The 72089-nt window shown below is 44.2% G+C and overlaps 1 protein-coding gene across 4 annotated transcripts; it reads right to left on the bottom strand.

Moving 5' to 3' along the window:
• Nucleotides 1-13261: 13261 nt before the first annotated feature.
• Nucleotides 13262-47652, bottom strand: TANK (TRAF family member associated NFKB activator). 4 transcript variants are annotated; one of them, XM_035132458.2, is made up of 10 exons: nucleotides 47529-47652; nucleotides 41781-41883; nucleotides 36880-37041; nucleotides 33066-33174; nucleotides 32201-32301; nucleotides 24616-24795; nucleotides 23483-23556; nucleotides 22337-22455; nucleotides 19779-20359; nucleotides 13262-14867 (listed from the first exon to the last, which is right to left on the bottom strand). In XM_035132458.2, exons 3-10 carry the CDS (start codon nucleotides 36976-36978, stop codon nucleotides 14694-14696), a joined length of 1437 nt encoding a protein of 478 aa, XP_034988349.2. In that variant the 5' UTR covers nucleotides 36979-37041; nucleotides 41781-41883; nucleotides 47529-47652; the 3' UTR covers nucleotides 13262-14693. The 4 variants fall into 4 exon arrangements, with proteins under 4 accessions (XP_034988349.2, XP_034988357.2, XP_034988339.2 ...); XM_035132466.2 differs by lacking the exon at nucleotides 47529-47652 and adding an exon at nucleotides 44259-44849 and having other exon boundaries at nucleotides 22370-22455; XM_035132448.2 differs by lacking the exon at nucleotides 47529-47652 and adding an exon at nucleotides 44259-44847.
• Between the last annotated feature and the right edge of the window lie 24437 nt (nucleotides 47653-72089).

Below are 72089 nucleotides of genomic sequence, written 5' to 3'. Positions count from 1 at the left end.
TGAGTTATGCGTAGTAGAGCATTTCCACAAGCTCGCAGGCTGGAATTGACAAGGGCTGCCAGGCGCAGGCGCGCGCTCGGAACGAAAAAAGGCAACCTGTTCGGGCCGGAACGGCGCGTTCTTCTAGCCCGAAAGGAGCCCCGCCAGCCAGAGCCGGCTAAAACCACCTCCACGCTGCCTGGGGGCTGATTTCCCTCTCCCCGGGAATTCTGCAGGCAGCAGCAAGGGTGGCCTCAAAGGAAAACGTGCGGTTCAGTGTCTCCTTCGAACCGAGATACTGAAAACCGCGTGTTAAATGTGCGCCTGAGCCTGCACCCACAAGAATTAGGCTAATCTCTCTCTCTCTCTCTCTCTCTCTCTCTCTCTCTCTCTCTCTCTCTCTCTCTCTCTCTCTCTCTCTCTCTCTCTCTCTCTCTCTCTCTCTCTCTCTCACACACACACACACACACACACACACACACACACACACACACACAGAGAGAGAGAGAGAGAGATTTCCACGGGCAGACCCATTCAGAAGTATTTCAGTTTAGCTAACGCTCGCAAAGAGATATACTGGTTTTTAAAGCTCTCTCTAACAAATGCAGACGGTAGATATTTCGTGCTTTTTATATGCATAAAGGGCCATCCAGTCCAACCCCCAGCCAAGCAGGAAACACCATCAAAGCATTCTTGACATATGCCTGTCAAGCCTCTGCTTAAAGACCTCCAAAGAAGGAGACTCCACCACACTCCTTGGTAGCAAATTCCACTGCCAAACAGCTCTTACTGTCAAGAAGTTCTTCCTAATGTTTAGGTGGAATCTTCTTTCTTGTAGTTTGAATCCATTGCTCCGTGTCCGCTTCTCTGGAGCAGCAGAAAACAACCTTTCTCCCTCCTTTATATGACATCCTTTTATATATTTGAACATGGCTATCATATCACCCCTTAACCTTCTCTTCTCCAGGCTGAACATACCCAGCTCCCTAAGCCGTTCCTCATAAGGCATCGTTTCCAGGCCTTTGACCATTTTGGTTTCCCTCTTCTGGACACGTCCCAGCTTGTCAGTATCCTTCTTGAACTGTGGTGCCCAGAACTGGACACAGTGCTCCAGGTGAGGTCTGACCAGAGCAGGATACAGTGGTACTATTACTTTCCTTGATCTCTAGATGCTATACTCCTATTTATGCAGCCCAGAATTGCATTGGCTTTTTTAGCTGCTGCATCACACTGCTGACTCATGTCAAGTTTGTGGTCTACCAAGACTCCTAGATCCTTTTCACATGTACTGCTCTCAAGCCAGATGCCACCTATCCTGTATTTGTGCCTTTCTTTTTCTTTTCTTTTTTGCCCAAGTGTAGTACTTTACATTTCTCCTTGTTAAAATTCATCTTGCTTGCTTTGGCCCAGTTGTCTGATCTGTTAAGGTCATTTTGAAGTGTGATCCTGTCCTCTGGGGTATTAGCCACCCCTCCTAATTTGGTGTCATCTGCAAACTTGCTCAAGCCCATCATCCAAGTCATTGATAAAGATGTTGAATAACACTGGGCCCAAGACAGAACCCTGTGGCACCCCACTAGTCACTACTCTCCAGGATGAGAAGGAGCCATTGATGAGCACCCTTTGGGTTCGGTCAGTCAGCCAGTTACAAATCCACTGGATGGTAGCATTGTCTAGCCCACATTTTACCAGCTTCTTTACAAGAATATCATGGGGCACCTTGTCAAAGGCCTTGCTGAAATCAAGATAGGCCACATCCACAGCGTTCCCTTCATCTACCAGGCTTGTAATTCTGTCAAAAAATGAGATCAGATCAGTCTGACATGACTTATTTTTCAGAAACCCATGCTGACTTTTAGTGATCACAGCGTTTCTTTCTAGGTGCTCACAGACCGTTTGCTTAATGATCTGCTCTAGAATCTTTCCTGGTATTGATGTCAGGCTGACTGGGCGGTAATTGTTTGGGTCCTCTCTTTACCCCTTTTTGAAAATAGGGACAACATTTGCCCTCCAAGTAATAGGTCTCCAAGTCTTCAGATCTGCGCAAGAAGTTCTAGCATCACTCTCTTGCGCCCTCACCGATCCTAAACACGGAAAGAGCCTCCATTTCTCAATGGAACTTCCCAGCGAATATCTAGGCTAGGCATCCCCAAACTGCAGCCCTCCAGATGTTTTGGCCTACAACTCCCACGATCCCTAGCTAACAGGACCAATGGTCGGGGAAGATGGGAATTGTAGTCCAAAACATCTGGAGGGTCGAAGTTTGGGGATGCCTGATCTAGGCGTTGCATCGATACTAGTTGACTACGGTCCCTTTCTTCTTTATCGAATTCTGCATTTGAAAGCTTTAGCCCAAGTAAAACAGACTTGCCTAAGGGGGGCTTCAACAAGGGATGGAGAGGCCACCGAAACGGGTGTTGCTACCTTTTCCCCAGCGCCCAAGTTGGGTAACGGCGATGTAGCAGGCTGGTTTTGGGTAGGTAGGCCTGGCTATATACCCCCAGGAGCAGGCATAGGCAAACTCGGCTCTCCAGATGTTTTTGGCCTACAACTCCCATGATCCCTAGCTAGCAGGCCCAATGGTCAGGGATGATGGGAATTGTAGACTCAAAACATCTGAAGGGCCGAGTTTGCCTATGCCTGCCCAGGAGCAATGGAGACGAGGGAATGATGGGGAGGTGGGACTTTTGTCCTGCGGCTGCTGTTGGATTCTCAACTACAGTAGTTGGAGCTCCACAAGTCCATGGGGATCACAGGCCCCTCCCCACGCCCCATCCTTGAGGAAATGTGGAGAAAAAGCCAATAGGAGTAGCTATCTCCAGCTACGTTTCAGGGCTAGGGGCTACTCTAGAAACAAGGACTGATCTATTACTTTCCCAGTTTCTGGTAATTTTTTTGCAGTGAGAACAAAATACGTTTTGAATCTATTGCGCACTTACATCGGACTCCTGTGCTATGAATTCAGTGAAACCGAACCCCATGTAAGTGCGTGTGCTGTACTATATAGCGCGCGCACTTCTTTGTCAGCCGTGCGTGCCTTTGCGGGTAGCCAAGCTGCAAACGCGATACCAAGCCCCCACCAGCAGAGAGGAATCCTTAGGCTAACCTGTTGAAAAGGAACTCATGATCGCTAAGCCGGCTCTCGGGCTGCCTGTTGCAGCTGCGTTGGCCCTAGACGGGGCGAACGGTTTTCTCCAAACACTTATGATAAACACAACCGGTGCCAGCTTCGGAGTCCACGATCTCGATACAGTCCTGAGCTGTTCCCTCCTTCCAATTACGGCTTTCGTGCCTAATTAGCGCGTGTGGTTCTCCAGCCGCACATGCGCCTACCGATGGCACCTGAGGCAATTTATCAATTAGACGGCAACTAAAGACATTCCTGACGGATCGAAGGTTAAGGATAGAGCGTTTGACACAAAAGAAGACGCTGCGCTGTCGAGGCCGCTCAGATGGGCAGCTGGAAACTTCTGCGGGCCTAATCCGGTCGAGATCCTGATTAACACGGGACTGCTATGTTAATATCCCCCAAAAGTTGGTCCATTTCAAAAGATGACTGACAAAAACAGAACAGAGCTTCGTGCTTGGGAAAGTGAAGCGAGATAAATACTTGCTTTTGTTTTGGGGGGGATCATGGGGGATCCTTGGTCGGCAAATGGGGGGTTTCTCTCTCTTCACATGTTCCTGTCGTCTTGCAGCTGGAATTCTTCCCAGGATCCTGAAAGGTCTACAGTCCTGTTTATAGTGCTATGAAGCGACACACTTTAATGAAATGCGATTTTTCCCTCTAAGGAAGATCCAGCCACTGCAAAGCATTTTCACACCGTCTTGGTTTGAGTGGGAAAGATTTCAGCACGTGTTTAAGGCTGCAGACCCATGGATGATTATTCGGTACCGGATCCCTCTGAACTCAGTAGGGCTTGTTTCTTAGTGAACATATATAGGATCGGGCATGCACTTTCATATGCAAACCAGTGGGAATATGACCGTGTCTGCTTTCTTCCCCTGGCAAAGTCAGGTTCAATGGAGCTAAGTAACAGTTTCCAGGCAGCAGGCCGCCGGGATGGTGCTTTTCCTATCCCAAGAAAAGCACCTCAAAGACCAATACCGTGTTTCTCCAAAAATAAGACACCGTCTTATATTTATTTTTCCTCAAAAAAACACACTATGGCTTATTTTCAGCGGATGTCTTATTTTTTTTATTAAGTATGGCTATCAGTATGGCTTATTTTCGGGGTATGGCTTATATTCCTCCAATGCTTAAAAATCCTGCTATGGCTTATTTTATGGCTACGTCTTATTTTCGGAGAAACAGGGTATACGTAGAATGGCATAAGCTTTCGTGGGCCACAGACTTTATGTGTGCCTATGATTGTTGTCTTATAAGCGTTTAGCTCTGGTTGGATCGTGTCCAGTGTCTCCCCCCCCCGTTTTTTTTAGCCAAAGCATTTTGGAATGCCCTTGATCTTTGTGGCTTCCAATAGATTTCTGTGTTTTTCAAAACCTTGCAATCAACTTCTTGGGGAAAAAAGCAAATTATCTATGGTTGTCAGAAGCGGCCTTCTAATGTTCGGTTGTTATTTTGGCTCTTGGTCTCATTTCTCCCCCTCTGTTTCAGGTCACTGTTGTTTTTTTAAAGACTTAAGAGTAGCAGCCAACGCCAGTCATACTCCAAGTAGACCCATTGGAGTTACTCAATTTTACTGACTTCAGTGGGTCTACTTGGAGGAGGAGGATTAACATTGGATTCCTAACCCTCCTTCCGTCTTGCCCCGGGACCTGTAGCAAAACCGGAAAGGACCTACAGAGCCGATTGAGAAGATTAAAACTTGTCTGGAGTGGCAAAAGAAGTGGTTGTCGGTAGAAACACACACACACACACGTTCCTTTCTCTTCGCCAATAAATGGCACATCTGACAACTGAGAAAACGCAACTTAAAAAAATGCTTAGGATTTCTTTTCATAAATGGCTTTTTCTTCGAAAGAGAGGCGGATTTAAATCGGTTTCCGATACATGAGGACAAGCCAGTTAAACAGCAGTAGCAGCAGCAACAGCAGCAACCGATTTTCGAAAGGCAACACCCGGCCGGAGGCATCTCAAACCACCAAGCAAACAAAACGTGTCCTTAATTTTATTGCACGGTGGGATGAAAAGGCTGCTTCCCTTCTCCTTCAGCCCATGAGGGGAGAGAGAAAAGGTGACAACCAAGCATTTATATATATATGCATACACATACACGCACATACAGATCAAGTCACCTTGGAGAGCTCATATGGGAAGAAGCAGCGCCGCCGCCTCCTCAGCCATATGGCTAGGGATCTTCCCCGGGGAGCAAGCGTCAAGTCACCTTTCAGTCCGTATGTGCAAATAATTGCGGGGATCGATCGACTAGGAGGAGGCCCGGATTCATTCGCCGCTCTCTCCGCCTCTCCTGGTCAAGGAGAGGCAGCGACGCAGCTGCGCTGCCTCGTGCTCGGATTCAGTACCAGGGAAAGCAAAGGTTGAGATTTCTCCACATCACATTACTAGGGCAAAGAGAATGGGACTGGAGGCAGAGCATATAAACACATGTACAATCTTTCTCTCCCGCTCTCCTCATTTTCTTCCTGTTGCCTTCCTGTCGCAAAGCTACAGACTCCGGAAAGCCCTCACCATCTCCAGAACTCTCGTGAGAGTCTCCTAAACATTATTGCGCCTAAAGAGGCCGAGAATAACCATGGAAAATCCGACAGGAAAGATCAGCTTTGGAAAGAACAGTAAAGGCGGTGGAATTACGGTAGTAGCAGGAGAGGGGATTTGCACCGAGGAATGGATGAGATTTATTAGCGAAGGGAGAAAATAAAGGATCCTGCAAACCTAACGTGGTATGACGCTGGTTTGGAGGTGGGTTTTTTGTTTTTGTTTTTGCGAAGGAGGGGAGAGGAACGTGGCTCATTTTGTGGCTGGCATTCCTGGTGATCTGGTCCACACGCGCCCTTTAACCTCTCAGGGCGTGGGCTTAGGGGGGGATCCTTCCTTCTCTGCCTTCTTTATGCGTGGATATATAATCATTTAGCTCAAACTGTTTCTGGGGGAAATCCTTATCCAGCATCAATATGTTGTTCCCTTCACATGAAACTCACACGCGCAGTTTGTGTAAATCTGTAATAAATAATATTTTAATGTTAAAGGGAAGTGTATAGTAATCAAAATCTTTAGGGGCAGGATGGAATGGAAACTGAGAAGGCTTTGACAGTAAACAATCCAGCGCTCATTCCTCTGCCTCATACGACTAATAAGAGACACCGGGTGCTTCACAACGCTACATTTTTTTAGGAAGTGGTTTGACAACAAAAGCAGCACAACGAAATCCCGGAGGAGAAGCAGGTCGGGTAGCGAGGCCAGGTGGTCAAAGCTGGAACAGGCAAGGTGTAGCCGCTGTCTTGGTGGAGCCCAAATTAGGATCTGCAGTCAAGCGTGGCATATATTGGTCTCTTCCTGGTCATCTGCTGTGTGAGTCTGTGGAATCCTGACAAGGCAGCCCAATACATTTTGCTGCCTGAGGACAAATAGCAAATTGTACCCTGCCACCTTCAAGTCAAGTTACATGTTAACCAAGTCTGGTCAAGTTATTTGGATACGTGAGGCAGAAAATCTCACAAGTTATTCTATTCCACCCGCATGTGACACACTAATTGTCCTGTTGACTTCCAGAAATCTTGCACCGGGTCTGCAGGATGTCTGATTCGCTTCTGGAATAATAATTAATAATAATAATAATTTATTATTTATACCCCGCCCATCTGGCTGGGTTTCCCCAGCCACTCTGGACGGCTTCCAACAGAAATATTAAAATACACTAATATCTTAAAGATTAAAAGCTTCCCTAAACAGGGCTGCCTTCAGATGTCCTCTAAAAGTCTGGTAGTTGTTTTTCTTTTTGACATCTGGTGGGAGGGCGTTCCACAGGGCGGGTGCCACTACCGAGAAGGCCCTCTGCCTGGTTCCCTGTAACTTGGCTTCTCGCAGCGAGGGAACCGCCAGAAGGCCCTCGGCACTGGACCTCAGTGTTCGGGCAGAGTGATGGAGGTGGAGACGCTCCTTCAGGTATACTGGACCGAGGCCGTTTAGGGCTTTAGAGGTCAGCACCAACACTTTGAATTGTGCTCGGAAACGTACTGGGAGCCAATGCAGGTCTTTCAAGACCGGTGTTATGTGGTCTCGGCGGCTGCTCCCAGTCACTAGTCTAGCTGCTGCATTCTAGATTAATTGTAGTTTCTGGGTCACCTTCAAAGGTAGCCCCACATAGAGCGCATTGCACTAGTCCAAGCGAGAGATAACTAGAGCCTGCACCACATGGAAAGCTACTACCGGTAGTTACATGTAGGTTGGCATCCTACATGGCTTGCGCTTCTGGTGCATTGAAAGCAATCATTGACCACACTTTATTGTTGTGGCTGTGATATGACCAATGAATCAAGCTATGCATATTGCACTGTAAAAGAGAATGGAACATGTGCAAACTGCAACAAAATGTTGCAGTATGAAATGTTCCTGTTCAAAAACTCTGGTCTTTCAGCCATACTCTTCTCCATCATACACCTTTCCATTCCTGCTCTCTCCCAACTTTTTATCCTCTTCCCAACTGTCAGCGTTCCATGGTCACTAAATGTACTTGTGTCATCATCAGGACACCTTTTTTGTGTGTGGTGGGGACACACTTAGGCTTCATCACCAAATATTTTTCTTCTTGTGCAAAGCTTGGGGGTGCCAGTCTGCCAATACCTCCCCCTTTGGCATCCATGGATGGTGCCTTTTGGGCAACTTAAACAACAACATTCACCCTTGTATATGAGAAATAAGAGGGAATTGTGGTTTCCAAAGTGTCACGAAGGGCTGCATCTTCCAGCTACTTGCACTAGATTTGGGGCTTTTAAATTTTACACTGGAAACCAGTTTGTAATTTCTGAAGGGAGGCTAAAGAAAAATTGCATCCTCTTGCGTTGAAGGCATGATCTCATTTGCAAACTTTGAGGATGGATAATGGCTAGTCAGTGGTAAGAGAAAGGCACTTATTATTAGGTAGGGAATAGAGGTTCCAAGGTCAAAAGAAATGGAGAAATAACAACAAGCACACTTTTATTAATTATTATAATATTTATTTATATCCTGCCTTTCCCCCAGAAACGGGAGTCAATACTAACAAAAGTCAAATGACTAAAAACTCTTGATGATGGGTTGCAAGTCCAAGTATTTCCACTCCTTGGTTAAAAGTGGGTCACTAAGTGATTTAATAAGTAGTATGAGCAGCAACATCTACAAGGGATCAACAACCCATTGGGACAAGGCTGTTGTTTATTTGGAGACTCCTTTAGAAATATCCTATTTTTTACCCATTCTACTTCAATAGAATGAAGACCCTGATGTTGGGAAAGATTGAGGGCACAAGGAGAAGAGGAAGAGATGGTTGGGCAGTATTCTCGAAGCTACCAACATGAGTCTGACCAAACTGCGGGAGGCAGTGGAAGACAGGAGTGCCTGGCGTGCTATGGTCCATGGAGGTCACGAAGAGTCGGACATGACTAAACGACTAAACAACAACAAACTTCAATAAAGTGATGTAGCCCAATTCTGCTGAAACCTAATTTGTAGCAAAAATGGACTTTTACAATGCAACCCTATATATCTTTACTCAGAAGTAAGTCCTAATAAGTTCAATGGGAATTATTCCCAAGTATCCACAGAATTTAACTTTTAAGAAGGATAAAAGGGTCACACACACATATAGTTTAAACTTCTAAGCTGTTGGTTTTTAAATTGGCCTAGGCTGAAATGTCTATGAAATAGTGCTGCTAATTATGTTTGTATTGTATTTTAAACTGAGATATTTATTTAACCCACTTTAAAGGAGTGTCTGCCTGCTGAAAAGCAGGATAGAAATTATTATTAATAACAATAACAACAATAGCCCTAAACGTGCTTGTTTGAACTTCCAAACAGGACTTCCAAATAAACACCCATAGGTTTAAACATGCAGAGCAATGCATGTAGGTCGACTCAAGTCCCCCATGTAAGTCTGCACAGGATCTCAGCACAAGTCCCAAACAAGGCCATATAAAGGAGCAGGCTATCTTTAGAAGGCCTCCGCAATTCCTATGCAGAGTTGATGGACAGCACTCCAAGTTTCGAAACCACAGGTTCTACAATCGCCTGTGTGTATAGTAGCCAGCTCCTAGGGACGGAGATCCCTTCGCCCCAATAAAATATTTGGGCCTCCACAAAGTTGATGAGCTTTGTCATTCAAATAAATGTGTGCGCGGCACGTCTTGTGATCTATTATGCGGGCTGCGGATGACCTGTCACCTTTCCCCATCCCATATTTTATTCCAGTTGGAACCCCTGCTTGTGGGTGTGCGTATGTGCCCGTAGGTTCAAGTTCTACAATAAAAGCCCGTCGGATTAAGGCCGATCTAGTGAAGGGAACGCCCCCCCCCCTCGCTCCATGCCAAGGCACCTTCCTTCCTTCTCCCTGCTGCAAAGAAAGAAAGAACAGGGGAAACCCGGAGTGCCAGCCGGTGGAACGCCGGCCTAATTGGCCCGCGCAAGATCACAGCCACGGCCGCCCTCGCTCGGCGTCCCCCTCCCACCCGTGTAATTAGGGGGTGGGATTATTAAAGGCAACGGGAGATTCCCCCCCCCCACCGCATGGCTTTATGGAGTCAGGATTGCGCCCCCGATTCGTGGGAACGGGCGCGCGCGCCTGTGCGTCGGAGTGTGCAAAGCGGGAGAGGGGTGGGGGTGGGGAGGGATGAAGGCGGCGTTTGCGACGAGCTTTTCCCTCTGTGGCGCCGGGGAAGAAGAAGGGGAAGGCGGGATCACGGCGAGCCGAGGGAGGGAAAGGCAGGCAGGCAGGCAGGCAAGCAGGAAGGAGGCCGTCCTGATTAGCATGCAGCAGCGCTCGCAAGCCCGGCTCCATTGTTTTAACACCTCCCCTCTCCTCCGCGCCAATCTGTCACCGTTCAGCAGGCGAACGCGGCTGCCTCGAACGCGGCTGCCTCAAATGAGACGGATAATTAGCTGCCCCGCACGAATGGCGCACTCTTCTCACCCCTGATTGCTATCACCTTCTTGCTCCTGGCAGTTTTGACACCTCGTAATCAGCCTGCTGCTTTTTCCTCTTTTCTTTCCCTATTTCTGATTCCGCCGCCCGCCCTTTTCCTTCAGGTTCCCCCCTCCCCTTTTCTTCTTTTAAATAAAAAATAAAAAAATAAAAAATGCAACGCCAGTTGCCATTTGGATTGAGCCTTCTCTGCTGAGTTAACCTTGCATGAATCGCAAGGAAAGAGGAGGGGAAGAGGATGTCGGAGGGCGACAAAAGCGCTTCTCCTCCAGGGCGCGCGCGTATTTTGAGGTGGCGCGGGCGGCTGTGTCGCTCAGCTGCTTGTGCCTGGTAGCCTCGGCGACTTGGGTAGCGGAGCAGGTTTTTGTGGTGTCGTGGTGGTTATTGTGACTTGACCCCCACCTTACGCCCCCTGCTCAGATTCCCTCTCCATGTTCTGGGGGGCGAAAGAGAAAGGCTTGGGCCTGTGCGCGCCGAAGGAGAGAGAGAGACCTTTCCACAGCGCGCCCCCTTTAGTCGACAGAGCGGCGCTACAAGCAGGGAGAGAAAGGCGCGCGCCCGTGCACCAAACCCCTGGCAAATGTCAAATGGCTGATTTAATCTAATCTAAAGTTTATTGGCGGGCTCCGAAGGCGAAGGGGGGAAAAAGAAGCCCAAGCTGAGTGTGGCAATAAACAGACTGCAGAGGGAACCTCCAGAAAAGGACAGAGCTGAGACCTCAAATTAATGTACTAAATTTCCCTTCGAAGATCGCACCCCCTCGATGAACTAGTGGAATCTGTCACAAGTGTGTTTCCCTCGCTCCTCTAACGAGCGGTGACAGTCTAATTACTGGAGCTACAAGCAGCTGGCGAGGTAGCCAGAGAGAGGGAGAGAAAAGGTGTGTGTGTGTGTGTGAGTGAGTGAGTGAGTGAGAGAGAGAGAGCTCACACATGCAATAAATACATATATGCTAAAGGAAAAACCTGTGCACGGAGCAGCCACTGTTGTGGGAACCTCACCTCAGCACCAGTCTCTCCTCTCCCACTGATGGGAAGCCTAAGTCAGCTATGGGAGGCTCAAATGCTCCGGCACCTGAAGTGTGCTTTGTGAGTCCAACTATGGTTAAAAAGATGCACCTGTCTCTTGTAAGGTGTGGGGAGCAAAGAGAAGGAAGACCAGCACCTTTGAGGAGGTGGAAGAAAGCAGGGACAAAATGTCTTTTTTGGCTCTGCTGCCCCCACTCTGCGTTCCTCCACTACTTAAAAAAATAATTCGTATCCCTGTTGGGCTCGTTCCTCTTTTAAGGAGTATTAGTGTTTCCTACTGCCTGCGCTTCCCCTGGTGAGCATAATAAAGCAGATGTCCCTGCTGGCAGCAGTAGTAGAAGTCATCATTTGCCCTCAAAAAGTTGCGTTAGACTGGAGGGTACTCAGGGTGCAAATTTACTTGCCCACCAGCACCTAATTGGAGCAATGTATCAAGTTTCCCCAGGCACTTGGGTAACGCCAATGATTGAATCCCCCCCCATCTATTTATGTTCTTAATTATGCCTACATATTTTTATTACTTTCTGCTATAAATTTCTAAGCGACGTTTTATCGCGAGAAGCGATTCATAAATTTAAATATACAGCATTCTACAAAGATGCGAAATTTTCATTGTATGGAATTTTGTATAAGCTAAACTACTTAAGATGAAGTAGCTGCTGTACCCTCATAGCATCTAGTTTTAAGATGCCTAAGCTTACATATTCTTTGCTTGCCTGTTAGATCTACTACCCAGTTGGGTGGCTGAAAGGGAGATGGAAGAGCATACTTTGAGGCCTGGATTCAACTAATGCAGTGTGCTAGTGGAAGCCTGCAAAAGGGTTCCTGCTAGTGCAAATCTGCTCCAGCGGGGAGAACCCCCCAGAATACATGTGTGTGTGTGGGGGAGAGGAACCATTCTTTGCAGCATGGAGAAAGATGCTGACAGAAAGATCAGAAGAGCACAATGTTCAATTCCTCTCGAATATAAATTAAGTCAACTGGTTTTGCAGTCCTTCCTTGATCTTTCATACACTGGACTGCTGGTGTATCTTAGGAGCTGGAAGAGGAAGAAGAAACGTGAAAGCTTATAGAAACTGCTATGCAACCAAGTGTTTCAGTCCATCAACCCTAACATAAAAGCTCCAGTACAGAGCTTCAGCTGGTCCGCCTTGCAGGATACTATCAAAGCGAAAGGTAGGGAACCTGAGATCCTCACTCCAAATGTTAAAATACAATTTACACCAGCTAAGGGAACTAGGCAAGCAGATGGGATAGCAGTCCCAACAGGAAGGCCACAGATTCCCCAGCCCTACTCTAAGCTGTAAGGGGGGGGGGCAAGCAAGCAAACTCATTCAAGCCCATTTTCATTTTTGCCCCCTACCTAACTCTCAGTGTTTGCAGTATCTTACTGGCCTGTTTCTATATTTGTTTTCTTGTTTTGGAAGGGGAATTTGCCCCCCCCCCCTTTAATGCTGTGTTTTTGAAAAACTATTTTTTGTACTTCTGGGGATTCTGCTGCCCCACTTGTTTCTGCCAGCACTGTTCCTTCCTGTAGAGAGAATGATATGTGCCAGCTCACAGGAAATATAGAAAGGGAATGTGTGTAGAGAGAAACCTAGGCAATGCAGAATACATGACTTAAAAAACAACACCCCAGTTAGCCCTTTTTTATACTGCGATTACATCTTACTACTTTTAAATTCAGGATGAAGGCCCGTTGTCAAGAAATGTGGTTCGTTCTCTTTCCAGAGTACACCCTGAAAAGCACAATTCATAAGCAAGCCTAAAGAAGAGGAGGAGGAGGAGGAGGAGGAGGAGGAGGAGGAGGAGGAGGAGGAGCTTGGATTTGATATCCCACTTTATCACTACCCGAAGGAGTCTCAAAGTGGCTAACAATCTCCTTTCCCTTCCTCCCCCACAACAAACACTCTGTGAGGTGAGTGGGCCTGAGAGACTTCAGAGAGGTGTGACTAGCCCAAGGTCACCCAGCAGCTGCATGTGGAGGACCGGAGACGCGAACCCGGTTCCCCAGATTACGAGTCTACCACTCTTAACCACCACACCACACTGGCTCTCCAGTCTCAGAAGAAAAGTCTCAGAACGTGTTATGTCATACATGGATTTGAAAAAGGCTTGGCCTGGTAGTTTTATCAGAGTAAGACCAAACACACATTCTGGGTCACACCAGAGCCAAAACCCTGCAAAATGCAGTTTATTTTAGCACAAAGGCAGTTAACAGTTTTTCAGAAACAGATGAGAGGCTGTAACCAAAATTGTACAAAAATGTCTGTATATCCAAATGAGTTAAAATTATGCAAGACATTCAGGTTTTCTCCATTCTTTTGATTTGTAAAATGGGGATTTTTATGTAAATACTAGATATTTGGAGAAAGTGAAGAAATTTAGCTATTAACAGCATATACAGAGCTTTAAAACTCCTAACTATATAAAATTATTACATATGGACAAAAACAAACAAACAAACAACCAGTCCAAGATTATCAGGTTGCAAACAAGATCAGCTTGCTGAAAAATACTACACTGGTGTGTGTGTGTGGTTGAAGTGTCTCAGGTAAATCCTGATGGCTGTAAAACGCTCAAAATTAACAACTTATTTCACCTCTGCTGAAAATGGGGGTGTTTTTGTTTTTTTAAAAACTCGCCACAAACCTTCCCATGCAATACCCCAATAAAGCTAAATGTTTGTGTACAGTACTCATTATATATTATGAAAGCCTTATACAATGTTCATCTCAGCCCCAATTGGCTGCTGAGACATGTTTCTTTGACGCAAACAGATTGTCTTCATCCAGGGCCATCTATTGTTCTAACATAACAACTTATATTGCCAGACCATTGACAAGCCTAGTCCAATATTGCCTATTCTGTCTGGCAGAAGATGTTCTCTGCTCTATTGCTGGCTTATGGCTCCTCCCTGCAGCTCCTGGGCCCTTCACCTACTGACAACGCGGGAGGCCTCCGGTCTTCCCACTGCCCACCAACACCAAGACTGGTAGCCATTTCTGCCTGCTCAATTGGCAGGAATTAAGGCACAGAGTAAGAACACAATTAAGGATGCAATTCTAAACCAGGTGGAAAGTGAAGCTCCATTCTGGACACCTCTGACTAATTCATCTTCCCCCCCCACCCCTCTTACAAACCTGGTGCTTAGGGTGGGGGAGCTGAATTGCTCTGAAATCACTGCATCACATCTGTTTCTAGCTGGAGTTCAGTACTGTATCATGCACGATGGCAAAAGTAAATATTTGTTTCGATGGTCAAAAAGATTCCAGTGAATAAAAGTGAAAGCAAAGGCACAATGGTGTGATAGTTACCAAGTCAAGTCCTTCTCTCTCTCTCCCCCCAGCCCCCGGACTCTTCAACCCCTGTTCTCGGGAAGCTATGCCCTTGTTGGTGGCATTGCAATTATTTTCCTTTTATGCATTTGAAATTGGCTTAAATCGTATTAACATAGCTCCGGGTCGGTTCTGGTATTGATGTTGCGCAAAGCTCTGGAATTACACTGCGCAATTGGGCTGAAATCAAAGTAGAGCAGCACCTGGTCTCAACAGCAACAGCAACAAAAATCTGTACTCCGGTGACACTAGGACTTCAAGTTGAAGTGTGAATTCAGATGCCTCAGAAAGTCCTCTGATGTACTAGATGGTGGAAAAACTTTCTGACAGAATTCACATATTCCAGTCTGATCAAGTTCCGAGTCTGCAGAAGGAAGTGCCAATACGTCATTGTCTTGAGTGTGATATGGCTCCCAGAGCGGCTGTAAGAAGTAGAGGGTAGAAAAAGAAGAGTTATAAAGGTGAGGTTTTTCACCGGCTAGGGATGGCTGCTGTTGCTGCTAGGTATATCTAAATATGCGGCCTTTCATTTGACTAAAGAATGTGCTTTGTGTTTAGAAAAACAAATTGAATGAATACTCCTAGAACGAAATCTTGCCAATATTTTCATCAGCTAAAACATATCTTCTTGATAATTCTGGATTGATAAATGCATATACTATACTTTTCTATTTCAATGCATGTCTAAGTGTTATATCGAGGCACTGATATTCAAATTACATGAGGATTACGAGTGAAGTGGTATCCCCATTTTTTAAAATACCCCCCCCCCAAAAGTCTTACCAATCACTTTGAACATGTAACTTATGAGGGCATACAAGCAACTTTGATTTGGAGCTGGAGCAAGCAACTCGGGCTCAGAAGGCTTTTAAAAAACAAAATGTATATAATTTATATATTTAATGTGTGAAAGTGTGCATATATACATGTGAGTGTGAGCATACAAAGCCTCTATGTCATTCATATGTACCAGGATCTCAAAAATTCTGAAGCAGAGATTTATTTATTTAAAAAAGGGGGGGGGACACTCACAATTTCTCTGAGTAAATTTTTGTCTAAACAATATTTAATACTTATCTGCCTTAGCAGATTTCTATTGTGGCTTTTTTATTATTTTTAACTCTGGTCAGTCATCAATCCACGAAGAACACCGGCTAATTAGGTGTAATTACATCAAGTTCTAACAAACAGTCTACTTTTCTGTTGGTGTAAATTGCTTCGGAAACCTGTCTAGGCACTGACGCGTGTTTTAAATATCACTGCGGAAGTGTGCTTTTAATTACTTATTTGCAACTCCACCTTGATTTAAACTGGCAGTTTTAATAACTGTAATAGGAGTCATGACTAGATGGCCACAATATGTATGCTGTATTTGAAATATTTGATCAAATTCACACCAGCTGGAGGGCCTCATCTTGCAAATGTTTTACTCATTGAGTTTTGAGCTTGATTTAGCCAGGCTCTACTGAAGGGTTGTTGCCTAACACACATTTATTCAGGATTTTTATTATTTTATTGTAGATGGCATTCAGCTGCTACTGTAATTTTTATTTTGGATCACTGCTGGTAACCCCACCCAATAAAAGTATGGCTACGGATATTTGCAAGAATGTTATTGTTAGAAGTGTGAACCAATTAATTATCTGCCTTTTAACTGACTGAAGTTGTGGTAGCATGAGAACTGATTGGATTAATCAATGCTGGTGCTTATTTTTAAGATACCAAAGAAAGCATGCACTTAAAAAACATGGCTTTCAGTTTGAGCTAAGCTACAGGCGCTTGCAGTCCTAAGGATGAATTATGGCTCAAAGTAAATCAATCTATGAAACCTTCCCCCCTGCCAAATAACACTCATGCAAATGTTGAAGTGTTGTGTTGAACTGGAGCTACGTGCACACATTTACACCGATGAAAATGCTCTTCATGTTTGTTTGTCTCAAAATCAGGAGCCCTGCTTGCTAGACTAGCCTCCCAAGATGACACAGAATGAAGGAATGAATCAAAATCCTAATCCTTCAATTCAGTCTCTACTCGTTTTCAGTATTACAGTTTTCAATCCAGGTGTTTAAGAAACTGCTATATACTAAAGAAACAGACTCAAGTTTTTATATTTAGTGTCTGCAAGGAAGAGCTAAATTTATTACATCAGCTGAGAGCCACAGCTCTAATGACTTACGGTTGCCAATTACACTGCATTTAAGTTTCCTCTCCTCGTTGTTATTTGTTAACGCATGTACTAAATGCATGACAGAAAGCTCTTGTCTCCAGGAGGGGTGGGAGACAAGTAAGATGGCACTATCACGATGCCAGCAATGGTGAATAGTATATAACAAGGTCTTATGTGCTTTAAATGTGTCTTCAACCTGGCCATTTTTTTACCATGCAGACAGGATGGCGGGCTGACCCAAGTTGTCTTTGTGTGGAAGTGAAGCTATGTTCTCCATCAGGAACTGCTGTCACTGTCTTACAAAGTACATTTCAAATCAGACCCTGCAAAGGCCAGCTCTACAGTTTGTATGGGCAAGCATGAGGCTATCATCACAGCTCTCTCAGTAACAGGGACAGAACCTTTTTAACATGCCTTGTGAATTGGGACCTTTATTTTTAGCAAGTATTTTGTGACTCGGTTTTTCACATTTTTCCCACTGCTGCTAAAAAAAGGGGGGAGCTAAGCACATATTTTCAAATGATGGAAACTTTCCGCAACCTGTTGTTAACTGGACTCGAAGTGCTGAGATTTTGCATCTGTTTTTTTAAAAAAATCGCCCTTAAACTAAAAAGGTATGAAAACGTTTAGGAAGCAAAAAGAAAGATAACAAAATGTTTAGCAAATCTATGCAGCTGTCAATTTAGAACATGTTAAAGGAACGGTGGCTTTTTCTGCCTAGGTAATTGGAGAAGATGCACAACTTTAATCAAAGACCTTCCTGCATACAACGAACCACTACTGGAAGTATTTTCTGCCACCAGTTGTCTCTCCAAATGTAGACACATAACATATCAAGGCTTCCTGGCCACCACTAGATTATAGCACAGGCCACTTATATTTTAAAATGTAAGCTTTTCCTTATTTTTCAAGTATATGAATTTTTATAGTCTCACGCCCTGCACATTCTGACAGTTCAACACCAATTCTAATGCACTTTTAAAGCTGCATGCTTCTCTATCAACTTGCAATCACATACCAGCTGTTTCACATGCTTTAATATACAATGCAGAGTGCCATCTACTGAGAATTGAATAGTTAAAAGAACAAGCAGGAGACATGATGGAGAAAAAGAGGAAGAAGAACGAACGGACGATTTACAAACCACAGGAATCTCAGTAGTAACAGAAGAAATAGTTTCACTTGCTTTGATCCAGCCCAACACAGAATTAGGTGCGGCAAAGACAAAAGCAAAAACTATCCAGGCATCAAATAATTCAAATGCAAAATCTAGAGCCCTATTAGAGGAGGAAAAAGGAAACTAGTATGAATATATAATAAATAGTGCATTACCAAAGTGCAGCTCATCATTATTATTTTAGGATGTAATAGACTGAAGGCATACTCAGGAATTTGGGCATATGTGTCTAAAATTAAGAGTGCTACAATGAACTCGGGGAAAAAGTAAGAGGTGTAGCTCATTAAATCTTCAATAATTTGTACGCGAGGATCCATTACTCATAAAAGTGGTGACTGTAATTCATGACTACATTAACACTACGCAGTGTGATCAATATGCCCCTTAAAACCCGCGCACGCTTGCACTTTAATTCATCTGCTTTCAACAGGGTTAGTCGATTTAGATGACAGTAACACTATGGTAAGTATGTTAAGCAGATCACGACAGAGTTTTTAAGAGGTATTTACAAAAAAATGACGGGCATGCTTATCAGTTTTAATATGGATCATTTCAGATCAAACTGTATCCTCTCATTCTGTGACTGCCGAAAATGACAGATCACCATCATATAAGTTTACATGGGTTTAAACCAGATGCAGCACATGGGTTTAAACCTGCCAAGTTCCAAGGGGTTAACTCCCTATACGTGTTTATAGGATTTCAGCCTAAAAAACCCAAAGGAGGTCCAATCTGCCACTAGCAACAGATCTTGAGAGGCCACCTCCCTTTTTCTTAAACATTAGAGAGGCAGCACCATGAGGGAGGAGAGAAAGAAAGTAAGAAAATTGGGGGTAGGGGGAGAAGCAGCTTGCAGTGGGGTGGTGGTGGTGGAAAAAAAGGAGTAGACAAATGGATGGGACAATGGCAAGTAGCCGCTGCAAATCACTTTTTTTGGTGAGGTTTGATTAAGTCAAACCGGAGTCGCTTCCGAATTGAAGCCATACACGTTGCCTGCTCACAAAAGTGCCTAATGTGGAAGGATTACATGCACACAAAAATTCAGCAGAAAGCTGAAATAAATGAACATTGGTTTTGTACATATGAAGCAGGAACATTGATCAACTTAGAACTGACCCTGCAACACAAAAAGTGCATGCACGTGTCTTTCATCAGTTTCTCTCTCCATATTAAAAAAGCAGTTGTGTGATATGTGCAAGGGGCTTTTGGGGAAAAAAAATCATCTGTGCACATAATCCAGAGCAGGACCCCCCCCCCAAGCATGGATCAGAAGAAGCAGTGTGCAATGGTTAGAGCGACAGGTTATGGCCTGAGAAGACATTGAGTTCAAGCCCCCATTCAGCCTTGATTCTCGGTCACTTTCTTAGCCTAACCTTACCACAACGGGTTAGGAACCTAGAAATCAGGCTCCTACTAGATCAGACTATTTGTCCAAATAGCCCTGTACTGTCCACTCTGACTGGCAGCAGCTTGCCAAGCAGAGATGTGTCTTTGCCATCACTTTCTTTTAATGGGAGGTGCCAGGGACTAAACCTGCACAGCAAGAAAACCTGCACTGACTGGAAGAGAAGGTGTGTACAACAGACTGCCTGTGTGGGCATTTGGCCTGGGGTCTACATACAAGAAAGGAGCTCAAATATACTCTCCAGTCATTCAAATATCCCTAGCTAGAAGGCCCAAAAGGATTAACTTGCAGCCTAGTTTCAAAGCATGCTGGATCACCAGATGGAAGGCTTAGAATAGGGAATACCGGCTGCTGGTCTAAACACAATATCACAAATTATGACATTACAGTGGTGGCACAATGATATCAGGCCGTTGTGCTAATGCAAACGTTTTGAAACGGAGCAGTGGGCAGATGGGATAAAAATGCTGCACCGGGTACACATTAGGTTGAGCAAGTTCAGCTACCTGCTCAGTTTTACAGCTTTACAGAATTATCATCATCATCACATGTAAACACAAAAGCAAATGGAAAACAGCAGATACCTGCTGAGGGACTCCAACAGGGCTCTTGTTATCTTCTAAAGACGGAAGTTTTATTTCAGGGATATCTTGATCTGGAAAGACAGTGGCTCCAAAGCCGTACGCATAAGGCACTTGAAAACACAGAGGGTTGTCCAAAGGACTCTGTACGAGTGCGTTTGTGTGGGCGGCTGAGGATTTGGCTTTACTAGCAGCTGGCAGTTTATGTGCGGCTGAAGTGCTTGAGTCAGCGCCATGGCCCTCAAACATGTTGTGCTTCACCTCGCTGTAGCTCACGTCCTGGTCTCCAAGGTCCCTATGAAATGGCTGATCTGGAAGCATGTTCTCAGGCATCACAATGCAGGGGATTTCTGGAGCATCCGGGGTGCTCTCCAAGAAAGCAGCATCGTTGTCTATGGGAGGGAACTTGACATTAAACTGAGAAAGGGACTCCACAGAGTTTTCTTCCTCGTCCTGCCCCACCCCTCTTGGAGTGGTGGATGGGAAGTGTGCGACACCCCTGTTTAGATCCTTTTTAACCCAAGGATTACAGAGGTCATCTGCTTGTTCATCGGTGCACTGGATAGGCGTGGAGAATGGAATTTCTGTAAAGACAGGTGAAAAGGAAATGATTAAACAGTACCTAAGTCTCTGGTTTAAAGCACATAACTTCAACTTCCTGACAAATTTAATTTCCCCAAAGACCAGCATGGTAAATTTATCAGTTTGACACACCAGAGACTGATACTGTGACTCCTCCATGCCAACCCATTGACTCCCCTATAGAAGAATAAAATTTGCCAGAACTCTCGTTTGGGGCCAAAAATCCAAACCTCGCAATTGCCCTTGTGCCTTGCCACCCCCAACACCCTCCACTAGCAAGATTTATATACCGCTTAACCAACAAAACTTCTAAGCAGTTTCCATAAAATGTTAAGATTTAAATAATAGATGTACAATATTTCATTTCCATAAACTATTAGATAATATTAGATGTTTAAAAACAAGTTAGGCTAAAACTTTTCAAAATAAAATCCATTTGCCAGACTTGTTTTTCAGGGGGTGGCTGGGTCTCTCTCACTACTTAAGACAGAATATAATGATGATATTTATATTCCATGTTATACGGAAAGCATTTTCTAGACAGTATAAATAACTCTACCTATTTTTGCGATTTCATTTTGGCAAGAATTGGGTTGCATCACAGATAATTTGTCTCTAGCTGAGGAATGACAGGTGACCGGATTGGGGTGGGGGAGGTTTCTTAACAAGCTGTGGCTTATGCAACCATTTCAACACACGTCTAGTGTCTAGCCGTGCACGTCCATTTGCCACAGGCTGCCTTCAGTCCACTTTTGGCAAGCCACAAAAAAAGCAACTTAAATGCAGGTTAACTGTGGCACACCAAAAAGGCAAACTGAACTGATCCCTCGAGTGAGCGGTACATAGCTATCACCAGCTCAGCCCATGCAGGCCTCTTCTTATGGATGCTGCTCAATGAAGTTAGCTGTAAATGCCAGTACTAGAAATTAGGTGCAGTTACTGTTAGATGGCAAAAATGTAGCATACAAGGTTTTGAGCAGGAACAAAACCAGTGGTTTAGATCAAAGACTGGGAGCTCCCCAGAAGCATCTAACCAGTTGCTGTTGGGCCTGCTGGATTAGGCAGGTGTTGGTCTCTTATGAGAAGGATTGGAAAATGTTTATAAAATAAAAGCATTAAACAGAATTAGGCTGCAATCCCATACCTAGGAGCAAGCCTCATTGAACTCAGTGGGGTTCATTCTAAGCAGACATGCCTAGCATTGCAGCGTTAATCTCCAAAACAAAATGCATTAATTCAAAGTGCATGCAACGAGCTCAGTGCATTGCTGCACAAGCCCTGCCGAAATCAGTTTATGTTACAGACAGGTGCTCCGCTCTCCCGCTTCAGCAGAAATTGAGCATCTAAGGTTGTGCGGCAAACCGCAGCGAGGCATACGTAAAGCAGATATTAAAATGCACTCCGACAGGTAGATCTGCATCCTCTCCTTTGCACACAACAGGCCAAAAACCTGCTGTATAAATTCCGATCTATATTTTTGCTCCTAGCCATATAACTAAAAGCAGCGTCACTGATCATGTTGTTATCAAACGGAGGTGATCTCTATATGGGAGATAGGTGTGTGGGAGAGAGAAAACAGGGGCAGTATTCACTGGCGAAGGGAAGAAAGAGCGTTCACTGTGTTGCAAGCAGATAGGTCAAGGAATACAAGGGAACCAGCAGCTTCTCAAGACATGCACTTGCAGCAAAATGAACAGTCACATCACACTGCAGAAGTGATGTGTGTGTTTGTGTGTGTGCTCTCTCGCTCTCTTTTTCTATCAAACACACACACACATTTCTTTTTATATTTCGGTCACCAGGGTTATTGCAACGTAGGACCATTTCGTCAATTATAGAGCGCCACGCAGAAGTCAGGGCAAGTCCCGGATAGCGTTGGAAAGCACATTCATCATATACATCATATTCCAAAAACGAAGCATGTTCCCCCCCCCAGCTGAAACAGCTGAATCACAGTAAGAGCTGCAGTAAAGCGATACCAGTTACAGCTTCTCTCCGTAGTTTAAATTTACTCAGCTGGTCCGTCTGTGCTTTAGCTAGTGCGCGTATGTGATGAAATTCTTCCTTCATGCCCCAGAAAATAGCCTCAAGTTCGTCCCTTTCAAAAATGAAATACATAAAAAATACATTATTTCAGATGTAAAGCACCACATTCTGTTCCACTCTTTTGTCTTTATCAAGCATAACCCTGGGAAATTTTTGCACCCCTATACCTGAAAGCCAGACTCAGGGAATGGAAAGAGACACGATGTACGTGATCTGTGACCTGACATTGCAGTGTTTTGGGGTTGTTTTTTTAATAGAAAAACAAGAATCTGTAAAGCAGCCGGCGTGTGTGTGCCGTCTCCCATTTTGACTGCATTTAACCATTTCCCCCTGCACAGTCTCCTCGATCTAAATGGCTGCTAGGACCCCCTCTGGAGAAAACAAACATATAGGCATGGCATAGGTACTGCACTCATCTTTTTTTTCCTCTCTTTCTCCAATAGGCCTTAATACCAGTGACTTGGAGCCAATTTGTACTAGGGAAACGGTGCAGATAGATGTGTGCTAAAATCCCAAGCACCGTTGCTCTGGTTAAAACAACAACAACACATAGTGCTCCAAGAATGGCTGTGCGCACCTTTCACAAAGCAGTCTCTGCCATGGATGGAGACAGGCAAACCCTGAGCAGGGCTGCTATAGTACATAGCACAAGAGGCCCTAGTAGGGCAGGTAGTGGCAGACTTTGCCTGTCTCCCCTCTACAATGATAGAAGCTCTGCACTGGGGAGCTCCAGCTCAGCTCCCGAATCCCTCCTTGTTTCAGGGCTAGAATGCCCAGGTGAAACAGGTTCATGAACACTAAAGGGGGCAAGCGAGGGCTTTGGTGCACAGGAAACGACTTGATCTTCCATCCTGACTTTACATTCAGGGTGCAACCTCTCCTTTGACCAAACCTGCTGATGCTCAGAAGTGGGCTCTAGATACCCTTTTCAATATTGAGCGGTTGCAAGGGAGAACAGGAGCACTCCTGGCTTTTTAAAAATCGGAGAACGAGGGTAAACATGAGAGGATTACTAAATAGAAAACAGGTTCCTTAAATAAATAAATTAATAGGGGGGGGCGAGAATAAGTGTGATGTACCTTTCACAGGCAGCTGTACCGAAGGCCCCCGGAGATAATTCCTGCCTAGAGGAAGCATGTTTTCCATTCCTTGCCTTTTAAAAAAAGACCGTAAGTATAAACAAAGGAAGAAGCTTGCATTTATAACAGCCTAACAAAATGAATCAACACATTGACCAGGCTCGTACAGTAGCAACTTAACCATGGCACTTGCCTTCCCCTCCCCTTTTAATATAAAAAGGTAAAATGCAGTCGTTCTAAATAACGGCTTGGAAAATGTCTTAGATGGAAATCGAACGCGTCCACATCCTCATTTACATGAAGGCGCCAGAAGATTCCTGAAGTATTTGGGTGGATGTTGAGATGAGTGAGAGGTGCTACATACACTGATAGAGAGCTTACACAGAGGACATAGTTAATCTGCAGCTCCAACAGTTAATTCTCTGAGCTTCATTTCCTTTTCATTAGAAGATTTTGTCATTATTCACCCCGCTTTTTAAGGAATATTTTTGCTTCAACGTTTTCCGGTATTTGATCCAAATCCTCTTCAAACAAATGATAAAACTGGGACAGAGAGCCACATATTCTACGCATCAGATTATATATATATATATATGTATATATATATATATATATATATATAGCCAGAAATCTATCAGCAGAGACTCTACTACATACCTTCAATAAGCTGGGCCAGGGCTGAGATGGTGTGTTTTATCATGCATGAACAGAAGTTATTATATTTGACTACCACCTTGTGGGTTAGCTCAGTATTACATGGGCGTTTTATTCAAAAGCCTGAAACTGAAGTTGTTACGATAATCCGTCTTTTATATGGCTTTCAGAAACTTTGAAAGGTTGTCTGGCAAAATGAAGCTAACGTATCTGTCTCTGAAGCACCAACACAAAAGGCAAAGCTGAATGTGCACCAAACCATACTCCGCAACAGGTAGAAAAGCATTTGAAAAACGACTGTTTCCAAATTATATGCAACAAGGGGGAGGGAATAGAGCATGTGCATAATGCACATGTGCCAAAGAGCACAGATACATGGCTTAATCCTCATTCTACAAGGATAATATGCACAATTTCCATGTGCACACAGTGTCATTTGTAGGCAAAGATTTGGGTCTCCCTCCCCTTGATAATCTTACCTCTTTTTCGTTTCTTGGTCCCGGCCTGGAATTTTGTGCCTCACTTATTTCTTTCAACTGTTTCTTCAGAAGCCGTATTTCATCATCTTTGACGGCAATAATAGATTCAAATTTCTTTTCTTTTAAATTGCTTTCCTCTTCGGTTTCTTTTAACTTTACACTCTCACCCTCCAATTGTTCCTGAAACAGAAAGAAGCACATACAGCAAGCACAGTTGGCGAATTTCTCAGTCTTTGAGGAATGCCGTCGCAGAATAGACTACTACAGGCTCAATTAAGTCTTCGCAATCTGTGAAAAAGGCAAATTCCACGTCAGGGATCATTAGGGAGAGGATCGAAAACAAAAGCTGCCAAAATCGCTAACACCTTTGTGCAGGTGTATGGGCCCCACCTAATACTTGGAATCTGGCATACAGTTCTGGCTTCTGCACTTCCAAAAGGATATTGCAGATCTGGGAAAGGCTGAGAAAGGGGCAAGCAAAATGATCAGGTGGCTAAAGCAGCTCCCCTATGAGGAAAGGTTACAATATTTGGGAATTCAAAGTATGGATGGGGCAAGGGGGGAGGAGAGGTGTATAAATTTATTTATTTAGTATGACTTACAAGCTGCTTGATTGTGAAGAACCTCAAAGTGGTTTACAAAAGCATATTGTTTCTATGGGAAATTTCCAACCTGTGCGGTCTTGCAGCTATTTCAAATTCAGGCCAGTTTTCAGCTTACCTTACTTCACTGCAAACGTTACACATGGGTGGAAACGACAACCACCTCAGACCTAAATATAATTAGTTGTCGCACTCAAAATACAGCCTGATCCACACACTCGGATCTCCTCGGCTTTTTAGCAAATTTCCATCTCGCGTCTCCCTTTGGTGGAGGAAAATACTCTTTCCTGATAGGCACCCTCCAAAAGCAAAAAAGTATTAAATATTCTTCTTTCCAAACAGATCACTGGAGCAGGGGGGGGGGATGGTATTTCTGAGTCAAAGAAGTCTACAGCTTGCTTAAAAATAAATACTACGGAGAAAGTAAGACTGAGAGAAGTCTTTCTGTCTCTTTCTTAATACAAGAACAAGGAGGCCATCCAACAGAGGTGAACGCTGGGAGATTTAGGATAGACAAAACATGCTTCCTCATAGAATGCTTTTCTTTAAATAACTGTTTTATTGCAGATGCGTTTGTCACCCTCGGGGCAGGGGGGGGGGAAGCGCAGGATGGAAACCTAATAAATGAACGAAACATACAATTGAGCTATGGAATTTGCTATCATGATGGCCACCTATTGAAGATGCCTTTAAAACGGCATTAGACAAATTTGTGTTCGGTAAGGCTCTCTTTGGGGTTCAGCATGCCTCTGAATACCAGTTCCTGTGAAGCCACAATGGGAGAGGGGTAAATGTGCTTGGGGGCTTCCTATAGAACCTGGTTGGCTACTGTAGCAAATGAGATGCTGGACTAGAATGGTCTTCAGTCTGATCAAGCTGGTCCTTTCTTTATACAGTGGAACCTCGGTTTATGAACACCTCGGTTTACGAATTTTCGGTTTACGAACGCCGCAGACCCATCTGGAATGGATTAATTCACTTTCCATTACTTTCAATGGGAAAGTTCGCTTCAGTTTATGAATGCTTCAGTTTAAGTACTCCGCGGACCGTCTGGAACAGATTAATCCACTTTCCATTACTTTCAATGGGAAAGTTCGCTTCAGTTTATGAACGCTTCAGTTTATGAACAGACTTCCGGAACCAATTGAGTTCATAAACCGAGGTACCACTGTATATCCTTAAAATGAAATCGGCCCTGTACGTACTACCCCATCAGGTTAGGCTGAAATAATTAATAACCATTTATGGCAGCATGAAGTTACATCTCATTGTGGACAATTATTCAAAACAATTGTGCGTTATTTTGAATACTGAAAATAGTCACCCTAGCAGCATACATATTAGTGCCTATAAATGTGGGAAATGTTGTCTCATTCCATTTATACACTCTGTTCACTAATATTTAATTAGTTTTAGGATGTGCTGGAATCAAGATAAAGTACATTTAAAAAAGGTGACAATAGTCTTCAAGGGTTGTAATTTCTGGAACAGTTGGAACGTAGCTATTTAGCACTTAATGACTTAGGATTTTTGCAAGACTCAAGCTATAAAACTTCAAAAGGGGAGAAATTAAGGCTTTTAAAAAGTCGGCTCCTGCATTGTTAAGCCATTAATTTTCTATATAGGATGACATTCTATACAAAAAGCGGGGAGGGGGGGAGAGGGAGGGAGGGAAGACTGACTCAGAAAGGAGTTGGGAAGAGAAAAACCATGAAGTTATAGCGGCAGAAAAATTGTCTTTTTTTAAAAGGCTGAATTTTCCAGCTCTCAAGGATGTATGACATTTGTCAGTTTTTTTGTTTTTGTTTTTTTACAAAAGGGAAACAGAACCATAATTCACTCAGCATGTGGGTGTAAACTCAATTTTTTTTTATTTTTTTTTTGCAGGGTAAGTGGGAAAGAAAGGCACATGCAAGGCATAGTCAGAAACGAGGAAATAAACAGCGCCCTAGATTTTTTTAAAATGACACAAAATCAGGGAGCTGATGCTGCAAAGGAAACATGAGAGGCATTGTGCTCCCATAGGGTTTTGTCTGTTTATACAACGTCAACTAAAATATCTGAAATAAATTTGCTACTGTTCAAACCCTGAAAAATAAAATGATATTATCAAAGTAAGCAACGTCCTTCACCAGACACTTATATTTGGTTAAAATGAAAAAGGTTCATCTGACCGTAATGGCCCTTGATTCAGAGTGTGTCATTTGGCCAACACCACTTACAGCTCATCCCACAATGCTGGTAAGTCCCTCCGCTGAGAGCTGAGGGAAAGATTCCTTGCAGGAGTTTTGGCTCTCAGTCCCATCACACTAAATACCGCCCTTTTGTTATTGCACTCCATGCAAATGGCAAAAATAACAGAAGCCTAATGAGAGATTTGCTCTTTAAGTGTAAAGCAGGAATAAAGGTTCTTGCAAGCAAGAGAAAACGAGGGCTAGCAAATGTTCTTGCAGCACCACCCTCTGCCTCACAAACTCCTTTTCCTTACGTGACTTCTACTGGGCCGAGGGGCCAATTCAAACACTTCACAGGAATGAAGGCCGCCAGCGGGTCTACCCAGTCTTAGGATGGCACCTGAGGCAGGAAAAGCGACCCCATGGAGCCAGCCGAGCTTGGCGCATCCCACACCCCGCTCCAGGAGAGCCAGAAAAGCAACTTGCTGAGAAATACTGCACTTTCCCATGTATAAGACGAGGTTTTTTCACGTTAAAATAATGTGAAAAAATTGGGTCATCTTATACTGTACATAGGTAGTGCTGAGGGGGGGGCACAGGGGATTGGATTTCTGTCTTTTAGTATTTTGTTGGAAGCCGCCCAGAGTGGCTGGGGGAACCCGGCCAGGTGGGCGGGGTATAAATAATAAATATTATTATTATTGTGTGCTACCGTGACCAGGAGATTGTAAGCTGTGATAGTGTGGGCGATTTGTTTCTGCGCCAATGGCTGCTGTCTATTGGCTGCTGCTCCGGCAATTGTGCGGGTGATTGGCGGCGGCTGACGGCGAGCTGTCAGACGATTGGTGGCTTCTGTGTCGCATGCGATCGGAAGTGTTGGTGAGGCGGGTCAAGAACTCTGGGCAATCCTCCCCCCCCCCAATAAGCTCAACAACTCTGGGCAATCTCCCCTCATTTTCTTAATTCTGAGTCTCCAAAAATAGGGGGTGTCTTATACATGGGGGCGTGTTATACATGGGAAAATATGGTAACTAAGCCCCGCCTATGCACCCAGAGCCCCACTGCACAGGGTCATTGCTTCTCAGCCCTATTGCTCCATGCACAGCCCTGGCAGTCAGAACGGGTCTGGTGCTCAGCCAATTCTAACAGCGACAAAACAAAACAAAAGCATACTCTCAACAGGAAGCCTCGGCAATCTCATCTCTCTCTCTCGGTGCCATCTTTCTGACAAGTGTAGCTGTTTCTAAACACCTGTTGGCTGCATTCACAATTTATATTTCAGGTGTGTTCTTTAAAAACGCAATGTGCGAAGTAATCCTAAAACAATTATCTTCAATGACTCAGTGTCAGACGAAAAGAAACTCAGTAAGGTTACTCGGGACAGACTTGGCTTGATGCAATAGATGTAAGGGCCTTTTCTCTACAGTCACCAGTAGCTGCCCACTTCCTCCCAGAGGTGTGATCATCAAAGCAATTTTCAGCTGGAGGTCTAGAAATGTGGCATCAAAGCACCACCCATGTTCCATTAATGTGAGCACAGTCGTACCTTGGTTGTCGAACGTCTTGGCACTCAGACATTTTGGCTCCCAAACGCCACAAACCCAGAAGTAAGTATTCCAGTTTGTGAACGTTTTTTGGAAGCCGAATGTCCATTTCGGCTGTTGTCACTGTTTCCGGGGCCAATCAGCCAATCCTAAGCCGCGCCTTGGTTTGCATCTGTTTAACAACAACCAATGTATGACTGTATTGAGATGTTACAAGATCACACTTTCATCTCCAAAGAGCCTTTGGCCATCGTGGCAAATTGTAGTCCGACCAGGCGGACTTAAACGGATTGCTCTAAGGCAGGCATGTTCAACCGGTCAATCGCGATCTACTGGTCGATCATGGGTGTTCCTGGTCGATCTCGGGATCCTTAGCGATTGCCAGCCCCCCCCCTCCAAAAGCTTAACAATTCTGTTCTCTCCTCCTAAAAAAAGCTGGGCAATGACAATGGGTAGAGATCACTGCCAGTTTTATTATACCGGGAGTAGATCGCAGTCTCCAGATAGGTAGACGTGCCTGCTGTAAGGCATGCCTCATGTGGCAACTCTTCCTATCTCAGTTCAGGGTTTTATGGGCTTCCACGTGATGGAGGTGGGCAGCAACTCCTTCTGGATTCAAGTCATTGTAACTTCAGTTTTATACATCATATTTAGCAAGAAAGCTGTGACCATGTCAGCCTCTCCCCCCATTAAATTTCATTGAATTGTTTTCATTATACATATAAAAAACCCAAAAATCTAAAGAAAACCAAAGAGAGAGAGAGAGAGAGAGAGAGAGAGAGAGAAAATGTGAAATCCTCTATCAAAGGTAGAACTTAACCCTTGTCTCCTACTATTAGCCTTTCAAAGCTTTTGTGAAATTGAAAACAGACATCAAGACTGGATTCAGACATGGATCTAGGTGCATGCACATATCTTCCATCCTTGTCTTCCATCCTTTCTACCTTTTCCAATTTGGGTGCACAGATACCCATATTTATGCCTGTACAGATGTTACACCATGTGTGTGACCAGGGGGTGAACACGTGACCCTTCCGACATATTTATAGCATCTCTGATTTGTATCTGTGTGAAAGACTGAAGAACAGTCTCAAAGATAACTAGACGAAAACAGAATCAGAAGTGAAAAGAAGATTTTGGCACAGGAGTGTTCAAACATTATGCCTTGCAACCCAATCTTAGCACAACAAGTCGTAATTAAAAAAACACACACACACACACAAAAAAAAAACGTTGGAAAGAAGAACTTCACTTCCTGATTTGGTGTCATAAGAGATTTGTGTGTGTAGGGGGAAAAGAGGGGTGGGGAGATGAATTGGCTATAGTAAGTCAAGACAATAAAAATTTAGCAGGTAGCACTAAAAAGCAAAAAACGAGTACCCAGTGAGAACGAAAAAAGACAGAATGCTGGCTATAGGACACACTCAGGCACGTAGCAAGGGAGGGGCGAAGGCCGTCCCTAGCTCCACTCTGGCGGGGGCAGCGGGGGGGGCAGCACGTGGCGGCAGCACCCCGGCCCCTGGCCCACCCCTCGCCTCCTCTGACCGAGCAGGAAGATATCACTGGTACCTCACTTTACGAACAGTCCTGTTTACGAATGATTCTGTTTACAAACTCCGCAAAACCGGAAGTAGTGTTCCAGTTTGCGAACTTTACCTTGGTCTACGAATGGAAGTCAAACGGTGGAAGGGCACCGGCGGCGAAAGTGCGCCTCGGTTTAAGAACGGGCTACAGGAACGGATTTAGTTCGTAAACCGAGGTACCACTGTACAGTATATGCTTTCATGAAGAGACTGCATTTTCACAGAGCATTCTATGCACATCCAAAACCAGTTGACAGCTTGCCCTTTGAAATAGTGCAACTATGTAGGCAACTATTAAAGAACTATGTTGCTCCCCGCTGTTACTCATGTAACTACTTTGTTCTCAACTCATATTGCTGGCTATTCAAAGGTTTTTAGGAGGGCAAACTGATAACTAGACTTCATAGCAGAGTGAGTCAAGTAACAAGTGTCTTCAGCAAAACAAGGGTAATAAAAATACACTTATAAAATGACGTGCTGTGCCGAGCGTCTCTCCTGATTTTTCACTCTTCATCAGTTAATGAGAAGAAAAGTTGCACTTGAAAATTATCAAAGGAGATAAAAATGTTGGTGAAAGTCTCGTGGGTGGGGTGCTTACCTTATTTTTGGGGTGACAGAGGGGCAATTCTGAACATCTTCTCTTTCATTCTACATCATCTCACTAACGTGCATTCTGAAGTCTCCCCAGCTTCCCATGTGTCAATTAAAGCCCAAGAAATGTTCCCATGGGGCTTTTTTCAAAGGTGGAAGTGCAGGAAGCCAGGGAGGCTGCAGAATGCTGGAGAAAGGCTTACGGGAAAGAACAACGCACACACCCCACCCCTTGGCCAGTTCAAAATCACAAGCTCAGCTCAAAACCCTGCACCCCCTCAAATTCCAAAGAAATTCTCAAGTGCCCAGAGAAGGCAGAGAGAACTGGAAGCCTCTTCTGCAGAAGAAAACCTCTTTCCAGTTCCCGCCGTTGCCAATTCTGCATATCTGTAGCAACAAGATTTCTCATCTGCTGAACAAGCTGGAGACTTCAATGCCATTCAGCATAGCTGTCAAGTTTTCCCTTTTCTTGCGAGGAAGCCTATTCAGCATAAGGGAATTTCCCTTAAAAAAAGGGAGAACTTGACAGCTATGGCCATTCAGACACGTAAAAATAACACTGGAAAGAGTCACAGAACCAGGTCCTTAACTCTTCCAAGTTGGCATAACTTGGGCAACTTCACTGTAAGCGCAGAAATCTACCAGGCTTAATCAATGATAAAGGAACAATAACAGGCACAAATATCTGTTGGTATCTGAAGAAGTGTGCATGCACACGAAAGCTCATACCTATGACAAACTTAGTTGGTCTCTAAGGTGCTACTGGAAGGAAATTTTTTTTATTTTTTGTTTAGGCACAAATATGGATGTCAGAATAAGTCCTCCATCCTGACATGACTGCAAGGAGATTGGAAGTTTTCACTTCCTTTTTAATTAACCATAGTTTGTGTGTCATCTGTACCCTAAACTGTGCGATCTGTCGAAGAAAGCCCATGGTTTGAAGTTGGCTTTTTTCTAACAAACCATAATTACGATTCATCACGGTTTGTCCAGTTCAAATGTGATGCCTATCATGTCGTTATTATTATTATTATTATTATTATTATTATTATTATTATTATTATAGAATTATCTTGTGAAAAGCACCCTACCTTTAAAAGCTTCTCTTTCTGCATTGCCAACTGCAGCTTTTCATACAGCTGATCAGCATTCAAGTTGAGTAATGTACCATTTCTTCTGGTTTCGCTGTCTTCTGGTAGGTGGTCATGCACATATGAAAAAAAAACAAACCCCAAACATAATGGTATATCATACATGGCGTTTCACACATGGAATCCAATAGGGAATCAAACAGTGCAACTTCCACAAAATTGGTTGGGATTGTTTTTAGTACATGCAGATAATCTCTATATAGGAAAATAAGTGCACACTAACATTTGAAGTATGGTGCACTTTCCTCCTTAGATAGACCAGGCAGCAATTTTGAGACTTGAGCATGCTTAACACAGTACAGTATAGCACTGCAATCTTCTTAAAATGATGCTTTCTAGGAACTGAAGAAGGCCATGTGATATAAGTATTTGTTTTCAACCTGCTCCTCTTAAAACTATTCAAACCCTTCGTCCCCCATTCCTTTTTTCCTATGGAATACTCTTTTTTCCTTATTTCTCTCCCTCTTCATTATTTACTGGTAGCTTTATACACTCCCCTTTTCTCTTTTCATACAACTGCCCACTCTTCTCTCCCTTATAGCTTCCATCTCCAGAAGGAGGACTTTGCCATGACATCCCAAGGCATGGCTCCAGAAGCAGGTGCTCAAAGGTATGAAGTGACCTAGTCACTGTTCCCCTCGACCCTTCATTACTGAGTAATCACAACCGGCAACCATTCATTGACCCCCAAGTTCAGATGCATGATAAAAAAAGCAGTTTGTGTTGGGAAAACCCAGTGGACTATGGTGGTGTAGATAGATAGATAACTAGATAGCTAGATGATATAGATTTGGAAATTGCCTACCTTTGTTGCAACTCAACGAAGCCAACTGTGAGTTGAGTTTTGTGACAGTGCTTGTAAGAAATACAATTTGGTTTTGTTGTTCACATATCTGCTTTTCATAGCTGTCTGTCTGTAAAGATAATTTAATTCAAAGTAGTCATTTTGTGACTACAACAGGCTAACACAGGGAAGTACAACACCTGGCTTTATCACACCAGCTATGCCTAGAAAAAAAGTTGTCACCTGTGCTATTGCTCTGGCTCCCCTTCTGTAGAAATTCCTATTTCCCTCCCTCTGCCTCTTTATTTATTTATTTATTGCATTTCCATCCCACCCTTCCTTCAAGGACAGGCATATAGGATTTCATTCCACCACCATGTTCTCCTCACCACAACCCAGTGACGTCGGCCAACAGATTATAGACTGGCCCAGGTTCACCCAGTGAGGCTCGTGGGCTGAATGCAGGCCTGTATTTACAATTACCCGGCTCTCTTTTAGAAGTTAAGCCCCGTGCCATCACAGGGGTGTATTATGATGCCAAGTTATTGCCAAGTAAAAAGTCTGCCCTCTTGCACGATCAAAATTTTTTGCTTGGGACATAGGAAGTTGTCCATTGGTCCATATAGCTCAGTATTTCACTACACTGATTAGTAGTAGATATCCAGGATTCCTGACTGGGTTATTTCCCAGCACTACCTTGAATCCAAAAGCTGGATAATGGAAACCCCATGATTTCTTTAGCCACTTTCATTCTTCAGAGGGGAGGCAGAGGGGGAGAAAAATACCCTTTCAAACCCCAATACACACAAGAGTCTCCCTACAGCCTGACTCAAAATAAAGCACCAAACAGCTGTTGCTTCGCCAACCCATTAAAAAGCCAGAGAGGTCAGCATTTTCCAGCAGCCAAGGAGACCTCAGGAAACAGAAGAAGAAAAAGTAGTCACCAAGACCCAAATTGAAAATGTACAACAGCAATGTCTTGTCAACACTTCTGTACAGAGCACAGGCATGACAGCTAAAACAGACAGAAGAGAAGATGCTTTTGACAGCCAGTGCGCACAAATTCTTTTAGAGTCAGATGGCAGCAACAAGTTACCGACTAGAAGATATACTTGACAACCAAACATCCTTCTACACCGAGCGCCATCTGGCTGAGATGACTCCGGCTTCTATGCATGACACAGTTCCGATCGTCAAAGAGTAGCAAAACAAGCAGCCAATCAGCTACTTGCGGAATCAGCTATTGGCCAGAAGCTGGAGGGTATGCCAACACAGAATCGAGAACATGGAGTAAAGGTGTGTGTGTGTGTGTGTGTGTTGGGGGGAAGAGAATAAGAATCAGAGCAAAGTCAACTTGCACGGGTCATCTGAATTCCAAGTACATGTTTTCTGTGGTTTGTTCCATAGTGTTATGGTTCCGTACCCAGGGAGGCCAATTGCCAAAGAAGCAGGCTCCCTGCCTTGAGAACAAATCTGGTAAGACTGTGTTGAGTAAGCAGACCAACAAACAGGATTTTTTGTGGTGGGGCTGTAAATCATTATAGAATAACCAGAACATTAAAAAAGGTGGCCAAATAAATTTAAGGTTATTCACTTGTATTGGTGGAAAAAGTGGGATACTGCAGGCAAACTTTTATCCCTTTTATCTCCATGAGGAGAAGGGATCAATTTTAAGGTTTTTTTTAAAAAAATAAAAAGGAATGCAACCACAGAGGCAGCCCTATCCCATTTTTTGAAAAATCAAAACTGAATATTTTTTTGGGGGGGGAGTGTGAACTAACCTGGCAGGGGACAGCTACGCACAGGCCTCACCCCCAAGACTCCAACGCTATGAGTAAGCAGTTTGTACAAAACTCAACAGGGAAGCTTGCGTAAATTGGGATTAAGAGTGTCGGCACTCTTCTCCATTTAAGCCATCAAGTGATGAAGATAGCAAATGTGCTTTAACTACTGCAAGCACTTAGCCTTCAAGGCAAAGGAGACCTGGACTCAAGTCCATGCTTGGGCCTTGGACCTTGGGCCTTTCACTACCTCGCAGGGTTGTTTTAAGGGTCAAACAGGGAGAGAGACACCACACCCAGGAGTGCATTACACTATCCTCCTGCCCATCCTTAGGCCGCTCACCAGCTTAGTGATAGGAAGGAGGGTGTAAATGAAAGCTTTTAAATGTGCTATAAAGGTCAACTTTCAAAGTTGCAAAGCAAAACAACGACAGCCACATTTCAAGGGGAAGTCTGTGGCCACACTCCATATGTTCTTGGGCTCTCGACTCCCATCAGTCCCAGCCAGCATGGCCAATGGTTAGGGAGATGGGAATTGGAGTTCAGCAACACCTGGAGGGCCACAGGTTCCCAACCCTGTTTTAAGGGAACAAGTATGTGTAGAGGACAGAGTGAAGATCTGGTTTCCCTTAGTACAAGGGTGGGGAACCCCAGGTCCGGAGACCAAATCAATTTGGCTCTCAGAACTCTCCCCGGGACCATTCCCCTCTGGCCCCGTTTCACCCACCGCCCTAGTGACTTTGTCTGGCTGGAATGTGTCTTGGGATGATGCCTCTCGATTACCGAGAGAGGGGCGTACATAGAAACTAGCTTATTGGACGAAGGTAAATTGTTGCATTTGCTGCTCCACCCACTTTAGCCTCTGGCCCCACCCACCACTGGCACACATTGAGGGGAAGGTTGCCCAGAAGGGAATGCGCCCCCCATCCCTGCCTTAGCAGGCTCAGCCAATCGTAGCTCAGCCAATCCCAGAAGCGTCAAGAGTTGCCATCTCCTCAACCGCATGACACACTCTCTGCTTGAGGCGCAGCAAGCAGTCACACAGCCCACTCTCACTGTGTAAGAGTCCACACAGCTCTCAGCCGTTTCAAGTCCTTAGGTTTTCCAATCTAAGTGCCGAGCACATTCATCTCTGAGGATTCCTGGAAGGGACGCAGAGCATTAGTGCCGTGCGTCTTGAAAATGCTTGTTGGGGTTGTTACAAAAGGCTCGCCAGCCATTCCTCCTCTTGTCGCCTTAATTATTCAGACAGGGTCTAAAAGTGCAGTCAGTTCCATGCATCCGGAAACCACAAATGGCTTCCTAGCCTAAAGCGCCTTACATGAAAGCAGTCTGGAAAAAAACCACAAATCTGGCTGTTTTTAACAATAAATGCTGATGCTTTTTAAATTCTGAATTTTATCAGAAAACGCCGTTGTTGCTTTAAGTAATAATTTTTCAAGCTGCTTGGAATTTTTGAGTTGCCGGCTGGTTAACTACCCAACAGCACAATCCAGCCAGAGTAAATCTTATTACTGGAGAAATTAAGCCCATGCTTAGCTGTCCCCCATGGAAACAAATGGGGTTAATTCACAACCCTTGGCACGGCATCCAAGCAATTTCTCTCTTTTGAAATAACGCACCAGCTATATTTAACATGAAAGTGGGGAAGTTCCAAATGACTGCTTCTTTTCGCACTTCCTCTTGCAAGAAGGAGGGACCCTACAGAATGCTTTGCTTCCGGCCAGGCACTGCCTGCTTTGGGGAGGGCAACCAGAGAAGCAGTATCTATAAAATGCATTTCAAGGCCTCTCCACAGTTAAAAGCTGGTAACAACCTGCACCCGAGACAGGTGGAAAAACCTCAATTTTATGGACAAGGATGAACAAGCTGCACGGCACAGTTTCATACCTGCAAGGAGAAGATCACCCCAGATAATTAACAGAATTCCCCTGGCATTATCCAACTGTGTTGACCATTCCTCTTTGTGTGTGAAATCGGGAGTCGACTTTTCTTCAGGAGCCATCAGAAACATAATCTTAGCCTGTAGCGCCAGACATAAAACAGTCACGTACCTTTTGCTTTAGCTCTTTCACAGCAGAATCTCTATCCATGCAGGCCTGTCTGAAGGCTTCATACGCCTTATTGAGCTGCTCTGCAATATTCTTATCCATGCTTCCTTCCAGCAGTGTCTCATCACTGAAGAAATGACAAATGCAGCGGACCTGGCTGCGTTACTGAAAAGGGAAAGCAAAGCATCAGTTGCCTACGCAGCAGTTTGGCCCAGGGCAAAGAGGACTTTCCCTCAAGCTATACCAACCCAACACTCAGCTGCGACCCAACATACACTCAAAACGCAGCATTAAGCACTCCAGTGTCCACGATACTTTCTCCACAAATATAGAGAGACGCCAACGCAACAGTCATCCGTAAAAGCTACTACTAGGTTGTACCAGTTGTTGACCAAAACTTTGCAGTTTGCCGTAGCCACAGACTATTGCTAGCTGCAAAACCAAATCCAATTATCTTTCCTCAGATCTAATACCAAACAAACAAGAACAGCTTCCAGAACATAATTAATTAAATGTGACAAATTTCTAATTTAAACAGAGTCAACTTTGGCACTAGCAGGCTTCTGCTTCCCGCCCCCCCCCCTTTTCTATTTATCATCTAAGGCAAACCATTATGATTATTTAAGGAACCGTTACCAATTTCTACAAGCTACAGAAGCTCAGATCCTTCGGAGACAGACACATTCCCTTCTGCTGAGACTGCATTTTTTTTCAATTAAAAAAAGGTTACTAAAAATAAGGATTTCTGCTACTCGGAGAGAGTTAGGCTGCGATTCCAGGCACGTTTACCTTTCCTTTTCTTTAAAAAAAAAAAATCACCATCTGCACTATACATTTAAAGCAGTGCTATACCACTTTAAACAGTCATGGCTTCCCCCAAAGAATCCTGGGAAATGAAGTTTGTCCAGGCTACTGACAGTTGTTAAAGGTAAAGGGACCCCTGACCATTAGGTCCAGTCGTGACCTACTCTGGGGTTGCGCGCTCATCTCGCATTATTGGCCGAGGGAGCCGGCGTATAGCTTCCAGGTCATGTGGCCAGCATGACAAAGCCGCTTCTGGCGAACCAGAGCAGCACATGGAAACGCTGTTTACCTTCCCGCTGTAGCAGTTCCTATTTATCTACTTGCATTTTGACGTGCTTTCGAACTGCTAGGTTGGCAGGAGCTGGGACCGAGCAACGGGAGCTCACCCCGTCACAGGGATTCGAACCGCCGACCTTCTGATCAGCAAGCCCTAGGCTCAGTGGTTTAACCCACAGCGCCACCTGGGTCCCCGTTAAAAGGGGTATGACGCTGCATAAAATGTACAGAGTCATACCTCAGGATACATCCGCTTCATGTTGCGTCTTTTCAGGTTACGGACGTGCCGAACCCGGAAGTCCTGGAATGGGTTACTTCCGGGTTCGGCGCGTCCGTGACCTGTGCACTTGTGCAGAAGTGCTAAATCGCACTTTGCACATGTGCAGAAGCGCCGCAATGCGTCACGCGTGTGCACAAATGCAGTGCTTCATGTTGCGGCCTTTTCATGTTGCAAACAGGCTGCCGGAACGGATCCCATTTGCCAAATGAGGTACAGTGATACCTCGCTAGACGAATGCCTCGCACAAAGAAAAACTCGCAAGATGAAAGCTTTTTGCGAGTTTTTTTGAGACTCGTAAGACGAAGTTTCTTATGGCCATGCTTCGCAAGATGAAGCAGGGCAGGCGCGCGAACGGGAGAGAGGCCGTCTGGTTGGGAGTGTGAACAGCGAAAGGAGTGTGTACGGCTGATGGGGAAGGAGGGAGGGAGCGGGCAGAAGTTTCCATTGTCTTCCCGCCCGCGCCCCTCCCTTACTTACTCGTCAGTGCCTGTGAACCACTGGCTGCCTGTCACCACCGTCACCGAGTAGGACGGCATGGCTGCGCGGAGGCTCGCGAACAGGAGAGCGGTCGTCATTGAGCAGAGCGCGGGCTGCTGAACCGCTCCATCTGCCCCCATCCCATCCAGTCCCACTGGCTGCCTGGTTGGGCGCAAACGGCTGGGCGTGAGCGGCTGCTGGGGAAGGAGGGAGGGAGCCTCTCCCTGGCCCTCCTCCTGCTTCCCCCTCCCCAGGGCCTTAAAAACTTCCGGAGCGGCCATGGCAGGTGAGTCGGCACCTTTTTTTGCACTTTCTTTTCCCTATAGGTGCGCATTGATTAAATTTCAATGCATTCCTATGGGAAACCGCACTTCGCAAGATGAAATTATCGCAACACGAAATGACTTGTGGAATGAATTAATTTCGTCTTGCGATGTACCACTGTACTGTGCAGATAGAGCCAAAAGAAGACAAGTTCAGAATGAAGTCAAGGCTACAGTCCTATAGTATACACTAATAACTGGGAGTATATTCTGCTGAACTCTGTGTGACTTATTTTTGAGTAGGCATCTATAGGATTGCCCTGTAAATGCTCTGTGTAGCAAGCAGATTATTTCACATGCAATTAACCTGTTAGTGCTTTAAAAGGTTTAGAACTGGCTTGAAATCAGGGTTCCTGGGCCATATAAGACGTGCCTCCAGGCAACAATTTAATTTTTTTTTACAAAAAACCCCCCAAACCCAGAAACACCCCTTGACATTTAAACCAATTCCCCCCCCCTTATGTACAAGATGGCAAATGGCTACTCAAATCTCATGGACCTGTAAATCTTGCAGACTTCCTTGCATGGTTGGAATTGATATGTTTATCTCATAACTAAAAGCCTAGCTTAGGAAATCGGCCAGGGATAGCACCTCCCTTAAGCTGCTCTTGGCGAAGTGAGCTTCTGTTGCTGAAGAGAGACAGAGGACAAGTCAGTTTCACTCTTCCTGAGGAGCACATGCCAGTTAAATGCAAGGAATCAGCCAAACAAACAAACACCCACACAGGCGGAGTGATATTTCCTTAACTCTAAAGCTGCCTGCCCTAGAAGGTGAAGGTGGAGGTTAGGTTGGATTGGATATTATCTCTGTAAATTATGTTGGGTCTGCTCTTGTGTGAAGCTATACATATATTAAACAAAATATCTACAATAAAAATAACAATCCATTATAACGAAACAGGTATACTGTAACTCCCTACCCGACACGATAAAATAAACCACATGCCCACATGTACAGATGAACAACAAAAAAGTAAAACACCCCAAAGTCAGGCCATTTGCACTGTCCAAATGCCTGGCAGAATAAAAAACACATTTGCCTGGCACCAGACAGAAACAAAGTCTTTGCCAGGCAAGACTTCCTGGTGAGGCCATTCCTCAGCTTGGGATGGGGACAATGGCTGTGGTTAGCTAACATTATGATAGCATCCTACTTTTGCTACCAAGGAACTCGAGGCAACTCAGCCACATTAGTAAAGCAAGATAGGGGAATGAGATAGAACCAGATGTTGGCAAGAATGTTAACCACTCCCTCCTCTGCCATGTGTTTGTGGAGTTAGCATGAAGGGAGATGATGGCCAGAAGCTCTTCTTCCTACCAATGCCAAATATGCAGCCTGGCATGATCCCAGGATCCAGCTGCTGGTGGGAACTGTCCAAACACCTCCCTAGTGACTTGTCAAAAGTCACCTAGCAATTTGCATGGAGATCTGCTGAATTACTTCACCCCAATTATACCACACTACTGTGGGTACCACACCCAGGGCAGACCATGTTAATCCTACAGCACCGCTGCCCCTAGATCAAGGAAGGCATGCTTCATTTTATCTTGCTACCGTTCCCTCCTGATGCGCTAGCCAGTTCCCACACTCTGGTCAGATTTGGCAGCTTAGAATCATAGAACTGTAAAGTTAGAAGGGACCTCAAGGGTCATCCCCCTGCAATGCAGGAACTTGACCAGGCAATGTTTGAGGGCAGCTATTTGTTTCACATATGTGGCCATTGTTGTCATGGTGCTTTTTTCCTGCAAACTCTGAGCATTCGAGTAAGGCAGAATCCGAATGTGACAGAGTTTTGCAAATGCCTCAAAATACTATTGGCATTCTGGTGTGGAAGAAAGAAAGCTTATCTGCTTAGGCCACTGTGTCAATGCTTGTTGCCTTTAACGCAGGGGTGGGAGCTCTTCCTCTCCTAAGAGCCAGTGTGGTGTAGTGGTTAAGAGTGGTAGACTCTTAATCTGGTGAACCGGGTTTGCTTCCCCGCTGCTTGACCTGCAGCCCCTATAGCATTCATATTTGCAAGCCAGCTCTGCAATACTGTTGCCTGGTTTTAGCCTATCATGTTCCATATGAAAATTCCTTAATTCCCAAACACTGATCAGGCAAACAAAATGCTAGCATCCAAGCCCAAGACTGTTCTCTCTCTCTCTCTCTCTCTCTCCCTCTTTCTTTCTTTCTTTCTTTCTGGAAGTGAACAGTTTGGGTCAGTTCTATGCACGTAAAAAGCATAATTTCAAAATCTCAAGTATCTTGATAAGTGTGCTGTGTTCTTTGCATACTTACCATACATAATATACTTTGAAGCTTACTTTTTCACCTTTTCTGCAATTACCCTGAAGATGCCTACGCACTGTTTAGCAAACTGTTGCAAGTTATGTCTTGCAGATTATTATTTTTTAAAAAAACAACAACAACAAGTGGCATGATTGGCTACAGTGAAGTTTAGAACCTGCTTTTCCAACCTCACTTACAAGGAAAAACAGAGAAACCAGTGGGTGGCCCAAATGCATGCATCTAATGTCTGGATTGAAAAATAATAAATTTTTGTTTATTTATCCCAAGGACACCATTCAGTGGGATAGTCAACCTCAGGACAATCCTTAACATTCTTTTAAAAACATTTTCTAAAACTCTGTTAGGGAGAGATGTTTCTGAGATGGACTGCGTTACAAGAAATTAGATTTCTTGCAACACAAGGCAATACAAACAAAGCCTGCATTTCTTAAAGCATCAAATTGATACAGACCATTTGCAAATGCTCTGGCAGGAATAGCAAAAGTGATCTTGGACCATGTCATCTTCTCTCAGTGAAGTTTTTTCATTGTTCCTCTGGAATCAACCTTTTGGTCCTGCAAGAAAGAAGTGCCAGAGGTTCAGATTCTCCATAGGAAGCTGCCTTACACGGAGTCAGGAATGGGGTTTGGATGAGGATGTCAGCCTCTTCCAGAACAGAGGAGTACCACTGGGACAATGTGCATGTGTTTCTCTCCACTCTGGCTGGAGGCCACTGTCAGGAGGAAAGCCACTGTCAGCAGGTCTCTCCTGCCAATGGCAGTAAGTGGGAAGCCACAGAACAACTTTAACACCCACCACCCCCACCCCTTGAGAGGCACAATCCTCAGGCCACTTAGCTATGCCAACCTGGAGAAAGTTTAGAGAAGTGGAAGAACTGCCTCACCCACCCCCACAACCACCTTCTGCCCTGGCCAGCAACGATGGATCCTGCCACGTCACTCCTCCCCAGTCCCATCTTAGGACTGCTCTGTAAATTGTGCACAGGGTTGCAGCCCGAGAGAGCAAACCTGTGCGTGTCTCCTCTAAGTCAATCGCACCTGTCTTGCTCCCTGGAATGTGCATTTAGGATTGCTAACCTGTCAGCTGAATAAAGAAGTTCAAGCTTGATCTTCTATTTACAACTTTTCCATCGACATCACTGTAAATGTTTCCGTAGCATGTTTTTTCCTATCCTCAGCTAGTGAAAAAAACAAAGAACAAACCCTCCAATATAGAGTAAGGCATGGAGCCCCACTGATTTCAATAGGACTTAACCCCAAACTACTCTGCACAAGCTGCATCCTTAGGGAGACTCCGGATGCCAGAGCTTGTGCGAAGAATGGAAATGTTAAAGAGACCCATGCTGCTGTTTTTGTACCTCACTGTGGAAAAGGAGGCCTAATGCATCTCACTACAGTCAACCTCATCCCCTTTCCCAAAGCAAGACTATGTAGCCACCAGCAATCAAAAAGTGGACATAGGGCAAAAAAGAGAAAGCAATGATTGAAGCATGCCAACCCACTCAATATAAGGGAAGAAAAGCACTTCTAATCTGATCTTAATTATAGTGACCAGTTAGCCCCACAAAACTAAATCAGGGGTAGGCAGAAGGTAGAACTTATCTACTAAATAAGTCTCTCTGGGTGATCAGCAAGGATTGGTGACCTCCAGTTGTTCACAATAGTAGCCACACAAAAAAAGTTTCCTTCGTTTACACCTTAAACTATTAAACTATGTGTTTAATATTTTAGGTTATTTACTCCATTTATGTCCCATCTTTCCTCCAAGGAACTCAGATGGTGTACACGCTTCTCCTCCTCCCCACTTCATCCTCACAACAACCCTGCAAGGGAGGTTAGGTTGAGAGGCAGCAACTGGCCCAAGATCACCTAGAGACCTTTGTGGCCGAGTCGAGATTGGAAACCTGGCTTTCCAGGTCCCAACCAGACAGAGTTGGGGACTACAATGCAGCCAGCAGACTCACCCCCCCACTTGTCAATCATCTGACATTACCATGACATCAGGGGAACCAACTTCAAATGAAAGATACTCCAGACGAATTCAGAATTCTTTCATTCTAAGTGTTTGTCTTTTGTCTTGCCGGTGGACCTGTCCACTTTTACAGTCTTCCACTCCGGGTTCTAGTTCCATTTGTGAGTGATGAGGCAAAGGAGAAAGGGAGATGGGAGGCACACTTGATGCCATCTGAGCTCACAAGAGATTAACGTGATTTTCTCACAGGGCTTTTGCACAAAACAGCCTTGAAAACAACTAACAGGAAGCTTTCCCTGTCCCTTGCCCTTCTGCTCCTGTGAAGGGCACACGCACATTAAAACACTCAATTCCTTTTCTCTTACTTAAGGGGCCAACCCAGAACCCATCCAGTCCTTTCTTGTTCCAGGTGCAGCTGGTTCTGGACAAAAACAGCTACCTAAACGCCTGCCTATCCCTCTGTTTGCATGCGTGTGTTTTCTTTCTCCCTAGGCACTTCCGCCCTTCTAAGGAAATGCACGAGAGACCGACGCACTGAAAGTATCCCTTCAAACTTCTTCAGGCCGAGTTAGTGAGCAGAAAGACGCCGGGAAGTTTTTTTCTTTCGGGGGGGGGGGGCGCGGAGAAGAAGAATCAACGCTAGTTAGGCGGCATTCCCATGCACACTGAATTTGGGAGCAGATCCCTCGGAATAAATCCAGGCTTACAAAAAGAAAAGGGAAAGAGAAGTAAACAAGTTTATGATCGCGCCGTTTTGAGAAACACACGCCAGCTTTTCTGAGATGCGGCTGAGCACCGCACTTTTTTTGCCGCGGAAATGCTCCTTCGGAAGCGCAGAGGGTTAAAGGCGGGCAAGTGACAACGACAAAAAGGAGACGCGTTTGGCAATAGCTGGTAACAGAGAGGAGAAGGGATATCGCCCTCGTTTGCTCAGCCTGGGATACAGCGGGCTACTTACAAAGGCAAGGAAACTCGCGGATTTCGCAGCCACCTCCGCTCTGCTCGCCTCTCCAAGCGCCCGGGCGCAAAGCAGCGGCCCTGACGCGCAACCCAGGAACCACAATCCACTTCCTGCTGGCTTCCTCGGGCCATGTGACTGGGCGCGTAAAATTGCGCGCGGCGCCTCCGAGATCGCCTTGCCCAAGTGGGGTCAGCGGGGTGAAGCCCCAGAGCCGGTCCCCGCCCGTGTAGGGCCGCCTCCTCTCACCCCTTGCCCTTTTCCACGGGCCAGATTTCCGGCTGCTGCCGCTGCCTTCGCCCAGGAAACAGAAGAGGGCGACTGTCTGGCCGCTCCTGGCCGCAGTCCCCACACCGCTGGCTGTTTTCCAGTCCCTTCCCTGTGTCTCCTCCCTTCTAGCCAAGTTCGTCGGACCCGATCCAAGCCCGCCCGGAGAGCGTGAAGGAGAAAACGCCTGGTTTCCCCCCTTGCTCTTGAGTCGGGGTGGATGGAGAGCCTGGTGCAGCTCAGGCGCTTCGTCCTTGGCTGTTGGCCCTGCTGGCTGCGGCAGATGAGAGTCTGAGTTCATTGACATCTGGAAGACCCAGGTGTCTGGAAGTTCCCCTGCAGTGCTGTGCAGAGGACAGCCTGCTAGGCTCAGCCCTAACTGATGCACTGTCCAATGGGAAACAGAAGAAAAAAGAAGGGAGATGTGGGTTGGGGAAAACAACATCTGGAGGCCACACATACCCACCCCTGCTATAGTGCAGAGATGTAATTATGCCCTGGTGGGATTTGAAATGGGGTGACTTGCTTGCTTCCGGCTCAGGTGATGCTCCCCACGCCATCCTTGCAGCTGTTTGACCATCCAGATCAGTCTTGATTTGCCTCATTGCCATGGAGAGCTCATCAGAGCTCTTATGGCCCAGTGACACTACTGCACTAGACTTCAGCAGGTGGGTTGGGACCCATTACTGGGCTACATTGTAATCCAAAATGGGTTGGAACATTAGCACTACCAACATGCAAATAGATTGTTTTTTTAAATTAATAAATGGGTTCCCAAATGCATGCACAATCCGCCATAATTGGCATAGTTTCTCTAGTGGTTTTGAGAAAAGTTTTAAGACTTTTCCTCCTTGGTGTCTTCACAGTAGCACATGGCACTTTCTATATGTATTATGTATGTATGTATGTGTGTACACACACACACACACACACACACACACACACTGTATATTCCTGTGTATAAGACTACTTTTTACCCGAGGAAAATCTTTTCAAAAGTCGGGGATCGTCTTATACGCCGGGTCGTATTTTTTATACGGCGAGTATATCCCAAACTCTGTATTTTAACTGGGAAAGTTGGGGGCTGTCTTATACGCCCAGTCATCTTATATGCCGGAATATACGGTATATATATATTTATAAATACCTTTGGGATGGAACTCATTAATAGCCCATCCTCTATCCACATTTTCAAACAGTAGATGGCCCACATCAAGTGGATAAATGTCTTCTACCCCACAAAAACACTTCTGTCTAATAATGGTAACATGATTCATCTTACGTGAAGCAAAAATAAAATAATGTCCAACATTCTATCTAGTAAAATCCAGGTCCTAATCTAAACATTCATAATTCAGATACAGAGGTTTAGGCATGTGTTGTCTCTCTTATCAAGATCAACGGGAGTCCAAGGTACAGTACAGCTTTAACTAGGTGGCATCCATAGTCAACTTACCGTATTCTTCCGTCTATATAATGCCCCCATGTATAAGACACCCTATTTTGGGGGGACTCAGATTTAAGAAAATGGGGGGGGGGAGAGATGACCCCGTGTATAAGACATCCCCCTAATGTTTGACATTTTAAAGGAAAAAACCCTAGTTTTATACACGGAAAAATACAGTACAGTACATGTTGACTTAGAAATAAGTACCAAAGCAGTGGGGGCTTAGTTTCAGGTGAAGTATGTATAGGAGTACAGTCTTAGTCTGATGATTTTTTTGCACTCGTCTGTACCTGTCCACCACGGTAGTTATATAACAAAAATGGTTGGAATGGTATAATTTAGGCCCTTACGATGCCAGATGATTGACAGGTTGGTGTTTCTGCCTAGCTGTCAAAATTAGTCCATAGGAGATAAAGATCCGGTGCTGTGGGCTAAAAAGGCTCCCCACCCCTGCCTTAGGGGGAGTGGTAGGACAAATTTCTATCTTGCTTCTTCCCACCAAGGAGTGAGCATAATCCATTGGCAAGTTCTCTTGTGCCAGCCCCCTTGTAACAAAGTGCTTCCTGATGTGTTGTGCCTAGTATACTGTAACATCAGCATTGAAAGCTCAGTATTATTATAGATGTTCCCCTAGTACTAAATCACTGTAAAATATAATTACTAATCCTAGTCCAGGGGGTGTGCTGTTATTATGGGATGGGTGGTACTTCTCCATCACTGTTTAAATGTGTGTTTTTTTAAAAAATGTTTCTTGAGCACAAGCAATTTATAGGATAGTTGTGCACATGTCAAGTGCAGTGTTGGTGAGACCTCAGCCACCAACCACCTTAATTTTCCAGGGGTATCTCTATGTATAAATAAACATGTGAAAGTTTTATATACATTTGTGTCATGGGCCTGGTCCTCTAGTTTTTTAAGTACCTAGCAGGACCCCAGTGCTCTAGTACTAAACTACCATAAGGCATCACCATAAAAACAGCACACAAATCATGTTCACAGTGTTATGCATGATTGTACCAGAATTGTGATGACTGAGCAGAACACATATATAAGTCTCAGTGCTAGAGGATGAGTAAAATTCGATTCTAATGGGGAAGTTCATATTAGGAGGAGAAGGGATATATGCAATCTTAACAAAAACGATTATAACTTGTTTAAAGCAGAGAATGGATTTACTCAGGCAACCTATTGAATTTTAACATGCTATATTTGTGAGGCTGCTGTCAATGCACAGCCCCAGTTGTGTTTACTGAAAAGTAAATCCATTAAGTTCAATGGGGCTTCCTTCCTAGTCAAATGTGTTTAAGACTGGAACCTCATTTTTGTAGCCTATGGGTAGGCACAAAGGTTAAGAATCAAAAGACGAGCCCAACTTTAATTACTTAAACAGAAGCACCAGATCAGTTAAAAATAATATTAGAATTATAGATGCCATGCCCTTTCTTCAAAATAGTGACTTGATACAAGGCAGCATACTGCTAACTTCACACCATATATTTCAGCAGCACCAAACAGTCTTTGTTTATGGGTTATATACAAAGAAATATTTTGGTTACCTTGTACGTAATCTCTTGATGAACCTTTTAATTTTGCCTCCGTTCCTAATAATAACAAAGTAGATAATGTTCACAGAATTAGAAAGCTTTCTCCCCAGGAACTTAAGAAAAGTAGAACTCAGGCAGTGTCCTGTTTGGTTTATGACTGAGGTTAGATGGGAACTTCCACTGAGAAATCCCCCACTTGAGAACTTCCTTGTATGTAGCCACAGACAGCCAATCATTATGAAACATGTTCTCTCTAAATGAGAATTCAAAGTGAAAACAAGCTGTAAGTAGAAGACTCTAGACTGGGAAAGAATCTCATGCACTTCAGAAAGGCCACACATAACAGCAGTGCAGTAGTATATAGGAATTACCCCCACCCCCTAAATATATGTATTATCAAAGTAATCACAATGCTCTTCAAAACAGACAACAGGGCAAATAATAATTATACTGTATATTAAGGCCAGATTCACATACTACATGTTAAAACATGCAAGTGTATCTACTGTATACTTGTATATGAGATTTTGTGTACTTAAAAAAAGGGGGCATATGTGATACTTAAAACCTCGATGCAAACTTTATTTCTGCAGTGCCAAGGGTTTGTTCACACATGGAAGTCTTCATTTGATGTTACAGCCAGCAAGTGATGAACTTGAATGTGTGAATTACATCTCGTGGGAAATGGCACATTTCCTTTAGCACATGTAAGACACTGACGGTGTTCTAAATTAACAGTGAGAATAGCTCAGTTGGATATCCTGGATAGCTCATTTGCTTAGCGTGTGGTGCTGATAGCACCAAGGTTGCAAGTTTGATCCCTGTAAGGCAGAGGTTTTCAGCCTTTTTGAGTCCACAGCTCCCTTGACCAACTACATTCTTTCTGTGGCACTCCTGTGGGGCTCAGGAGCCCTGTTATATCACCCCTTACCTGCAGAGCTGGCAGCCTCTCACCCTTTTTTGAACACCTTCCCTTGTAGAGTGTTCCCTCAGCCTTCTCTTCTCTCCCTTCTCTTTGGGAGGCCTCTGAGCAGCCGCTGCTGCTGCTCTTGGTCTCTGAGATGCCCCCCCCCCCCGCCCCAAAGAGAGGTGCCTCCTCACACTGCCCCATAGGGACTTGGGTCATGTCTGTCCATTCCCAACAGCAAGGGCTGGTAGACTGGCTGGCCGGGCTTTTTCGCCCACTTGCTTACTCAGAGGCCACATCAGCTCCTGCAACCAGCACCCCCTGGCCAGCCCCAGAGGCACCACTCGCCTGGGGAGCTTGTAGCCAGGGCTGCTGCAACAAACAGTCGTGAAAGCCTTTGAGGCAGAGACCTGAGACGGCATCAGAGGAGGGAGGGAAGGAAAGAGGGACAGAGGCCAGGGTGCCATGGCACGCTGGTTGAAAACCACTGCCGTATGGGACAGTTGCATAGTCCTGCTTTGCAGGGGGGTTGGACTAGATGATTCTCAGGGTACCTTCCAACTCTACAATTCTATGATATCTCAGGGTAGGGGAAATGAGACTGTAAATAAAAACAAAGTCCACATTTTGCATTTTTTTCTTTTTTACCAACCCTTCAATCTGAGCACCCGGACGCAACTCCCAAATTGGTCAGTTCAGATATATAGTGCATTTGGATTTATTAGACATTATTGGTGGCATTTCAAAGTCAGACAATGCTCCTGCTCTTTATATTGTTGGGTATAGAAGGAGTCTTCCTTTGGAATTGTTTAAACATGAAAAATCTGTTTCTTTGAGATTTTTGAGTGGTTACTGCTTTTTTCTGTCTATTTGATTGCAACCGGATCATCGGGCCTACTGGCAATTGTTTAAATTGGCAGGCAGCCCAACATTGCAATTCTTTTGAGGATTTAGGGTTTGGAAAATAGCAACTGTTTGGCTCTTAAGTGGTGGGTCTCCAGGATATGGTAATTTTCACCTTGCCTCTCCTGTCTCCTCTGCCGAAGATGTTTTCGCACATTAAAAGCCTCTCTTGCATGATTTGTGCATTTAAATGTCCATGTGGAGGAAAGCCATTTAAAAATCTAATATGCATTCTGGCCAATATAGACTTCAAATTTACATTACAGTTCTGGGAAATGCAAAAGCCATTTAAACCTCCTCTGTGTTGTTGGTGTTTTTTTTTTTTTTTAAGTGGTGGTGGGGAACCAGGAATAAGGTACACACTTTGAATAAGCCCTATATTGCTTCTAGAAGGTACTAATGCTTGGCCCTTTCCAGGGCACAGAAGATGCCTTATATGTGCCATGGTTCAGAATTAATTCCTGGATGAAATCACCAAGAGGCCACTTTTAGCACACAATGGAGATTGCAGTATACACATCATTTGAATGCACACATCATCTTCCAAAGCAACTACTCTATTCCGAACTTTAAAAATGGAAAGCGTAATGCTGGTAGTCAACAAAAGAGGTTTAAAGACTGTCTCAAGGCAAATCTTAAAAAATGTAGTATAAACACTGACAACTGGGAAACACTAGCCTGCGAGTGCTCCAGTTGGAGAACGGCCTTTCCCAAAGGTGTCATAGGCTTTGAAGACACTCAAACTCAGGACGCAAGGGAGAAGTGTGCAAAGAGGAAGGCACGCTTGGCAAATCCACACTGTGATCAACTCCTGCCTGGAAACCAATGTCCCCACTGTGGAAGGACGTGTGGATCCAGAATTGGCCTCCACAGTCACTTACGGACCCATCGTTAAAACCGTGTTTATGGAAGACAATCTTACTCGGCTACGAGTGATCGCCAAAGAAGAAGAAGACTGTTTTGTCAGCCAAATATTTATTTTGGCAACCCAAGCAGATGGCTGGGGTATAAATGTTGAGATGATGATGATGATGATGATGATGATGATGATGATTAGTACAGTGTACCTTGGTTTATGAACTTAATCCGTTCTGGAAGTCCATTGTTGAACCAAAGTGTTCTAAAACCAAGGCGTGCTTTCCCATAGCAGCGGGAACAAACGGAACACACTCAACAGGAAGCGGAACATGTTCTGCTTCCAAAGCAAAATTCAGAAACCAAAACACCTACTTCCAGGTTTGCAGCGTTCTTAATCCAAGTTGTTCATAAACTAAGCTGTTCTTAAACCAAGGTACCACTGTAGTAGTATTGAATAGGATGCCCCTATTTTCATCGGAGAAATGTTGGAGGGTATGAGATTCTGCTGGTGGTTAACAACCTGTCTAAAACAAAAATATAAAATCATGGACTAATCTAAAACAAACAAATCAAAATATAATTGATTGGGGAAGAAGTCATGTTGCAGTGTGTTTGTGTAGAGCAGTGTTTCCCAACCAGTGTGCCTCCAGATGTTTTGGGACTACAACTCCCATCATTCCTGACCACTGGTCTTGCTAGCTAGGGATGATGGGAGTTGTAGTCCCAAAACATCTGGAGGCACACTGGTTGGGAAACACTGGTGTAGAGCCTTGCTGATTTTTTAAAAGGCCTAAATGTGTGCTCACATGTAGAAATGGGTCTGGGTATGAACAGTGCTCCAAGATTTTAGGGGCCCTCAGGCATGACACCCTCAGTATTGCCACTTCACCTGGAAGCTCTGTTGGGAAGCTCTGTTGTTTCTGAACTATGCTACAATAGCATAGCTGGGTATATGGCAACCCACAGCGGAAATAAATTTCCTGTTTGGAGATTTTGAAAAAAGCAAAAGCAAAAGCTCAACAACTTTTGTGTCTGGATTTTCACATATTTCTATGAAATATGGCAACCCTACCAAAACTACTCTGTCCCCTGCCACAGATAGGACACAAGAAAAAACGCACTGCAGGTTTACTGTGTGCTGATGACATGCAACGGCCCTTTAACAAATGCTAAATGGTTCATCTGGAAGGCTTTAAGAGCTTTTTGCTGGGACAAGTATTGTTCAGCTGCTTATGAGCAGCATTCTTTAGTCGCTGTCTTCTATATCTAAGCAGGCTATGGACAAAGTTATCTAGAACATGACTCCATCTTTGCCGGAATGAGCTTCTGAAGACTGACCTACCCTGTTTCTCATATTTTAAGACATACCCATAAAATAAGCCATAGCAGGATTTTTAAGCATTCAATGAATATAAGCCATACCCCGAAAATAAGACATAGTGATAGGCGCAGCAGCAATGCCGGCCGCAGCAGGAGGAGGAGGAAAAAAATAAGACATCCCTTGAAAATAAGCCATAGTGTGTTTTTTGAGGAAAAAATAAATATAAGACATGTCTTATAATATGAGAAACACGGTACTTACCTGGAGGGTAGATAGTGCCAATCCCCATAAGGATGCCCCCCTTTCCAGTGGTAAATATGAAACAATGAGTCGCACTATCAGAAGCCCATACAAGGATCTCCATTAGCACAACAGCCGCCGTGCAGGCCAGATGAGAGTCTGAACTGTAAAAATCGTTACAATGGCAAATGCAGTATAATAAATGGAGATTTCACTATATAAATACAGGTGTCTCGTTGATTCAGCTATGGATTATTCATAAACATGAGAACCCTGCCCAACGTAATTTGTTTTTTTACATATTTGCATCAAGGTCTGCAAAAGAGGAAGAATTGTCAACATGCCTCAACGGATTTGTTGAGTAAATGTCTTCTTTGTTTAAGGAGTTTGAGTGTGTTTCGTTTGGTGCCAGGCAGTCAGTTGCTAGCCATCCATAGATCTTCAAACTATATTCTAGATCAGGCATGTCCAACAGGTAGATCATGATCTACCAGTAGATGACTGGATGTCTGTGGTAGATCATTGGTAGATTACCGGCTCCCCCCCCAAGAAGCCCTGCACCCCTAAAAACGGGGCTTTCCTCCCTAAAAAAAGCTCAATAACTTTGACCTGAACCACCAAAAAACAGGGTTTTCCTTCCTAAAAAAAGCTCAGCATCGCTTTCCTACTCCCTAAAGAAACTCCACAAATTTGACTTGAATCCCAAAAAGGGGGGTAGATCACTGCCAGTTTTTAACTCTGTGAGTAGATCGCAGTCTCTTGGAAGCTGGCCACCCCTGTTCTAGATAAATGCACTGCAGAAATTTCACTAGACTTAGTGACTTTCACACAGCTGCACATCTACAGCAGTTCTGGGGGGCGGGGGGGGGGGAGCGGTGGCGGAGAATAGAGAATAGAGAAAGAGTTTCTTCACAAGCAGCCTTCCAGTCAGATCAGTTTCATCATCATAAAAAGTTAATGACTTAATTTCTCAAGCAGTCATCATGCAATTTCCATATTTCATTCCTAGACTAAGCGAGGAGAGAAAACAACAATCAGTGGAATTAAGGATTTCCTGTAATTACTTGATTCTGGACAGAAGGTTTTGCAAGTGACAAGCAAGTGTGCTTCATGCTCCCAGCAGCAGAGAGCTGCCACAGCTTTGAAATTGCAAACCATACCAGCTGCAGCTCTCTAGGGCAAATACAACTGTAAAATCAGCTGTGATTTGTGCCACCGCAATTGGGGGAAGGGCAATTGTGCTGGATGTGCTCTAAAGTCTTTTACCTTCCTTGACGTTTGCAAAAATAATAATAAAAGTACTCATGATACATAGCTTTCAAGTGTATGTTCACCGCTACAAGTCCTAACCTGTGTGTCATGAGCATACTCCTGCCTCCCCCAACTCCTGGAATTGATGACTGTGTTTTATACATGCATTGTATTAGTGCATATTTTACTTGCTTGTAAATCACTCTGGGACTTTTTAGTGGGAAGCAGTGGCGGAGCTTCATGCTCTGGCACCGGGAGGGAGGGGCGTGGAGAGTGGGCGGGGCTGGTGCGTGTCCCAGGGGCGTGGCACGCTGCCTGCAGGGGTGCGGCATGTCCTGGGGGCGTGGTGCACTGCTTGCGGATGCATGGCAGCCAGCGTGGGCGAGGGGGAGCAGCTGCGATGGCACCCCACCGGGATCGCGCTGCCGGGGGCAGTGCGCTCCCCCTGCACTCCTCTTCCTCTGCCAGTGGCGGGAAGCGATATAGGCCCTACATATTTTATAGACCTACTCTAATAAACTTAGCTTAAGCACGCAATATTAGTACAAAGCTAGCAGATATCAGAGTGTCACTGTTTTCTTACACGATTGCTTATGGTATGATAATTTTGTAGCACGATCATTTATGTTTTATGATCTTTTAAGAAAGGGGTCAGCAAACTTTTCCACTGTCCCTCAGACCTTGTGGGGGGCCAGATTATATTTTTTGGGGAAAAAATGAATGAATTCCTATGCCCCACAAATAACCCAGAGATGCATTTTAAATAAAAGCACACATTCTACTCATGTAAAAACACCAGGCAGGCCCCACAAATAACGCAGAGATGCATTTTAAATAAAAGAGCACATTCTACTCATGTAAAAACATGCTGATTCCTGGACCGTCCGCAGGCCGGATTTAGAAGGCGATTGGGCCACATCCGGTCCCAGGGCCTTAGTCTGGGGACCCCTGTTTTAAGATTTCACAACGGTTTGCAATTGTGACTGTTCTAATTGGGATCTTAGGCTTTCAGGGGTGAATAATTCCATCATTGCATGGGTCACCTGCAAGGAACTGGGACTGTGCTGACCCCTTGCTACTACCAATGGCAGAACCAGGTTTGCTAGGATCCACACAGGTTGCGGAATCCGAAAGAAGGAATGAGTCACAAAGCAATGATCTGCTTGCTACCTATTTCTTGCAGTAATTTCGCTGTCCCCATTTCCGGTTTAAACCAGACATAGGGGAAGATGCCATCTGGGCAAGCCCTTCGCAAAGGAAAACCACACACACACACACACACACACACACACACACACACACACACACACGTTTGCCTGGCACAAGTTCAATATCTTTTCCTCGCCAGCTGTTAAGTCATTTTCATATCTCTTGCTGCTTTCTTCCAAGTGAAAACACACCTGTTCTTCTAACACGGTACTCATTTTCTGTTGGCTGCCTACATGCAAGAGATGGAAGAGCATCTTTATGTGAGGCACACAGAACGGATCATCTGATTTTCTTATTTTTCTTACTCAAAAGAGCTAGGAAATGAAATGAGAAGAATGGAAAGGAAAGGAAGGAAGGAGAGTGTATCCGCTGTGGCTTGTATTCTTCAGAGACCAGAGGCCCACACACTGACAGCAGATAAGAATGAATGCTTCCTTATTACTGCTGTGCCAAACATTTCCCCTGCGTTGCCTCCCGCCGCTGCCCACCTCAAGCATTCTTCACCCATTTATGAGAAAAGAAAATGCATCTGAAAATTATGAATGAGGAGACAAAATTTCAGAGAAATTCTTACAGGTGCAGGACTTTTGTTGGGTTTTCCTTTCTTTCGAGGTGGTCAAGGGTTGTTTGTGATGCCATTAATTTTGTTCCACAAATCATCTCTTTGGTGATCCGTCAACGCCAGTGGTCTGTACTTCCTAATAATAATAATAATTACAACAACAATAATACGTTTATTATTTATACCCTGCCTATCTGGCTGGGTTTACCTTGACTGGCGTAGCGGGTGGGGGGCAGCTGTCCCCCCAAAATCAATACAAATCTGAGGTTCTGCCCCCCTAACAAAAACCCTGGCTATGCCCATGCTTAAAAGCAAAACCAGTGAAAACATCAGGCACACAGCAGCCTGGTTTTCCTCCACCTCGAATAAAAGCTCAGGGGAAGTCAGCCGGAGGTAATTTCTCCCACAGGACATTTTTTCAGATCAGGAAGTGCAGGCAGCCGGGAAAGCTGCATAGTGCTGAAGAAATGTTTAACACACGCACAGTTTGTACACAGCCACACCACAACAATAAGTTAAAGCCCAACCCTGATCTTACCCCGCAGCCCCAAATCTAAAGTGAAGAAGAGGCGGAAAAACTGAAGTCTCTTTCACAGGGGAAGAAAATTTTGAGAAATTGGAGGACAGGTTCAAGCCCAGCATGGTATCCTTTATACCTTGAGAAATCAGTAGCCATTTGAAATGGTTTCAGAAACTTTCGATTTCTGAAAAGGTCTAAATGGGAAAACATGAATTAAGATCTCGAGTAAATTTCTCCTTTTTTTGTCATTCCACTTGGAGGCATACTTTCCTCCTGTGCCTTGGAAACAAATCTTATCAGGTGTAAACAGGGCCACATTCACAGAGGGACCTCTCCCAAAATAACCTAGACCTTTCCCCAAACTATTTAAAAAAAATCTTTATTACATATGCCTATTACAAAAAAATACCATAGGCTTAATAAATTATAGATTTAAAACATAACAAATACTGAAGTTCTTAGAATATATATATATATATATATATATATATATATATATATATATATATATATATGGGTGTATAAGGCTGGCAGGCATCATTCCTCAAAAAACCTTTCACCAGAAATGATTAACGTTCAGTTTGTAAATACAACTAATTTATTAAGACATATAATCTACTCTTTGCCTTGAAATTCTTAATTCTCTTTAACATGTTGAATTACTAGATACCATTTCTCAATAGCTTCTCTAAAATGTTGAATAATATTTAGTTGTTTCAATAGCCTTCCCTGAATTCTTGTGGATATATAAGCTAGTCCTTGTTCTTGTGGATACATGGGAGGGGGAATGCAAGAATTATCTGTCTATTTTCACACTGTGTGTGTGTGTGTGTGTGTGTGTGTGAGAGAGAGAGAGAGAGAGAGAGAGAGAGAGAGAGTCTTCTCTTGCCTTCCAGTATTATAGCCTATGCACAGGCTCTAGTAAAACTGACAAGCCCTAGGCACAGTAATGCAATTTTAAATTAAAAAACTGTAAAAGTACTTAATACAATTAAGTGTTTGAAATCCTACGCATATTCAGAGGCACACTACTTCCACCAGTGAAGGCACAATATAACCAGTGCTTCCCCCCCCAAAAAAAACATGTTTAGGGGTACTCTCATCTTCCTACTTATATTAAAATACTCCCCCTCAACAAGGCCAAACTTTTCACAAAATGTTAAGGGGTATGCGTACCCCCGCGTCCCACCAGCAAAAAAGCACTGAATATAGCCACCATGGCTACTAGACACCGAGAGCCATAAATGCCAAGAATTTATCTAATCTTCCTTTAAAAGCATCCAAGTTTATTCATTTGTTTATTATAGAAATATTTATTTACCTTTATGCCATAAAAATTATCAAAGCTGTTTAGAGAAATAAATCATAAAACCATAATAAAAAGCATTAAATAGTTAAAAACATACCTCAATAAACTGTTTTGGAAGGGTATCTTCTCAATCGCTAGCATAGGTCTGGCAAAACAGGTAAAACATCCAGAGATGCTCCTGCAGATGATGAGTTGGGATATAAGGGTTCAGAAGTTCCAGAGGTGCCCTGGAGCTAAATTGTTCAGGACTTTGTAAATTAATATACAATAACAAGATTTATTAATACAAGTTGGTGGCCTTCGCTTCTTCTTGTGTCAGGTCCTCTGAAAAGATTTCCTCCAATAGGGGAATGTCAGTTAAGGCCAGTTTGGAAATGTCTGGTCCGCCATCTTGATTCAAAATGGTGTCCAATAGTACCCAAACATAGATGAAAATATGTTCTTTCATATCAGGAACCAACATGCCCAATTTGGTTATGATATCCTTAGAGGTGGGCAAATGCATAGCAAACAGACGGACGAACAACGTTCCAAAATAGATAGTAGATAGGAGTAGCTGTAGTATTTTTCTAAAATCAGTGCAATATTAATTCATCTTTCACCCTGTAAAATGAAAAAAACTCAGAACGGAAATGTAGCAATTACTGCCAAAGCCTTGCTCGCATTTCACTGTATGGCTATGAAACAACAGGGGATTTGATTACTCAGCCTTCTATCTGTGTGATAGATGTTTGGGAATATTTCTTCATTTAGACCTGTTGCCCTTTATGAGCATTTTTATAGCAATGGGCAAAATAATGGAAGGAGGTGGTGGTGGTGGTGAGTGAAGCACTCTTTGGAAGGTTGAGCTTGGGTTCGAACAGGGATGGGTAACCTGTGGATTAATTTCAAAAGCCCTCTGCAAGCAGTCAAATTGGACTTTTGGCAAGAGCAATCTGTCTCTCTCCTGGCAACCCACTGGGTGGAAGGAAGAGGCGGGGGGGGGGGGAAGCAGGATCGGATTTAGGTTTGATGAGGCCCTAAGCTACTGAAGGTAATGGGGCCCTTTATACCGGTATGTCCAGCTGTCCTTTGTCAACAACAAATTGTTGCTGTTTTTTTGTGTTGAATATATGCTATATGGTAATTTATGGACCTAATAGGTATCTAAAGCCATTTGCACATAACAAAATATGTATTTTATCAAAGTAATTGTTGAACTGAAATACAATTAAGAAGAAGTATATTAATAGGTAAAGGGTGAAGGGGCCCCTGACCATCAGGTCCAGTCGTGTCCGACTCTGGGGTTGCGGCGCTCATCTCTCTCTATATGCCGAGGGAGCCAGCGTTTGTCTGCAGACAGCTTCCGGGTCATGTGGCCAGCATGACAAAGCTGCTTCTGGCGAACCAGAGCAGCACACGGAAATGCCGTTTACCTTCACGCCGGAGCGGTCCCTATTTATCTAATTGCACTTTGATGTGCTTTCGAACTGCAAGGTGGACAGGAGCTGGGACCGGGCAACGGGAGCTCACCCCGTTGCAGGGATTCGAACTGCTGACCTTCTGATCAGCAAGCCCTAGACTCTGTGGTTTAACCCACAGCGCCACCTGGGTCCCCCCAAGTATATTAATAGTGAAATACAATTAAGAATTCTTTGGGGTCCCCCAAAAGAGTGGGGCCCTAAGCTATAGCTTGTTTTGCATATACGTAAATCCGGCACTGGGGAAGAGAGAGAGAGACAAGAAGAGAGAAAGCGAGCAGCAGAAAGAGAGAAAAGGGGGTGTCAAAAGGAGAGAGAAGAGAGACCAAATCACTTTTGGTCCAGCCTCTGTCTTCATTCTCACCAGCATGCCAGCATGCACAGCTTTTGAGGATTCTACCTGGTTGACATGCAAAGCACCGACTAGGACAGGGCTGAGAAGAGGGGAGGCCTGGATTCAATCATTCCCCAAACAGGAAGTTGGCTTTGCACCAAACTCTTAGCTCTTCATGCAGTTCAGCATGCTGGATAGAATGCTTTAACCCATGCAACAGTCCCCCCCCCCAAAATGGAACCCCATCCAGCAAGGGGATCTGTGACCAGAAGTCTGCATCTTTCTGTATATCCATCTTCCGGGCAGGTTGCAAGCTTCTGCTTCTTCTCCTTACCTAATTTTGTGTAGTATCTAATTGAGCTCTTTCCATAGCGTTTGATTATTCTAGCAGTTTGATGACCTCTTTCCGATATATCGCAAGTGCCTAGATTATAATTGTTTGGATATTTTTATTTTGGTGGTGTGTGTGTCCCCCCCCCAATTTCATTTGAGTCTTTTTTAAAAAGTTCCAATCTGTATTCCGCCCATCTGGTTAGTCCAGCACTCTTCTTAATTAGTAAAATGCCATCCTGTCAGATTCGCTCCTGCCAGGAAAGTCATTCAGTTACCAGATCACTTCTTCACCTCCATCATATATCTGAACATTTTAAAACTGAGATGCATCACATTCTTCTCTAGCGGGGGGGCGGGGGGGGGGGCGGAGGGAGAGAAGGAAAATCAGGGCAGCAATGCTAATTAAGAAGAATTTTGCATTAGCCTTGACTATGAAACAGTCCTTGGATTGTATACCCAGAAGTGTAATAAAATGCATACCTGTGTTCCATTTCAATTAACCTTAATTTATTTAAGAACAACAAAAACATCAACTGAAATAACTTATTTCTCACTCCCCCACCCTCTATTATCTATCCTCATCCCAGGCAGGCTGTACAATATTTAAGGCATATTGCAAAGAAATGGTCTTCACAGTAGCTGGGGAATAAGCAAGGAAATAAAAACATCATTATAGGTCCTTTCATTATTATTATTATTATCATCATCATCATCATTATCATCATCATTATCATTATTATTATTATTTTCTTTTAGCCTGTTCTTCCCTTCAGGAGCCATGTAAAGAGAACATGTTGGCTATTAAATCAGAAGCCTTATGTTGAATGTATCAGTTATATTACAAAAACATAATTATTTTGCTTCCATCTCCCAATTATACCAAATAGAATGCCAACCATTTTCAAATTACTGGATGAGAGAAGTTTATTTATTCATCAACTGAAGAAATAAAACTTCAGCCAGTCAAACAGCGCAGCATATTGGAAAAACAAAACATTATTTCTAAAAAAAGTGTCTATTTTATAATAAAACGATAACACCATGGCAAACATATGGGGGCATATGGGGGACATTCGATTGGTCTGTAAACAATTTGCACAGAGAAGGAAGCCATGCATCAAATAAGAACGAACTGGGGCTCCTGTTCACCAACACTCGCCTTTCCTATGTAACAGTCAGTGATGGTGATTTTCAACACCATTTTTAAAACCGTTTTAGAAGACCCATAATATTGGGACATACAAGATCAATTATTGCTTGGGGGCAGGGGTGGGGAATGCTATATTCAGTGGCCAGAGAACAAACACCCCTAGGCTTTAGCTGACAGACATAATAAAGACCACACATTTAAAATCCTGTCATACTTGATACTAATACTTAGCATAGTTTAGGAATCCATACATTAATTTCTGGATGACAGAATGCAGCAGGAATTGCTTAGGATCATTAGAAGAATTCTGCTGGATCGGGTCAAAGATCCACCTAATCCAGAATCTTCTTCTCATAGTGACCAGCCAGATGCCTGTGGGGAGCCTGCCAGCAGGACCATGCCCCCCTCTACAGTTTCCAGCAGCTGGTTTTCAAAAGCATACTACCTCTTCCATCACTACCATGTCCCCCTCTTACTTGCCTCTTTTCTAAAGTAAAAAGCCTTTCCTCATAGGGGAGTTGCTTTTTTAGCCTTTCTTTCTCATTGGTCTCCCCACCTTGTTACAACTGTTCTCAACACACTTGATATTAGATCATGCCCTGCCTAGGACCACCTCTTGCAATACAGTGGCTTTTGTTTCTAGTGAGAGAAACTGCACCACAGCAGCAACATGTGGACTGATGGACAGGTGCCATCTCCTTCTAGGCTTTGACCGGGCACTAGCACTTTGAAACTTGGCTTCCCAGTTTGCCAAGAGGATTGATTTTTGTAAACCATCCCCCCCCACCTCCACAACATTAACATCCTGCTTCTTTTAGTCATCAATGCACTCGCACAGGCTATTGAACCAGTGCCAGATATCTCGGAGCAACCAGAAATACAGGTGCTTCTGAAGCATGAGTGTGTGATTTATGAAGATTTTTGTGTGTGCGCATGTGTATGCTGAGGTGGTGGAAATATTGTACTTCCTACCAGCTGCAAAAGCGAAAAGGACCAGATAAATATCTCATCATTGTTTATTTCTGAGCTTAGAGGATCTGCCTAACTTTGCAGGTGTTTTCCAGAAACATCCACGTCGTCCATTTTCATCACGATGGCCCCTTGGCGCAAGTGTCTCTTTCCTGAAGAGGCCAAAGGGATAAGACCTGCTGTTTCAGTTAACATGCTATGAGACACTGGGCACAATACTAAGCAATGCGCAACTTGAGCCACAAGTACCGTATGGCTAGGATGTAACAGCTGAAAAATATTGCTATGAAAACATACTGGCCTATATTTCGTCATCTTTTCGGACAGCACATTTCCTGCTCAGATGTTTAGGCCTCATTAAGGCGTGTGTGTCTGGAGAATAAAATCTGCACCAGGGCATTTTTTAATAGAACAGCACTTGACTTTAGAAAACTGTGTTATAAAGGAGAAGAGCTCATTTGTTCTAATGGTTTTGTTCATGACACAGGCAGAAGAGTGGATTCAAATCCTCCATCGCAAGTTGCAAAAAAAACAACAACACCTTCTATAGATTACATATGTGATACCTTAATGCCTTAATAACTGGTCAATCGGAATGCAACCCTTGTATGTATAGCCACCTATGGCCAATTTGTGGAATAATTATATAGTCACTAGGTGGCACTGGACTTAGTTATATCTGAGTGGAGTCAGGAGGTTCCTATTTCTGTTCTGTTCTTGCTTTAAGAGAGACAATAAAGTTCTTGACTAGCTTCCAGTCTGGTGTGCTCCTGTAAAAGCCTTCCATGGCAACCAGGAACCTCCTGTTTCTGCTGTCTGTGACTAAAAATCAAGGACGTTATCAGGCCTCAGGACATGACTGGTGGGCAACATTCACCTGGGTGGGTCAGAAGTCATGTAGGGTTTGCCTTATTGGCTAGTGGGAAATCAACAGCAAATCCTCCAGCTCATTGACATGAAGGTGGAAATGGTGGATGCAGTTGTTTCACTGGGATCTTATCTCCTGAGCAGTACCCTGCTCCCAGTGCTATTTTTCTAGGAAACAAGGTACCAGAACTCACCACGAATGCTTTCCTTGTTCTCTTATAATGGCAATGGTGCCCACCTGAGAGGTGCTGGAATCGAGTTCTCGTGAGTTTTGCCTGCTCCCCAAATGGATTTTGTTTGTTTGTTTTGAAGATGTGTAGGCACCAGTCTTATTAACCCCTGATATTTGCGGCCCTAGGTAAAGTTAAAGGGACCCCTGACCAATAGGTCCACTCGTGACTGACTCTGGAGTTGCGGCGCTCATATCGCGTTATTGGCCAAGGGAGCTGGTGTACAGCTTCCAGGTCATGTGGCCAGCATGACAAAGCCGCTTCTGGTGAACCAGAGCAGCACACGGAAACGCCATTTACCTTCCCGCTGTAGCAGTACCTATTTATCTACTTGCACTTTTGACGTGCTTTCGAACTGCTAGGTTGGCAGGAGCTGGGACCGAGCAGTGGGAGCTCACCCGTCACGGGGATTCAAACCACCAACCTTCTGATCGGCAAGCCCTAGATTCTGTAGTTTAACCCACAGCGCCACCTGCATCCTATTTGCTGTCCTACGGCACCCCAAATTTGTGGGGTGCTGCTTTGTAGATGACCATGTATACATACTTTGATAGTAGGGTCAGGATTATTGTTGCTTTTATTATTTCATTTGTTCCTTGCCTTATAACAAATGGTCTCAAGATGCCTTAGAACTCCACTTTAAAAAAACACCAAACCATTTCAGTACAAAGATGACACAGAAGAACAAAAACCCAATAAAGAGCCAGCACCAAAACTGATCAAACCCTAGTTCTCAGGATAGGACACCCATCTCCCCCAGCACCAAACGTCAAGAGCAGTGTGACTAGGCGGCTGCCAATGGACAGAGCTCTCCTTCCCTGAAGTTTTTGTTTATCTTCAAAGTCCTTTGTGGACCAGAAACAGAAATGTACTAGAGACTGATTAGGAATCACTTAAGAATGACTGGTGGAGAAATGAGCAGCAGAAGCTCATGCATAGGGAGCATGCTCTTAGGCAAAACTCCCAAACTAAGTGTGAGCAGGCAGTGGAGGAAGGGAGAGCCTTTTTGTCCAAAGTAGACACTTGCCGTGCTGTGTCTGCACAGAAGCCTCTAGCAGCCTGTACCAGCTTGTACGAATGTCACTGGCCTGCGCAGTACCGCCTCGCTCTCATTCTGTTCTTCCTTGCCCTCAGTTGTTCACTTTCCTGTCTCCGGCTGGACCCAAACGGAGAATCATCTTTTAAAAGCACCGAAACTGCCAAGATTCACCAAATCAAACTGGTCCTGTAATACAGACCTGTCTATTTTAGGAAAAGTTTAATTAGAACAAGCATGCCTTCCAGATGACTATAAAGCATTGGGGATAGCGCTACATCCATAGCTATAGCTCCTCTCCCCCATATGCCAGCTTGGTAGTGGGTGATCCTGGTATAATTATTGCAAGAACTATTTTTTTCCAGCTCTCCTGGCTGTTGTTAACACGTGAGCAGCAAAGGGGGGGGAGAGGGAGAAGAGCACAGAGCTAACATTAGACAATAGAAAGTCTTTGCGAACAATGAGTCAATTACTTCTAAAGAACAGGGACACTGGAGGCGAGGGAAAGCAGGGGGCATTCTGAAACTTCAAATGGTTCAGAAAATAGCCATCAGATTATTGACTGTGATTGGCTCATTTGGATATATCTCAGCCTCACCAGTTAAAGCATCTTCACTTGGTTTCCAGCTTGTGCTGGGTGGCATAAATTGAAGCACTGGTTCACCTGTCCATCTTTTAAGTTCACCACCAGAAACCCTTTTCGGTGCACCTTTTCTTTCAGGGGATAGCTGAGTGGTGAACAGATAGGGTCTTTTCTTGCGGTGGTGCCTGGATTATGAAACACCCTCTCCAGAGATACTTGCCCACATATGCTACTGAGTTTTAGGCACCAGTCCAAAATCTTTTTGTATATTCTTGGTTTTAATGAGCACCAATTCTTTCTTTTTATTGTTGCTGCTATTGTTTTATTGATGGCATTTTATGGTTGCTTGTGTTTTGCTGTCATTGTTCTTTGTTTACATTATTGTTGGAATCTGCTTTGGGGCAGTATAAGAATCATAGAATCATAGAATCACGGAGTTGGAAGAGACCACAAGGGCCATCCAGTCCAACCCCCAGCCAAGCAGGAAACACCATCAAAGCATTCTTGACATATGCCTGTCAAGCCTCTGCTTAAAGACCTCCAAAGAAGGAGACTCCACCACACTCATTGGTAGCAAATTCCACTGCTGAACAGCTCTTACTGTCAGGAAGTTCTTCCAAATGTTTAGGTGGAATCTTCTTTCTTGTAGTTTGAATCCATTGCTCCGTGTCCGCTTCTCTGGAGCAGCAGAAAACAACCTTTCTCCCTTCTCTATATGACATCCTTTTATATATTTGAACATGGCTATCATATCACCCCTTAAACTTCTCTTCTCCAGGCTAAACATAACCAGCTCCCTAAGCCGTTCCTCATAAGGCATCGTTTCCAGGCCTTTGACCATTTTGGTTGCCCTCTTCTGGACACGTTCCAGCTTGTCAGTATCCTTCTTGAACTGTGGTGCCCAGAACTGGACACAGTACTCCAGGTGAGGTCTGACCAGAGCAGAATACAGTGGTACTATTACTTCCCTTGATCTAGATGCTATACTCCTATTGATTCAGCCCAGAATTGCATTGGCTTTTTTAGCTGCTGCATCACGCTGTTGACTCATGTCAAGTTTGTGGTCTACCAAGTCTCCTAGATCCTTTTCACATGTACTGCTCTCAAGCCAGGTGTCACCCATCCTGTATTTGTGCCTTTAATTTTTTTTTTTTTGCCCAAGTGTAGTGCTTTACATTTCTCCTTGTTAAAATTCATCTTGTTTGCTTTGGCCCAGTTGTCTAATCTGTTAAGGTTAGACAACCTTAAGAAATGCTGACCCTGTCTCCCTTTCTCCTTTGTTTTCCCTCTGTGTAATTTTAGACTGTATACTCCTTGGGGAAGAGATCTGTCTTCTTCTGTGCTGTAATGTGTGACCTAATTACAAGGCTTGTTGCGGGGCTTGTTGTCGTTGGCCTCCATCTGTCTCGAGTGACAATGGAGTCTGCCTCCACAGCACCAAAGTGACCTCCCCAGGGCACAAGCCAGGCAAGTGTGTACGGAGGTCCTGGGCTGCCCAGATGAGAAGACCTCGCTGATGTAGTCCAAAGGAAAGCAGAGCAATAGGTTTGGCACCAGCGTGGCTGCAGAAGTTGCTGGAAGGAGGGGTACAAGACGCCATCCAACCATCTTAGGGACTCTGCACCAGATTTGTGTATGGTTTACTCCTGAGCCTTGTGGGGATAGGCAGTTAATAATAATTCGAAATAAGATTTCAGAATCTTAGAAATAGGTCCCTCTGCCAAAGAAGCAAGACACTAAATTTATTCCTTTCTTTAGAAATGGAAAGATTACCGAGACTTTCGTTAACCTGAGATTTGTGCATGCTTTCTGGAAATTGCTTTCATACAATATGCTATCCATGGCATTCCAACCCCTTTCTTTTGTTTTTAGCACCTGAGGTTTTTAGAATACACACACCATTGTTCAGAGCAGAGCAACCTGTTGATGTTGTTGGAGGTCTTCGTACATTGTTTAACTACAATCCCCATCATCCCTGACCATTGGCCATGTTGGCTGGGGCTGATAGGAACTGAAGTCCGGCAATGTCTGGAGGGGCTGAGGTTCCTCATCCCTGGCTCAGTGAATCAGCATCTGCTTCGTAATAGTGACATAAAGAAGTTAAAAAGAAATTGCAGCAATGGGAAGATTTGAAGTGCTGTGAGACACAAAATATATTTTGGGACATCTGTTGGATTTTCATCATCTTCTTTTCCATCCTTTTTTATCTTAGCCAGGGACTGTAAACTGTATGATTCATTAAATATATAGACATCTGGCTTTACTGTATATTTTGGTATGCTTGAAGGCAGTACAGAAAGTTTAAATTTCAATCTATTTTTTTTTAAAAAAAGCCAGAGCACCTAGAACAGAACATTACAGATGGTGTTGCTGATAATATCAAATTGAGGTTATTATGTTTGCATAAATATCAGAAGCAGCTCAATGGATTTATGTGCTATTCCCCATATGGACGGACCCTGTCCATTAGCAGAACAAATGAGGAGTTATAGATAGTGCCAGGCTGGGTATCAGCTTAGGTATCACACTTAAACAGACAGATTTCTTCATTTATCTCTCTCTCCTGCTCTCACACACATATACACAAAATTATTCAGATCATTATTCATTCAAGTCATAATTACAGTGGTACCTCGGTTTATGAACACAATTGGTTCCGGAAGTCTGTTCATAAACTGAAGCGAACTTTCCCATTGAATGTAATGGAAAGTGAATTAATACGTCCAGATGGGTCCGCGGCGTTCGTAAACCGAAAATTCATAAACCGAGGTGTTCATAAACCGAGGTTCCACTGTACGTATATCCCCATCAGGGACACTGTTAGGGGGTTAGCCCTAGACACCAGAGTCTCAGATCTTTCATTCCTGCTCCTGAATCTTCTGCCCCCTTTTCTTCCTTTTTCTAAACTTAAAACTTTCTCACATGGCAGCCAATTCATGGCACAGCACCATGACGGTGAAGCCCGAGCCAACCAGGTTGGTTCATTAAGGCAAATGGGGCACTGTCCCACCAACCAAAGCCCGTCCTCACCAGCCTTCACCTGTCTTAACCAGTCAGGTGGTTGCTCTGCCTCTCATTGGCTCTGGCTCCACCTACTTTTGAATCTCTCTTTTGAATCTTCTGCCCTTCTAGCACCAGCCTCCACGGTCAGCCACCCTCTATGGTATCTATACATATAGATTGGCACATGCAAACATTATGCAAATGTCTGCCATGGGTCTATGCCCTGAGTTCTGTATGCCCCTGATCCTCATTGTCAGTGTAACCAGCTGCTACTTATATTACCATCTATTCAATACTATTCTTTTAATCATTTGATTAACATGAAAATATTACTGCTTACATTAAGCATTGGTGTACAAAAGGCAAGTATCCATCACCTTAAAAATCAGGGTTGCTGCTGCTTTTCTTTCAAAAGGCCAATTTTACCAGGTCAAATCAATGGGTCAGCCAGCCAACCCAACATACTGTCTCTGAGAAGGGCCAGTGCTTGAATCTTTAGTGTATTCCTGTTGGTGGACTATGACTCCCTTGACCCGTAACAATTGGACATGCTCTCTGGGACTGTTGAAAGTTTTAATACAAGAACATCTGGGCTGGAAGTGCCACCGTTTTGGCTACCCTTGAAATATATTATTGACATCAGGCTGAAGTGTTGAAGTGGGAAACTGACAAGGATCACAGAATGACTCTATCATGCATTGTGCTTCATCGCTGTGAATTGTGGGCACACAGTGGTGAACTTCATACTTCTTCTCAAGGCATTTTTCAGCCAGAATTTGCTGAAAATGAGTTCTGGCACCTCTAAGGCAACAAGGGAGGCGTTCATGGTGAGTTCCGACACCTCTTTATCTAGAAAAATAGCACTGCTTCTTCTACATTTTGATTTGTTTTACAATTTACACCAATATTCCTTCTTGGTACCTTTTCTTTCTTTCTTAGTCTCTTGTGGTACAGTGCCAAGATCTGCATGATCAGCCAGTTGCAATCCAACAGGCCGTATGGGCTTCCAGTTGCATAGAGTTATTTGCCTGCTAGTTTATTTTGCTTTCCTTCCAAATATTGAATGGTGTGGTGGATTTATTTACTAAGCAATGACAATTTTCAATATTGTCTAAAGAAAAGTATATTCTGGTTTCCTAACTACAACAGTGTCGAACCAGAACCTTTCAGCACTTTGCGCTGACTAAAGGAAATTAAACTCATCACTCAGTTCTGATGCTGCCGCCAAAAGGAGAGCTGTCTTTGCAGACCCTCCAAGTGTCCCTATTTTCCAGGGACATCCCTGATTTAGAGAAGCCATCCCGGTTTCTGATTTGATCCTGGGGTGTCCCACTTTTCCTAAGGATGTCCCTATTTTCATTGGAGAAATGCTGGAGAGTATGTGATCCCCAAGCCAAAGAGAGAAGTAACTATGCAACCTTTAGAAGACATCTGAAGGCAGCCATGTATAGGGAAGTTTTTTAAATGTTGGAAGGTATGGTAGGAAATCTTTTGAGCAACATTCCTCTTCAACCAGGTCTTTGGCTGATCAATATTCTACAGACTTTTAAATGTGTCTGTGGGAAGGGGGGCATTATTGAACCGCCCTGATGAAGAGTGGTATATAAATCTACTAAATAAAAATAGATAGATAGATAGATAGATAGATAGATAGATAGATAGATGATAGATAGATAGATAGATAGATAGAGCACTGTCATATCACTTTAACAGTCATGGAGAATCCTGGAACTGTGGTTTGCTAAGGATCCTGGGAATGGCAGAGTCGGTACCCTTAACAAACTTAACTTTCCAAGACTCTTTGGGGAAAGATGTGACTGTTAAAACAGCAGGAGTGCTTCAAAGGTAACCTATGGCCCCTTGGACATAAGTATCCCCAGGAGGGATTTCCATATGTAAAATAATCCACAGGTTCCAGCTTTCTTTAAAAAGAACAAAAAAGAACAAGAGAGAATAATTTCCTGAGACATAATGCGAAATGAACAGACACCATTATTCTCATTTTATTCTGACTTGCCTACAGTGTTTCATTTTGGCTCCCACCAGCCCCCCCCCCCTGGAAAGATTCCTGCAGGTACCCATGCCTTAGGATGAGTTTGTACTTCAGTTCCCATCATCCCTGACCATTGACCATGCTGGCTGGGGCTGATGGGAGCTGGAATCTGATAACATATAGAGTGTTACAGTTTCATCACACCCATGCCCTAGTAGGTGGAAGAATTTGTGGCCTTGACATCCTAAACAAAAGATTTCCCCAAACGCAGCATGTTGCCCTGCCTTCAGCTCTCTCACCGCACTTCTTCTAGCCCTGTACTGCCAAAGCAGTACAAATGGGGAAGGTGGACAAGTAGCCTTGTAGAGATGTAGAAAAGACTGACCCAGAACTATCTGATCAAGAATGATGCTGGTACGCCAACTGAAACAATGCCACAATGATACGAATTTCCCTCAGACAGCGACAGTGTGTGTATTAGCTTAAAGTGGAGTCCCCTGAGTCACTTGGGAAGCAGTTGTGGTAAATGCTCCACTGGAAGTAGATACAGGAAAAGCACACAAGTGCAGAAACCATATTTTGATCCCACTTCTAGCTTACAGCAGCAAAAACAAACAAACAAACAATGGTTGGGTAGCACTTGGAGGCTTGGGTAATTTTGGACTTAATGGCTTTATAAGATCCCTGTGTTAAGATGGTCATGTGTATTAATTTTTAGTTTTTAGTTTTTTGGGTCCCCCCTCCCAAAATTGTTTTAACAGAAAGAGTGCAACATGTAACAGGCAACAAAGGATCTATGATTGAAAAGAAAGCAATGGCTGTCCAGAGAAACAATGCTTGACTTCAAAATGTGGTAAGTCAGAGCTCTTGTGATTGGCAGCCATCCTGCTCCTCCTGTACTGTGAGGTCCTTGACACCCCCCCCCAAAAGTCCTTCCCTGACAGTACCACTGCTAAGAGCCTCCCACTTTATTTCTTATTAGAAATATGGCTGAATGCAAGTGGAAGCAGAGCAGGGTGTTTCCCCTCGCTTGCCAAAGAATGTAGTTTTACCTGTTTGCAATCCAACCTTATTGCTGCCTTTGTTTTTACACAATGAACATCGTTCTAGTGGAAAGCAATCTAATTTATGAGGAGGGGAAGGGATCTGGGTGCAATCTGCACTGCGCCTGCAGATTCAGACAAGAGCTTTGATCACGCATCCATCATTTGTACTTCTCTAGACAAGGCCACGGAAGGAAAAATCCAGACTTCAAAGAAGATGTGTGAGGAATACAGAAATCCTTATTTTTTTATGGTTTTCGCTGGTTTCACTCACTGGCATTTGCCATAGTCTGTTTATAATCTGTCTTCAAATTCATCATGCTAGGTTTTTCTACAGCCCTAAAAATATCAGAGGCAAGGCATGATCTACCATGAAGCTGTCCTGCACAAGTCCCACTGAAGGGAATAAGAGTTATAGTCTCTGCTAATAAGCTGGTTGTCAGGAATCATTATTCCTCTGAATTGCCCAAAGCCTGCCTATCTCCACCAGATTACTTTGGAAGGTTGTGACAGTCCCTGAGAAAACTAGAAATTTATCAGGCAACTTTTGGGCTCTACATTTGTACAAATTCTTTGGGGAGTCCTCTCCATGGGTTCGGGTTCTTGGTTCGGGTTCTACCTTCCAGAGCAGGAGAAAACAAGCTTGCTGCATTTCCCATGTGACAGCCCTTTAGATATTTGATAGCCTCCTCTTTTCCTCCCTCAACTGTTCCTCATTGGGGTTAGTTTTCAGACCCTGAATCACCCTGGTTTCCCCTCCTCTGTACACATTGCTGGACTCCAACTTCAGTTGCATATTTAGACCTTCAAACCTCCCCCTTAAATAAATTCAGACAAGACTCAAATTTTGGTTTGGTTTTTTGGCAGAATTTAGGCCACAACTTTATTGATTACAGCAAGTGAGTGGTTGCATCTGGTTCAACTGGCTCCCTGCACCCTTGCAGGCAGCACTGACCCAGGGCTCCATCATAGGTCAGCTTAGGGTGAACACCTGGAATGGCGGAAAGCCGGGGACATGCTATGTCTACCACCCAGATGTCCCCCTGGACTCAGGCACGGGCACAACCCCCTCACAGGGTTGACCAAACCATTGAGTCCCTGGATTCCTTTAACGGAATACCCTTCACGTAGGGATGGCGAGAGTGTTCCCCCATCCCTATCACCTGAAGCAGAGCCTATCCGCAACCTTACAAGTTGTGATGATTTACTATGCAGCAGGCGAAACCCAAATGGCACCAGCCAATCAGCCAAGTGGGGAAAATTCCTGCTGTGCCCCTGTCCCAACGACAGACAACACACGGCGGCATAGCAAGATCAAGCGTGCAAGCCCTAAATATAGGGAGAGGTGGGCAGGTGTTCCGATGCACTGACCAAGAGAGAAAGCTCAGGGTCACGTGCATAGGCATATATAGGTCACTTGATCCATTTTAAGGGACCCAGGTGGCTCTGTGGGTTAAACCACTGAGCCTAGGGCTTGCTGATCAGAAGGTCGGTGGTTCGAATCCCTGCAACGGGGTGAGCTCCCATTGCTCGGTCCCAGCTCCTGCCCACCTAGCAGTTCGAAAGCACATCAAAGTGCAAGTAGATAAATAGGGACCGCTCCGGCGGGAAGGTAAACGGTGTTTCCGTGTGCTGCTCTGGTTTGCCAGAAGCAGCTTTGTCATGCTGGCCACATGACTCGGAAACTGTCTGCGGACAAATGCTGGCTCCCTCGGCCTATAGAGCGAGATGAGCGCCGCAACCCCAGAGTCGGTCACAACTGGACCTGATGGTCAGGGGCCCCTTTACCTTTACCTGATCCATTTTGGCTAGTGTCCCATTGGTCAGATTGACCCCAGCATCAAGGGACCTACAAATAGGATGTTGTGACTATCCAATCATACCCACCCACAACACAAGGGTTTGGTTGCCAGGTCTCACCTCTTTGAGGGAGGACACGATTTAAGCCCCTCTCCCCCACAAACACACTGTGATTCCCCCCCCAATGGATTTCAATGTGTAGAAAAATATTTTTAAAATGGAAAGGTTCTCCCCAATTCACCCTGGTACAAAGACAAGGCCATCCATTATTTCCTTGCCACAAATCATGTGAACAAATGACATGTTCAGGAGATTTAAACAACAAGCCACTACAGTTCATTCTTGTAGCCTTCTGGCATCTCAGTCTCCTAATACTAAATCTGAAGTCTCCTTCTATAATAACCTCTTAAAGCTGCTTCATATTGGCTGCAGTTCATAAAAAGACAGGTGGTAACCCTCAAAAATAATAGTAGAAGCAAATATTTATTTAATTTAAAAAAATTGTCAATATTTCATACACAGTTTAAAGGGAGTTTCTTCTTAAGGATCAAAATGCATGTTTCTTAATTGTAGCTTTGAGATTAGTTAGCTATATCTATCGTGATCTGTCTACCTACGTATTTACTTAGCTGCCTATCCATCTATTTATCTATGAGAGAGAAGAAACAGCACCTGGTATTTCTTGGGAACAA

This window comes from Zootoca vivipara, chromosome 1 (genome assembly GCF_963506605.1).
Source record: "Zootoca vivipara chromosome 1, rZooViv1.1, whole genome shotgun sequence".
Taxonomy (NCBI): Eukaryota; Metazoa; Chordata; class Lepidosauria; order Squamata; family Lacertidae; genus Zootoca; species Zootoca vivipara.
Note: the sequence above shows the minus strand (reverse complement) of the source record. Positions and strands in the feature narration are given on the sequence as shown.

What these genes read in the sequence shown, in the direction of transcription:
- TANK (XM_035132458.2), bottom strand. Translation starts at nt 36,978, where the DNA reads ATGGATAAGAATATTGCAGAGCAGCTCAATAAGGCGTATGAAGCCTTC. An exon ending in TGAAAGAGCTAAAGCAAAAG is followed by an intron (nt 33,175 to 36,879) that starts GTACGTGACTGT and finishes TTATCTTTACAG; the next exon opens with ACAGACAGCTATGAAAAGCA. An exon ending in GACCAAGAAACGAAAAAGAG is followed by an intron (nt 23,557 to 24,615) that starts GTAAGATTATCA and finishes TTTTTTTAAAAG; the next exon opens with GCAAGGAATGGAAAACATGC.